This window comes from Hyperoodon ampullatus (genome assembly GCF_949752795.1).
Source record: "Hyperoodon ampullatus genome assembly, chromosome: 3".
NCBI lineage: Eukaryota > Metazoa > Chordata > Mammalia > Artiodactyla > Ziphiidae > Hyperoodon > Hyperoodon ampullatus.
Genome location: NC_136916.1, coordinates 174,649,426 through 174,708,306, shown reverse-complemented (window position 1 = coordinate 174,708,306; position 58,881 = coordinate 174,649,426). Strand labels below are relative to the sequence as shown.

The 58,881-nt window shown below is 53.8% G+C and overlaps 1 protein-coding gene across 1 annotated transcript; it reads right to left on the bottom strand.

Moving 5' to 3' along the window:
- Positions 1-24,065: 24,065 nt before the first annotated feature.
- CYP46A1 (cytochrome P450 family 46 subfamily A member 1) lies at positions 24,066-57,969 on the bottom strand (the record flags this gene model as incomplete). The annotated part of the gene is made up of 15 exons (XM_079698919.1): positions 24,066-24,236; positions 24,436-24,502; positions 25,279-25,367; positions 29,224-29,334; positions 29,997-30,081; positions 32,629-32,701; positions 34,776-34,838; positions 35,016-35,166; positions 36,752-36,862; positions 37,570-37,708; positions 43,067-43,153; positions 43,624-43,697; positions 50,292-50,373; positions 50,970-51,050; positions 57,848-57,969. The coding sequence occupies 15 exons, from the start codon at positions 57,967-57,969 to the stop codon at positions 24,066-24,068; spliced, it is 1,506 nt and encodes a 501-aa protein (XP_079555045.1).
- Positions 57,970-58,881: the final 912 nt, after the last annotated feature.

Here is a 58,881-nt window from a genome sequence, read left to right as displayed (position 1 = left end):
GGGGGTGAAGGTCCAGACCAGCCAGGTCCTCAGTCCTGTGAGCCTGGAAGGTGCAGAACTGTCATCACGGGAGATATTCTTGGGGGGATGCTCTGGTTGCCAATAAGGAGAAATTTGGGGGTTTTACTTGCACTTAAAAAATTACCTGTTGTTGGGCTTCCCTGGTGGCGCAGTGATTGAGAGTTCGCCTGCTGATGCAGGGGACACGGGTTCGTGCCCCGGTCCGGGAGGATCCCACATGCCGCAGAGCGGCTGGGCCCGTGAGCCATGGCCGCTGGGCCTGCGCATCCGGAGCCTGCGTTCCACAACGGGAGAGCCCGCAACAGTGAGAGGCCCGCGTACCGCAAAAAAAAAAAAAAAAATTACCTGCTGTTGATCTGAAATTCACACTGAAGCAGACATGTGCGTTCTATCTGGCAGCCCCTGTGTCACTCACAGGAGTTACAGTGAGTGCCTACCCATGTGTGTGTGTCGTGGCGGAGTCCAGGGACAAGGACTTGGAATAAAAAACGCCTCTCCTGGGGGCTGTGCTGGCTGCACTGTCTCCAGGCAGAGGGCTTGGAGCTCCCAGCACGTTTGCACTGAGAGCCGGCTGCATTTTACACACCAGTCGCTTGCCGGGTCCATCAGGAGGGCCTCTGGAGCAGCTCCATCTGGGACGCGGTGATTAACAACTCCAGCCTGGGCTGGCAAAAGGCCCTGGCTTTGACACCTCTTATCTTCTGATGCTCAGAATCCCTGGACCTTAGCATCTCCACTTCCTTCCTGCTGCTGCTTGTAAAACTCCAGGGAGGCCTCTCCACTCCTCTGCTCTGAACCCTTCCACAGCTCCCCCCTCACAGAGGGGCTAAGCCAACGGCCCCTCTTGGACTGCAAACAGGTCCTTCACAACCCGCCTGCCCCCTCCTCTCCGGGCTCACCTCTCCCCACACCCCTATTCACTCTGCCCGAACTGACCTCACTGGTGTTCTTTGAAAAGATCGGGCACCTCCACCTCAGGGCCTTTGCCCCTGCTGTTTCTTCTGCTGGGAATTCCCTTCCCTCAGCTATTCCCAGGGCTCACCGTTCAACTGTCACCCTCTTAGAAAGACCTTCCCGGGCTCTCTCCAAAGCACTGCTCTCTCTCTTCCCTGATTCACTGCCCTCCACCCTTTTCACCCTCATCACCATTGTACATCCTTTGGCTATTTATTTTGTTCATTGTCTGTACACTGAAGTGTCAACCCTGTGAGGGCAGGGACCACACACTCTTTACAGCTGATCAACAAATGTTTGCTGATTGTCTGATTGACCAAATGCCGCTGCTGCCTCTGCTTCTGTGCCAGGTCACCCAGGACCTTCCATGCAGCAGGCCTTGCTTCAAGGACTCGCTTTGTAATAGGAAGACCCGTGTGTGAGGCTGTCTCCAGCACCCTGGAGGCTCAGCTCCTCCTGGGCCCTGGATGGCTGTGCTTTCGTGTGCCTCTGAGCCAGTCGTGCTGCCCTCTGATCTGGAAGACTCTCCCCTCCCTCGTCACCTCCCAATTGTCCCTCAAGACCCAACGCAGGGTCACCTCCTCCAGGAAGCCTTCCCTGTCTATCCCTCATAACTCGAGTCACAGCACATGGGTTACTGAGCTCTCATTGTCCTTCTTCTCAGTTGTCTCCCTTCCCAGCTGTGACAGAGAGCCCTCCGTGTCCCCAGGACCCTGCGGTGGCCCGACCGACAACAGGTGCTCAGGGCATGATTGGCAGCTAAGTGAACAATGGCTTGCATAGTTTCTTTTTATTTTCTTTTAAGAGTCTCCTTCATAGATCCTGGTGCTTCACTGAAAGATCTTTAGAGGCACTGGCTCCAGACCGGTTCATTTCACAGGCAGGGAAACTGAGACCTGGAAGATGAAAGGCGTGGGAACTAATTCCTGTCTAGCATGTTCTCTGAGCCCAGCACCAGTGTCTGAGCAGGGTGACTCCTCCCCTGGCCACCCCCAGCTGCTGTGGGACTCTCCGTGGCCATTCCTTGGGGGGCGGAGGTCACAGCCTGCACCAAGGCCATGGCTTACTGGGATGCTCAGCCCAGATTGAGTCCTTCTGGAGATAATAGACTTGGATCTTTCATAGAAAGATTAAAAGGGTCTCTAAGCCCCCAAACTTCCCTTTCCACAGCAAGAGAAAAGCCTAAAGAGCACAGAGAGGGTGGGGCAGGGAGAGGAGGGGCCCAGGAGGGAGGGAGGAGGGCAGGGGCCACAGGTAAGGTGGGTGCTCGCTGCCTCTCCCTTGGGGCAAAGCCACCTGGGGACATCTGAGACCCTTGGGCCATTTCCTTTGGTCCCCAGCAAGAGCCCCGGGAAACTATAAGCTTCTCTGAAGAATCCTGTACTTGTGCCTGCAGTGGGCTGAAGGGTGGTCCCCAAAGCTATCAGGCCCTAATCCCTGGACTCTTTGAATGTTACCATATGTGGAAAAAGTGTCTTTACAGGTGTGGTTAAACTAAGGATGTCAAGGGGCTTCCCTGGTGGCGCAGTGGTTGAGAGTGCGCCTGCCGATGCAGGGGACACGGGTTCGTGCCCCGGTCCGGGAAGATCCCACATGCCGTGGAGCGGCTGGGCCCGTGAGCCATGGCCACTGAGCTTGTGTGTCCGGAGCCTGTGCTCCGCAGCGGGAGGGGCCACAGCAGTGAGAGGCCCGCGTACTGCAAAAAAAAAAAAAAAAAATTAAGGATGTCAAGATGGGGAGATTATCCTGGATTATCCAGGTGGGCCTAAATGCCACCACAAGCATACTTATAAGAGGGAAGCAGACAGAGATTTGATGCACGGAGGAGGACAGGGCAGTGTGGACTTGGAGCCGGAGATGGGAGTGATGTGGCCACAAGTCCAGGATGCCCAGAACCACCAGAACCTGGGAGAGGCCGGGGACAGAGTCTCGTCCAGTGGGAGCCGAGCCCTGCTGACCCCACGGGGAATTAATATCGCGCCTCAGCCAAACCGTGCAGGAGCAGAGGGGCAGTTGGGGAGGAGGGGAGAAGAAAACGGGACCCTCAGGCTTGAAGCCCCCTGACTCACTGGGGCTGGGGTGCAAAAGCTGGGCCTTCTTGTCTCAGCCTCCATGATGCAGTCTGTACCGCAGAGCTTCCGCACACAGGGCCAAGCTACTGCAAGGTCCTGGGTCACCCGGCACAGAAGCAGAGGCAGCAGCAACATTTGGTCATTAATCATTCAACAAACATTTACTGATCAGCCGCAGACGAGGAAGGCGTGGTCCCTGCCCGCACTGGAGTGTACCGACAATGAACAAAAGAAAGCTAGACGTGTTTCTCTCTGAAGTCTTCCCATGGAGTTGACAGTTTTATTAAACCACTATTTATTTTATTAAACTATTATTTAAAAAAAAAATGGCTAGACGTCACCTGAAACCCTACCCTTTTTCCCTCCCTCCTCTCCTAAAAGCCTCTCCTGATAAGCCACGTGCATAGGATAGAAGCTCTGTTCTAATAGAATCCCCCTGCCACTTCTGCCCTTGACCGCGTGTGCTATTTCATTCACACTTAGCAGCCATCCTGTAAGGTATCATCAGCCTTGTTTTGCACATGAGGAGACAAAGGCCCAGGGAGATTATATGACTTGCAAAGACCACACAGCACCAGGTGCAGAGCTGGCATGCCAGGGCCAGCCTGTCTGATTCCCGGTCCCTGCTTCCCACCTGTGTCCCGCGTGACTGTGGACAGAGTGGCAGGATGAGGAAAGAACCTGGGACTCCTGTAGGCTGCAGCCTCCACACCCAGCCCCAGGGCCTGGAGCCCCCTTAGGATATGACCCGCCCTTCCCAGGTTAGAGACTCAATTGAGCATTCCAGGGCCCTCAGGGGGGGCTCCAGAATAGAACATAATTGTTCCCTCCGGGGCAGCCTAATGAGCTTGCCGTCCAGCAGTGGATTTGTTTTCCAGCCGTGATGAGCTGACTGTGTTCCCTCACCTCCCGCCTGGCTCCTGGCTCAGGTTTCTGCTACACAATCGGCCTGACCATTGGCACCTCCGCCAGGTCCCAGGCTCTCACCCAACCTCATGGGAGGATGCTCCTGGCCTAGTTCCAGAGCTCTCTTTTGACAGACGCAAGGGTACAGATCCTGGAAGGGCAATGTCAACCCCCATGGGAGCAGCCACGGGGAGGAGGCCAAATAACTCATGATAGGAAAACCCACAGGTGCCCCTCCCCAGAAACCCAGATGACAGGCCGGGCTTGTCTTCACTGCGCATGTGGTCTGGACACCTGCCTCATCTGCATTTCACCAGGCTGCATAGACACAGCCCAGTCACTTGGACTGCCCAGCTGAGCAGAGCTTCAAAGCTGGGGAAGAAGTCAGCCAGGGCTGGGCCACTGCCAGTCAGCACCTTTTCTGATGATGTTTGTCCCTTTCTTTGGAACTTGCAGAAGGCTCCAGATTTCCAGCTTTCTCCCTGTTCCTCCTTCACACCAGCCCTCAGAGGAGAGGCTCTGACCCCAGCCTGCAGCTTCAAGCAGCAAATGTTTGCTGGCAGCCTCTCTGCACCAGGACCCTAGAATTATCTCACTGAATCCTCACCACAGCCTGTGAGGCAGGTGCTGCTGTCATTATCCCCATTTTACAGATGAGGAAACTGAGGCATAAGTTCTCAGAGCCGAGAGGTGATGGCCAACAAGCACATGAAAAGATGCTCAACACCGTTAGTCACTAGAGGAAAGCAAATAAAAACCACAATGAGACACCACTTCACACCCACTGGGATGGCTCTAATCAAAAAGATCACAACAAGTGCTGGTGAGGATGCAGGGAAATCAAGACCCTCACGTACTGCTGGTGGGAATATAAAGTGGTGCAACCTCTGTGGAAAACAGTCCGACTGCTTTTCAAAAAGGTAAACATGGATCCAGAAATTCCACTCCTACGTGTATAACAACCCTAGAGAGATGAAAACCTATGTTCACACAGAAACTTGTGCACTAGCGTTCACAGTGGCATTACTCATAATAGCCAAAAAGTAGACGCAAGCTAAATGTTCATCACTTGATGAATGGATAAATAAAATGTGATCTAGATCCGTACAATGGAATACTATTTGTCCACAGAAGGAACGAAGCACTGATACATACCAAACATGAATGAACCTAAAAATGTTATGCTAAGTGAAAGTAGCTGATCACAAAAGGCAATGTATTGTATGATTCCATTTACATGAAATGTCCAGAATAGGCAAACCTACAGAACTAGAAAGTAGAGTACTGGTTGCCAGGGGCTGGGGGTTGACTGCTAATGGGTTAGGGGTTTCTTTGCGGGGGGGGGGGGGTGTTGAAATTGTTCTAAAATTGATTTTGGTGATGGTTGCATAACTCACTTTCAATGGGTAAGTTGTATAGTATGTAAATTACATCTCAATAAGGCAGTTACCAAAAAATTAAAAAAGTGATGGCCCAGGACTCTCCACAGAGCCTGCAGCCCTGAAGGTCACTGGCTATACCCTCCTGCCGCCCTGTGGGACTCAGAGGGGCCTGAGCACAACTTCCCTGACCAGCTGACCCCGCAGCTGATCCCACAGCTTCAGGGCAGGCTTGGGAGCCTGGGACCCCCACATGCTCTGAGTTAAGGCCACCCCCCAGACCCCACAGGACCAGGGAGATCCCAGCTGTGGCCTGTCCTCCTGCCAGATGCGCCTGTGTGGATGCTGATTGGAGTGGGGATCCTCCCAGGAATTGGATGGTCTCACGATGGCACAGCTGCCAGTCCTGGTGACACCAATTCATTTATAGCACCTTGCCTCCTGGGTTGGGGTCATGGCTGAGGCTCTTCCTCTCTCAACAAGTTTCAAGATGGAAAGAAAAGGGAAGGCATTCCATGGGGGCTGAGGGATGGGGTTTTTGCAGGGCCCCCCCATGTCCACCTCTGACAGCGCTGAGGGCTGGATTTCCTCCTGGTCACGCCCCCAGATGTCAGGAAGGAGTACGTGCTGTGGGGGGGCTTCCAAGTTCCCGGCTGGAACTCAGTGGTAATTCATCACCCACAAGTGTCCAGGCCTATGAGGTGGGGACAGTGTCCCTCACAGAGCTGTGATGGCACGGGGTAGCAAACGCAGTTGGGAGGGAGCTGCCCAGAGCAGGCCACACAGCTGACGCTCAGTGAACCGGAGCTCGTGGCCGTTGGTGCTTCTCTCTCTGGGAAGAACTGGGGAGGCCTGGGGTGGGGCCTGTCCAACGGGTGGAGCCACAGCCCAGGCTGTGTTCCAGCCTCAGCCACACTTCCTGGGTATGAAGGTGCCAGGAGCACCCACCAGCAGCAGTTCAGGGATGGACTGTAGCCCCGGGCTGCGTGGAGGGGCCCCACTGTCACAGGTGTGGCTGAGCCCACTGTGGTCCTGGGGCAGAGCCGGGAGCCAGCGCTTGGCTGACAGTCACCGAGCAAGCAGAGAACTGCTCCAGAGAGATGCTGGGCCTTCGGAGGCCCCTCCGGAGTCCTAAGATTCTGCTACAGGAAAGAGAACTGATTATCTTATGTAACATTCCTGAGTCCAGATTCTGATGGAAACCTCTTCAGAAAGGGTAAAGGACTTGCTGGAGGTCACAGTACTTTCATGTCAGGACTAAGCTCAGGGCCAGGTGTCCAGGTTTCAACCCTGGTGCTCCCGCTGGCATACCCCTGCCTTCCAAAGGAATTCGGAGCGAATCTCATCTGCTGTCTTGGCTCTCATAAGAGCCCTCTCCCAAGCCTGCTCCCTGATCCACTGGCCTTCTTTGGGAAGGACTGAAGCTCTCCCAGCCCTCCTCAGGCTGCAAGGCTGCTTGGTGCAAAAGAGGAGACCCAGGTTGGGGCCAGCACACCTGCATTCTGGTCCCACCTCCCCCACTGTGTGCTCTGGGGTAAGTCACTCAATGTCTCTAAACCTCAGTTTGCTCATCTGTAAAATGGAAAAACAGTGTTTACCACATAGGGTTACAGTATAACGAGAGTCATGCTGAATTAGGTATGCAAAAGGACCTAGGAAAAGGGGAGACAGCATTTACTTAGCGCCTACTGTATACAGTCTCATTTAGTGCTCTCGTGACTTAAGTCCGTTAACCCTGTAGAGGAGGAAACTGACGTGGGTTGGTGAAGGCAAGTCTGCAGGAGGAGACCCAGCTCTCCCCTCACACTGCAGGGCCCAGCAGGACATGTGCACGGAGGACGTGCTTACGACAAACACACTGAATCAGGGTGTCCACTCAGACCGCCAGCTCATCCCTCCAGCGAGAAGTGGCAGGAGGGGTGTTTTTGGCAACTGCACCAGTGCTTTGACCTGTTTTTCCACCCGAAATAAATGAGGCCGGATTCCTAGAAATGTGTTTAAAGCTGGTAGAGAGTTCTTTAAACGGTTTGGCTTAGAGGTGGAAATACGGGGCCCAGAACTGCAGGAACGTTTGTGCCCTGACACGGAGCCCAACATCCCCAAATTCCAGTTTTAAGTCTTGCAATTTGGGTGACATCATCAACTCTTGGGGCAGGGCTCGGAGACCACCTCCAGTCTCCGCAAACATTATTTTTAAACCAGGTCTGATCTCGTTATACAAAACAACGTGTGTCATCCATTGCCACAGCCCTCTGTTACGCTGTGCATTTTTATTCAAATTCGTTTAGTTATATACTATTAAAAGTCAGGTAGGAAAGCCTGTAACAAAACTGATGCTGCAGCATTTATTTGGTGATGTTGTACCATCGAGGAAACAGTGTCTGTATGAGAAGAATGAGGTACAGACTCACGGTTTTTATTTTCCAATATATTTGCATAACCATTTCCTTCTAAACTCACGTCCTATTTTTTTAATCTGTTGATCTCAGTGATTAAACTGGCTCATGAACTATTCCTCCCAGCTCCCTCCTTTGTGCCTTAGCAAATAATAAATCAAGAGAGCTTTTTGGCAATAAGCAGCAAACTTTTCTCTTGCTTATGTTTTCCTCGCTGGTGCTGTGACCACACCTTTCAGAAATTAATTTTTGGGCTTTTCAACTCAGGTTCAAATCTGTGGGAGAGAACACGTTTTGAAAAATCTTGCCCCTGGTTTTGGGATTTGCATATCAGAAGGACTCATGATTTACATTTCAGAGGCTTGCTGACACATACAATATGCTCCAAACATTTCATAATTTAAACGGATTACTTTTTAAAGAGTCAATTGGGAAAAAAAGTTAAGGGGGGGGCAGACATTACTAATCTGTTCCCTAATGGGAACCTGTACCCCGCCCTCATGCCATTAGGTGTGGCTATAGGACTTGTTTTGGCTGATGAAATGCTGGCAGTGATGATATTGATCACTTCTGGGCAGAAGCATTTAATTGCCGGTGTGATGTCTCAGCCCCTTCCGTCACCTGCCTCATGAGAAGGGGAGCTGGGTCCCTATGGAGGCATCACACCCCCTGAGTCACCATGTAGGCGACCTGCCCTGGAGAGTTACCCAGACCTGCAACAGACTTTGCATGAGCGAGGAATACACCTTTGTTGCTTTAAGCCACTGAGATTTGTTTTTTTCACAGTATACCGAGCCTGTCCCAAGTAATAGTACAAACCAAAAGGGGCTGTTCTGATCAATGCAAAAACTGGAAGTCAGTAAATATGGATGATAGCAGATGCCTTTGGCCCATCTCAGCCACCAGTTCCTGTATTTTATTTTGCCTGCATAGTTTCAAGAAAAAAGCTGATAAATGGTTGCAGACACCCACAACTTTGTGTCATTTTAAAAATATAATTTAAAATATTTAAAATGTATCCCGCTATCTCAAGAAAGGTCAGTTAGAATGGACCCAATACTTTAAAAGAACAGAAGTGGGGGTGGGGGGGTGGGAAATTCCCTGGCGGTCCAGTGGTTAGGTCTCAGCACTTCCACTGCAGGCGTCATGGGTTCCATCCCTGGTTGGGGAACTAAGATCCAGCATGCTGTGCGGCTCGGGCAAAAAAAACAAAAAACAAAACAAAAAACAGAAGAGGGTAACTTTTATTTCCTGGTTGAATTCCTAACAGCTTCTAAGCTGTATTTCTTGTCCTAAGTGTAAAAGCCCCCTAGGGTGCTTCAGACACAGGAGCTGGGACTGGAGCCGCGTAGATTTCTTCATTTGCTACTCAGAGGTTCACGGGTAGAGCCGGGGTCCCTGAGCCCTGCCTGATGTCTGAACACAGGACACATGTGCAGAGCTGTGTGCTCACCTGTAGGAGTCTACCGGGGTGGATGCAAATTAAAAAACCCCCTCTGGGGGCTTCCCTGGTGGCGCAGTGGTTGAGAGTCCACCTGCCGATGCAGGGGACATGGGTTCGTGCCCCGGTCCGGGAAGATCCCACATGCCGCGGAGCAGCTGGGCCCGTGAGCCATGGCCGCTGAGCCTGCGCGTCCGGAGCCTGTGCTCCGCAACGGGAGAGGCCACAACAGTGAGAGGCCCGCGTACGGCAAAAAAAAACCCCAAAAAACAAAAAACACCCTCTGGGACCAGAAAGGGCAGGAGGCTTGTTCTGGGTCACACAGCAACGGACCTCCAACACATCTCCCAACAACCAGTATCCTGTGAGCAGTACAGGGGTGTCCAGGTTGGCACCAGTCAAGCTGTTTCTGAGCAAGAGGGGCAGATGGTGGGGTGAGGGGGCGCCCTCCAGGAATGCAGGGCCCCTGGGGGAGGTAGGGCCCCACCAGCCTGGATGACGGGCCGGCTTTGAGCGGGAAGAGTGAAGGGGTGAAGCCCGCGCACAGGTGCCGAGGGGCCTGTGTTAGGGAGTCAAGTCCCGGCTCATCGCTCTCTAGCCGCTGACCCTGAGCCAATCTCTCTTTCTCTTGGGCCTCAGTTTCCCCCTCCATAACCTGGGGATCCACGGGTAGGGAGTGTGGACTCGGAGTGTGGCGTGAACTGTGACGCGTGGGAACCAAGAGGGGCGGAAACGGGGCGCAGTCTGGAGGGTCCCGAGCCGCCCCTGACCCCAGCCTCCTGCGCCAGGTCTGATGCTCCTCAGCTTAAGCCCTGCCTGCCGTCACTAGCACAGGTACCTGGACCACCTATGGCCACAGTCTTAAGGTTCATTCCTGAGGACCACCGGCTGCCACCCATACCTCTCCCGGCCCGCGGTTCACGGGAGTCTGAAGGCGACATCTCATCTAACCCCCATGACACCCCCAAGGCCTTGGTGTCACCCGCACTTACAGATGAGCCGGCCGAGGTTCAGAGGGGAGAAGGACCTGCCTGTGTCCGGGGGCGACAGGTCTGCCTGACCCTGGAAGTCACTCTCCATCGACTCCAACGTGCTGTGCGGACCGACCCCTGGGGCTCTGCCAGGTCACCCCGCTGGACCCCGAGTCCCTGACGGATGAGCCGTCTGTCCTCTAGACCGTCCTGGCGGGGAGGCAGCATCGGGCCTCGGCCGGCCCCGCCCCCTCCCCCGCCCCAGCAGCGGCCCCATCCTCCCGTTCTCCCCCCATCCCCAGTGGGCCTCACCCTCTCTGCTCAGGACCATTTCACCAGGCTCCTCCCAGGCCTCCTGGCCCCCAGTGTCTCTCTCCTGACCTTTCACCCCCCCCACATGGAAGTGAATCCAGGCACCTCCCCAGCTCGAGGCTTCCCTGGCTCCCAGCCAAGAGGTGACAATGGAACCCAGTTGCTGTCTGGGGTCGGGGACAGCCTTCACCGCCAGGAGGGGAGCCACGTAGAGAGATGCTGAGGCCCAGGGGCCAAGCCTGCCTCTCCTGGGGGAAGACGCTTCCTCTCCAAGAGTGGGGCCTAAATAATTAATAATTATTAAATAAATAATAATTAAAGCGTTTTGCTTTTATCTCCTCACAGAGATGCTCACCCAGACCCAGGCCCAGAGGTCGGTCGGTAGCCGTAAACAAGAGCAGAGCCCAGACCACACCTCGGAGGGAGGTGGACGCTGTTCTGCAGCCTGGCGGGGGGCCCACTGTGACGTCCGGGGGCAGCAGGCTAGGGCAGGCTGGCTCTGGCTCTGCGATGCCAGGAGTTGAGTGAGAAAGGGGTGGACCACCCCGATGTCAGCCACCAGCCTCCCTCTCCCCAGAAAAACCACTTCCAACTGTACAAACAATGTGACTGCAGTCCCCGGGGTCGGGGGGATGGAGTGGGCAGTGGTGTTTGTAGAAGGAGGTTTTGCAGGAGGAGGGAGGAGGTCACTCTGCTGGCTGAGCCCTTACTCAGCTCAGGGGTGTCCATCCTCACCACAGCCCCAGGAAAGGGCAAGTGTCCACCTGTCACTGAGCCCCAGAGAGGTTAAGTGACTTGCCTAAGACCACCGAGCCAGGGAATGGCAGAGCAGGGGTTCAAACCGCAGGCTCTGATGGACCTGCATTCGGGTGCTCTTCTGAGACTACAACGGCCTACCCCTTGGTGCTTGGAATCATAAAATTGCTTTGCTGGAAACTTTCCCAAACATGGGAGGAACGGACAGCACGGAGGTTGGATTCTCTTCCTGTGGAGTTCTGCCAAGAGGTCAAAGTCACCACAAGGTCAAAGGCAGGAAAAGACAGTCAACAGACCCAGGATATAAGGAGCCCCTCTACCCAGGCATGGGCCAGCACTTACAGACACTGTGTAAGTCTCAGGGCCAGTGAGGGACGTGGCAAGGCCCCACTTTACAGATGAGGACGCCGAGCCTCAGTGAGGAAGTGACCTGTCCAGCCCGCCACCTTGCTAAGGGGCCGAGCCGGGTCTGGAATCCAGGCGACCGTAAGGGAAGCACCTTCACTGGACATGGTTACAGGCTGGCAGTTCTCAGTGCAGGCGAGTTCCTGCTATAAATATGATGCTGACTCCCGGTAACCTTAGCCTCCAGGCTCCCCTGCCCAGGCACAGGGCCATAAATCCCAGGGCGGACTACCTGCCACTGCGCTCCGTGCTGTGGAATTTTCCTGACACTCTAACAAGGTACCACCTTTTTTTTTTTTTTAACAGGCTCCAAATTATTGGAAATAATTGGAGCCTGTAACATTGGAGAAATGTTGAGCTAGCTGTCTCCAAATGAGAAGGGCCGTTGCTCACGGGCCATTGCTCACAGGAGAAATGTTGAGCTAGCTGTCTCCAAAATGAGAAGGGCCATTGCTCACAGGAGAACCAGAAATACCTGCAAGATGGCCAGCTTCCCCATCCCCCAGGTAAGCAGGGTAGGACTTCCTGGAAGGGGCATCTGATCTGGGTTCTGCACAAACAGGGTCCGGGAAGCTGGGTTCAAAGCCCAGCTCTACTATTGACCAGCTGGGTGAACTTGCACAAGTCTGTCTGCCTCTCTGAGTTTCAGTTTCCTTAGTTATACAGGGGAGTTCATGCCACCCTCCTCCTGAGATTAAACAGAGTGTCCACAATGGCCAGGACACAGCAGACAGTTTGGTCCCTTCATTTTCCTTTTGGGGTTGCAGCTCATTTACTGGTTGAATAATGAAAACAACAGCTATGATTGCTAACAACAAGCCTGGCGTTATGTTCAGTGTGTTACATGCTTTTGGTCGCTTAATCCTCCCTGGAACTTGAAGAGCTAATGTCTGTTATTGTCCCCATTTAACGGATGAGGAAACTGAGGCACAGCACCCTTGAGTAATCTGCCCACGGTCACACAGGTCGTGGGCAGAGAGCTGAGAAATCTCCCGCTGTCTACACAGACACAGAGATTGGATACTGAGAATAGGTGGAAATATTTCACAGCAGCCTCCTGGGCCCAATCACTGCTGCACAGTAGGAATCCAAGAAAGACTTGAATTTCAGACAACAGACTCTAGGAGCGCTCCCCCCTCACCATAGACAAACATACATCTCTGCACACAGGCTCTGTCTTTACTCCTGCCAACCAGGTGTGATCCCAAGCCCAGCACATCAGAGACCAAAGACCATCACACGGTATTTTGTAGGCGGGAAGCCAGGCACCAACCTCACCCAGAGAAGCCCACCCAGCCAGGACGGGCAGAGCAAGAATGCTGCCCACCAGCTTCCGATCCCGCTGACCTTCTCCCAGACCCGACAGTGAAGGCTGTCTCCTCCCAGCCTCCAGGCCACACACACACACACACACACACACACACACACACACACACACACACACACACACTCGGTACCCGTTCCATCGCCCCGAAGGGCTAATATTGTCCTGGGCGTCCTGAAATACCCATCCCCACAGCAGGGCGGTTTTACCAGCTGCTAAAAGCAGGGCTGTGTCCCTGTGGAGGGAGAGGGCTATTCCGGGTTTGGGTCAGGTGTGGGCAGAGCCAGCCAGAAAGGGCCTGTCTGCACTTCCCCCACCATGCTGGCTCAGCGGACAATTCCTGGCAGCCAGCGCCACGGGAGCCCAACAGAAGAGGGCGAGGTCGGGCCAGTTTTGTCAGTGTCCCCCTCCCCAACACACATACACACCCCCTCTTTTCCACATCTGACTCAGCCAGGCCCAGGCGCTGGAACTGTCCATCCGACACCATGCAGAGTGGGCACACACCGCTGTTGCCCACAAGGCACCCCGAGGCCCTCCGGGACAGCCTGATCTGCCCGAGATTCCCCACGGCAACGTTTGACGGAGAAGGAATCCATGACCTACAGGCACGCAGTGGCTTAGGCGGTCAGACTTGGCTGGAGGGGGCCGGGCAGGGATGCACAGGCCCATGGGCTTCTGTGCACCGGCCCGGGACCCCCACTTGCTGTTTCCACGAAGACACTGCTAAGCGCTCACTACACACCTTCAGACGCTTTCATGGGTCATCACATTCAATGTTCACGACCCCCTGTGGGTTACATACTGTTACCACTGTCTCCTTTCTCACCTGGGGACGCTGAGGCTCAGAGCAGTCAAGCCACTTGCCCAAGGTCACCCAACTTGGAAGTGAAGGAACTGGAACTTGAACCTGGGCAGCCTGACTCCAGAGTCCCCAATATATTCCCTGGATTAAGCTGTCTCCTGCCCCCGCCCCACCCGAGGCAGGTTCAGGATGACGTCCACATCAGAGCTTGTCTTCAGCTGGATGGAGCCAGGGGCCGCCAGCCAGGAACATGGGCAACCAGTCCCCACCATAGCCCCTTGCCCCGGGCAGAGCAGAGGACATGTGGGCAGACTCCAGTGTCAGACCACCCCTCCGCCTGCCTGTGTCCCTGGCCATTTCCAACCTAGAGGATTTGGGGCCCCATGGGGGGTCTGCTTTGTGCTGTCAGACCAGAAGCTCAGAACTTCCTGGAGGTCTCTGACCTCTGGGGAGTCTGATGGATGCTGTGGACTCCCCCTTCCCCCTGATGACAGGTAAATGTTCCTGCACACTCGTTTGCACGTGATTCCAGAGGCCGGCACCCTGAGCCCACCCAGGGTCCAGCCGCAGCCAGAGCCCCTGCTGCACCGTGGGTCGCTCCGGACGCCCCGCTGAAAGCCGGGAGGGTCTGCAGCAGAAAGAGCTTCCTGCTCTAGCCCCGTCGGGAAGCCGGGAAAGGGGGGTGGGGGTGGGGGTGGGCGTGTGAGACACAGTGAGCTTTGAAAGGCACTCGCCACCCCCCAGGAGCCAGCCCCCCCAGGCATCAGGCCCAGAGGAAGGGGGTCCAGCCCCACAGCTGCCTGCAGCCTGCGGGGGGCCCAGCGCCCTCAGTGACCAGTGGCCTTGGCTCTGCAACCAGAGCAGCAGTGGGTAAATATAGCGCTGCCACTCACCGGCCGAGGGGCCCTCGCCGTCCGACATGGTGCAGGAGATGGGCGGGCAGCCCGCCACGGCCCGCTGGGACGCTCAGGGCCCTCGGCGGCTGTCACCCACCTGGTGGGGTTCGCGGCTGCCGGCCCCGCTCGGCGTCCAGTCCCCAGACAGTGTCCTGCCCCGGCAGCCCTGGCTACCCACCCCCATGCTGGGTCAGGCAGATAAGAACACGCTCCAGGGCCAGGAGCTGGCGGGATTGGTGGATAAATCTGGGCACTGCCCTCCCCTGCCCGGGCCTCTCCAGCAGCCTCAGAATGCTGCCCAAGAAACCACTGCACCCCCTGGTGCTTGGTCAGGCTGCGAGACCCCCACCCCAGCCTGGGACCCCAGAATGCCTGCAAGCTCTCTCCCTGGGACTGGTCCCACCTACGCAGTGAGGGGCACTTAGGGGCGTTAGAGAAGGAAGACAAGGAGTGATGCCAGCCTGGAGCACATGTGCCAGGTGCCGGGGTCGTGCTGAGTGCTGCTGCTCTTGTCCTTGCTCTCAGGTCCCTGGGGCGGCCTCCCCCATGTTCTCCATGTCACAGAAGGGGTTAAGTGACCTACCCAATGCCAGTCAGGGGTGTGACCGGAGCTGGGCTCTGGAGCCGGGCTGTCTGTCTCCAAGGTGACTGTAAGGTGTGCCCCTCGCCTTTGTTTGGCAGATGGGAGCTGTCCACACTCAGGGGCACCTCCGCCTCCTGGGTTCTAACTGCTCCATGTGTGCTGGGGGAGGCGGGGAATGGAGATGGACACCCCCCCCCACCAAGGACAGCCATGTGACCCTGTGTCTGGCACAGAGTGGGTGGTCAGGAAATATCAGTTGAGAGAAGACACCTCAGCAAGCACTTAGTATGCACTTGCTGTGTGCTTGCCTAAGAGCCAACCCAGTCCCGCTCCTGAGTCCCCACAGGGATCCAGGCCAGAGACCAGGGCAGTGAGGCAAGTGGAGGGCTCTGGGCTGAGTTCCCAGGGCTCGGTGCCGGTCCCAGGGCTCGAGCCCGCCCAGGCTCGAGGTCTACCTTGTTCTGCATGCAGAGCACAGAGGGAGTACGGTGACTTAAAGAGAAGGCTGGTATCAACCCCAGTCAGAGAAATACTGGAGGGCTTCCTGGAAGAGTTGGCATTTGAGTTACATCTTTGAGGAATAAGAAAGTCTTTTCAGGGGAAGAAAGGACACTCCAGGAAGAGAGACCAGCAGGTGCAAAGGTAAGAAGTGGGAAAGCTCAACTGGAGAGTGACAAGGGGCCCTGGCAGGGGCTGGAGATAGTAGTGACCCCAAGGAGAGAAGAAGGTTGATGCTTGTGAAAAGGGAGGCACACAGGGCTGGGGAAGCCAGGGCGGGATTCCTGGAGGAGGGGGCAGATGCTGGTGGTGAAGGGTCCATGAGCCTCAGAAACATGAGAGGGGGGTGGAATGGTATTCCAAGGCATCGAACAGCTCTGCCATTGGCAAGGAGACCTCTCCTAGCCTGGAGACCTGGGGAGTACAGGCAGGAGGGGCTCCCTTCCAGAGACGGGGTCGGGGGAGGGCTGTAGAGTCACACCAGCTGTCAGAGAGAACAGCAAAGGAATTCAATCCGTGTGAGATGGTTCTAGGCCTCCTGGCCTTTGCCTGTGGTGTTCCCTTGGTCAGGAATTCCCCATCCTCCTCCCCTGTCTCCTTCTCTGGGAAGCCTTTTCTGACTGCCCCTAAAGGCAGGTCAGAGGACCCTGCACTCTGCTCTGCAAATTCTGACCTCACTGTGGTCAGTGCCTGGTCCTGGCTGTGTCTACCTCTTGGTTGGCTCTTGCTGTTATGAGCAGTAGTGAGCTCACTGTCACTGGAGGTATGTAAGCAGGGCTGGACAGCTACTGGGTGAGGACACAGTGGAGAGTTCAAGCATCAGGTGGAATTAGATTAAATGGCTTTGGAGTCCCTCTAGAGTGACTTGTCCTGGTTTCCCTGGACATTTCCCTGTTTTAGCCCTGAAAGTCCTCATGCATCCTGGGAACCCTCAGTCTCAGGCAGACAAGGACTGCTGGTCATCCTGGGTCCCTCCTAACTGAGATTTTTATTTTAAGTGAGAAAAAGACAAAGAAGGACTGGATATGTCTCTGGAGCCCTAAACCCCCAGCCGCTCCACCCCAGAAATCCTCCCCCTCCTTCTGCACCAGCTAGATGTGATTCCAGGACTGGGATTCTAGGCCTGAGTGGAAACCTAGCTGCCCTGTGCCTTGGGAGGGCGCGCGGGAAAGAAAGGAGGCAGGTCAGCAAGGAGAGAAGCAGCTCTTCTGGGCGCCCCCTACCTGCAGAGTGGGGAGGAGTCTCTCCCGCTGGGTCTGGAGGACTAAGGAGATAATGCCGCAGCGGGAGCATCACAGGTGGCAGCTGTATCTCTAGGGAGGGGCTGGAACCAGGTGGGACCCACTTGCCCAGGCCTCCACCTTACTTTTCCCCTGGAGCTGCAGCGGGAGGGCATGAGCGGGTTCAGACCTGCCTTGCTGTGTGTCCTTGGGCAGGTCATGGCCCCTCTCTGTGCCTCCATCTCCACGTGGGTGGAGCATTTATGAGAACTTCATGCACCCAGGCCTGGGCCAGGCTTGGGGGCAGGGAGAACCCCACAGGGCCCTTGCCATAAGGCACACATGGTTCCGCGGGGCCTCGCAGCCTGGGCTGATGGCCCCACCATGTGTGTGTCACCTCCGGCAGCATGTGCTTGGGGCTCCCTGGGCTAGGCCCCCAGAGGAGCACACTGTGGAACCCACCTCAGGGTGCCCCCCGAGACCACCAGAGGTCAGGCCAGGTACCACGGGTGTGCCCAGTGCTGGACGAGCAGCAGGGCTGCAGAAAGAGCCCCACCAAGGCAGCTGGACTCCCAGGCAGAGGACTCCACCGTGGCCACTTCCAGGTGGGGCGGCAGGACCAGGGCTGGGGGAGCGTGATGTCAGATGAGCCTGGGTCCAGGGCCAGCTCCTCCTGTCCTCCCTGGGGACTGGGACGAGCCACCCCTGCCTTGGTTTCTCAACTGGATACGTGAGGGGTGACGCCTGTGGGGCCCTCAGAGAGGACCAGGGCTTAGACACCCTGTGGGCACACTCCACCTCCCCACCCTGCAGCCGTCTGTCTGTCTGCCCTTGAGTCCCGCCCGGCTGGAGCCGGCTCCCCGTGTGCAAGCCACTTCCTCTTCCTGTCCCTGGTCCCAAGTCCCTTCCTGTTTTCTTTAGCGTGGGAACATGTATTGGGGAAAAAACAACTTGATTCCTCTGCCCCTGAGCCCGCTGCGTGTGTGTTCATGAGCGTGTGTGTGACAGTGTGTGCGGTGCACCTGCGTGCACGGGAGCATGTACATGAGTGGAGGGGAAATGTGTGTGTGTGCACATTCCTGCGTGACCATGTATGTGCGTGTGTACTTGGGGGGCGGGTACCTATGCACCTGTGCCCTCTGGCCCCTCCCAGCCCATCCTGCAGCCCTGGCTCTGCCTGGCCGAGGGCACCTGTCGTGTCCCTGTCACGGGCACCAAGACCTGGCATGGTCTTAGCTCACAAGGAGCGTGTGATGTCATTTCAGCCGCCCGGTGGGCATCCGTGATGGGCAGTGGCTGCCGGGGCCTGAAGGGGACGTGGGCGCAGCCTCCTGGGGGGCTCTCGGGCACGTGGGGGGTGGCGGAGGAAGGGCAGGGCAGGGCACAGGGCCAGCGGAGGCGGTCAGGGAGGAGCAGGCTGGCACCTGGAGGGGCAGCCGGACACCTGGACGGCCAGGGTCAGGTTCAAGGTGGAGGAGAAGCTCTGGCGAAGAGCTCGGGGTGCCGCGGGGATGGATGTGGCGGGACATAGGGTGATGGGGCGGGCGGGCTGCTCCTGTGAGCTTGGCAGCTGGCCAGAGTTGGGGTGCTTGGAAGGGAACGGGGGTAGGAGGTACACGTTTGCCGGGTTGGCTCTGAGCTGGGGTCCCTCCCGGGCCCTCCCCAACATCGTGCGGTCTCAGGGGAAGCCGTGTCCCACTTCACAGGGTAGGATGAGCACGAGCCTCGCAGTGGCCGCTTGCCTGGGGACCGTGTGCTCAGCGACCTCCCACACCCCGCTCGCTCCCCCGTCAGCCCCTGAGTTCCCACTGCTCAGCCAACCAGCACCGATGCTGGGAGCAAAGTGACCCAGGAGGGAGGGAGGGTCTGGGCTGGCCCGATCAGAGGTGGGAGGGCACGGGAGCCTGGCGGGGTCAAGGTGGACGCCCTGCTTCCTGCGGGCACCTGCCCTTCCCACATTCACACAGACCCCAGCTGGGTCTCGGGGTCCCGGCACCTCCTCCCTGCTGGACACCCCGTCTTCCTGGGCCCTCCCCGTAAATAGAGGCAGGAAAGTTTCAAACAAGGAGCCTCACCTGGGGCCTTGGTGACCATGACTTGAAGAAGGACAGAGGATGTCCCCGTTGGATGGACCTGCGTCCCCTGGGTGTGTGGCCTTGGGCGGGCCACCTAACCTGTCGGGGTTAGGATGGGGTGTGCGACGCACAACCAGGACTGAACACCAGGTGTGTCCACCTCCTTAGCTTAAAACAGACACCTCCTTAACAGCTCAGGTCACGGCAGACACACATCCAGATGCACGCAGCCTGAGCAACGCAGACACGGAAGCTGAGACCCGTATGCACAGCCTCACACGCGAGAGACAGAGATACACAGAGACAGGGAGACCCCAGACACACAGAGATATATGGAGAGACACAAATGGACACACACTTGTGGGGCTCACACACGCACCCATGGGCTCACATATACATAGGGCTTACACACACACACACACACACACACACACACTCCAGTGCAGCTCTGGGAGCTGGTTTCCCACACCTGGGGCACCCCCATCCAGCCCAGGCACCCTAAGCTAATGGCTGCCTGGGTGTGGGTGGCCTTGGGTGAGCCTCCTGGTCTCCAGGCTCCCGGCCAGGAAAGAAGCCTGAGAGGCCCGTCAGCTGCACTGGGTATCCCTGGGGTGTGAGGGTGTGGGCAGTTCCTGGGTTCCTTGGGGCAACCCCTCATCTCTGGGCGCAGGCCAAGGAGCCGCCGTCATTTGGTGTGTGCGAGGGGCAGGTGGCCGTGGGGATGTGAAGCTGCTGGGGAGACTCTGGCCTCCTCCTCAGGCTCCTGGGCTCACAGCAGGGGAGAGGCCCCCCAGGGACAGTGAGACCCCACGTCTCAGGGCCCTGTCTGTAGAAAGGGGCCCGGGGTCACAGTACAGCTGGGCCCGGGGCTGGCCAACGCCACCATCACGGACTCCTCCTCAGCCAGGATGCCAGGGCCGTCCGAAGGGCCCTGCCCCCAGGCTGGGGACGCAGGAGCTCTGCCACGGCTGCATCACCCCCCTCTGCCCCCCAAAAGCTGAACCAGCGCAGCTGGGCCCGAGGACCGGGAGTGGGGAGGGGAGACAAGCCCTTTGCCCCTGCCCACCTGGCATTGACCCTGGGACCCCCACACCCCACCTGGGAGGCCGGGCTCCTGCATGAAAGGCTCCAGGACTCCCCACCTCCTGCCCGGCCGCACCGCCTTGAGGTCCATGGAGCCTCCTGCAGGGCAGGCCTGAGGCCTGGGCACGGCCAGCTGCAGGCTGCCTGTGGGACAGCTGAGAGTGGGAGGCTCTGGGCCTCCTCTGACCCCGTCCTCTGCCGTGACCCTCAGGCCCCCCCACCCTGGGCGTGACCACTCGGCCTGGCTGGCCGGGGCTGGCCCACCGGCAGAGGCTGCCTAAGGTGGGCAATACCAGGAGGGTGACCATGGTTTCCTCCAGTGGGAAGAAAGTGCGGGAGAGCCATGTTCTGGGAGAAATGAGTGTTTTCAAAGCCCTAGACCATCTGTCCCCATCCCAACCCTGATTCAGAGAAATGCCCCTCCTCTGCAAGTCTCCTGCCGCCCGCCAGAAATATCCCAGTGTCTGCCCCCTCCCCCGGCTGGGGTTATTTTTGGACGTCCAGGCAGGATGCCCAAGGCTGTCTGGAGGAGCCCAGGGTGAAGTCTGGGCAGACGTGCATTTAGGGGTTCGAGACCCCCGTTTGGGTCACATACTTATCAGGAAGCCGCCAGAAGATGCGGGATTCTCGCCTCAGAGGAGAGTAAGCGTCCACGCAGAGGGGCTGCAACTCCCCTGAGGTCACCTCCAGGTGGTCACCCCCTCTCGTGATCACCCAGGAAACCCCCCACACACTGTGTTTGTGGGGTCTGCCTGGCTGGACCTACTAGGGTAGCGGACACCATACCTACTCGGCCAAGACAACCAGGAGGGGCTGAGCCCCATCCAGAACCTTCCCAGCAGGGCAACTAGTTGTGGTCCTCTGCCCACCCATGCTGGCGGTCACTGAGGCCCAGCAGGGCCACCAGGCAACCCCAGAGCCAGCCTCTAGTCCCAGCACCCAGAGCACAGAGGAAGAAGACCTCCCATCTGACCAGGGCTGGGCCAAGCTTCTCATCTCCACACCAGCAGACAAGGCTTCTGAGGCCACTCCCCACCCCAGCCTGGCCAGAAGACACCCTGAGGGTCCCCCATCACCAGCCTCCAGACCCCTGGGGCCGAGGGCACCGGAGGTGACTTCCGGGGAGCATAAAATGCATTTGAGGTGTTAGAGCAGCTCAAACCTGAGGGATCGTGGGGGGGACTTGGGTGAGTGTGCAGGCTGGAAGTTTCCTGCCCGGAGTGAGATTGTAGACCCACCTCACCCTGTCCAGGTTTACAGATGAGGGGGCGGGCTGGGAAAGGGCCATCAATGCCCGAGGTCCTGAGGGAGGGAACGGCAGGGCAGAGAGGACCAGAGAGACCTACTGAGGCATCAGGAAACAGCCTGACGCCATACTCATCTTTGGTGGGCATTTCTCCACCGCGGGACTTTTCTTGCCAAAACTGCCCCTTCCAGGTGAGTCCAGACCTCCCGGCTCGTCCCACTGCGGGTCTGCCGGCATCCCACCACCAGACGCAGGCCCACTGCCCGGAGAGGTGAGGGGGAAGCACCGAGTGATCGCTGCCCCCCCACCCGCGTGGCAGTGCCCCTGCCGCCCCACCAGCTGCCCGACCCTCGCCATGCCTCGATGCCCCATCTGTGAAATAGGGACCGTGATGCCCGCCTCCCTACCCCCATCCCAGTGGTCATTGGATGCCCCAGACCACCCGCCCCTCTCGCCCTGACCCCTCCTCCAGGAGGCTGGGCTTGCGTCGCCTCGAGTCCCTCCCACTCCTGACCTCCGGACCCTCCGAGGGTTGGGGAGGCACCGCCCACCCTGCCTGCGGCGGACCCGCAGTTCTGAGAGCTGCGCCGGGGCGCCACCGTGTGGCTCTTCTGGGAACTGCACTGCCCCGCCTCCTCCTCTGGACGTAACAGCAATAAAGATGCCACCGCCAGTTCCAGTTACAGCTGCTGAGTGTGCAGCACTGACGCTGAAAGGCTCTGTGCTAAGCACCACCCACGTAGAACGTTCTTAATTCTCCCACAAACCTTCGGATATGGGTCCTGTTATTTGTCCTCCCTTACAAATGGGGAAACTGGGGGCGAAGCCCCGTAACTAGTGACAGATGGGGTAGGATTTGACCCCAGGAGGTCTGGCTGCAGGACCTTGGTTTTAATCCCATCCATCTTGCCTGGGCCCCGGGGGTTGGTACCAGCCCTGTGCACACTGAAGTCTCCTAGGGAGGGGGCGGGTTTAAAAAGAAAGGTTTCCAGGCCCCAGCCCAGCTGACCCAATCCAGCTGGCCCAGACACACCCTTCTCAGAGCCACAGGAGGTTCTGGACTCCCCACCACCACCCCAAGGCAGGGACATGGAAACAGAGAGGGTGGGGCGTAGCTTGATAAGGGCCCAGCCGAGTGCTCAGGTCAGTCTGGGGTTGGGGGAGCGGGAGGACCCTCACTCAGCAAGGAATCTGCAGCTACAGAGGCGTCCCAGAGGCCAGGCGCCCTGCCCAGAGGCTCAGATGCGGCCACTCTCGTGGGACCTCATGTCCAGCCTGGGCTGGGAACGCAGGCCCATCCTAGGGCAGAACACCCACCTGTGCTGAGCATGCCACTTCCTCCCCTGAGCCTCAGTTTCCTCGTCTGCTAACTGGTAAGACCCCTCGGAGCTGTCGTTCAAGACTGCAGCAAGGCCTGAGGAGCTGACATGCAGCAGGGGCCAGTCTGAATCTGTGCCCTCTCGGGTATGGTGGGGGGGACCTGTCCGGCGCCCGTACCCCAGGCAGTGGGCCAGCTGTTCCTGCATGAAGACAAACTCCCAAGTGCTGAAGGAGAAACAGGCCCTTTCCCTTGGACAGGCCCAGAGGACATGGCGGGTCCAGTGTTTCCTGCCCCTTGGCCACCCGTCAGCCTCGAGGAGGAAGGGACGGCTTCCTCACCCACCCACCGCCGCGAGGGTTACAATCTCAGCACCTGGGCCCCAGCAGCCTCCTCCTCCACCCAGGTCAGGAGGGGCAGCCCTGTGCCAGCAGGTGCACAGGTGCAGTGGGTGTGAGGCCAGGCGTCCACACTCAGCTCCACCAAGCTGCCCCCAAGAGAGATCCTGGGGGCTCCAGCCTATGAGAGGTCCTCTGGAGTGTCAGTGGCCTTGTTGGGAGTGGACTAGACCACACAGGCCCCAGGGCCCCCGACTCTCTCAAATCAAGCTCTCAAAACTGCCCACAGTCCCAGCCTCACCCCCCAGGAGCATGGCCTTGCACATAACATGGGGCCCTCCTGGGAACCTGGGCCGTCTTCTCCCGATGTGGCACTCTCTGGGCATCTCCAGGGGCAGCTTCCAGAGCTGCATCAGCCCTTAGGGAGATCAGCCTCAACAAGGCACCCATTTTACAGATGAGAAGACAGAGGCCAGAGCGCCCTGGCCTGGTCTGGCCGTTCATTCATGCAGTCAACACATTTATTTATTGAGCATCGACTCTGTGCCAGGCCCTGGGTGGGCACAGGGGGCTCAGAGGTGAATCACACGCAGACCCTGCCCTTGAGGCACTCACAGCCTGGCAGGGCAGTCGGTCACATCGAAGGACACTCATGATACAGTGTGGTCAGTGTGGTGCTGGAGGTAGCACAGGTGGCCAAGGGAGCACAGAGGAGGGGCCCCTGGCCCAGCCGGGGGGTGGCAAGGGGGGCTTCCTGGAGGAGGTGACACCTGAAGAGGGCTTTAGGGAGTGAGCAAGAGTTAGGGTGTCTGGCAGAGGGCGTGGCCTGTGCAAAGAGGTGGGGGGAGACAACAGCACATCTGGGCGGCTGCTGGGAGGTGGCAGGCTCTGGTCCAGGAAGGGCAGTGGAGTCAGCAGGGGACGGAGAGCTCTCAGGGCTGTGAAGCAGGTGGCGGTGCACAGAGGACCCGCTGGGAGCCAGTGTGGAGGGCGCTCCCGGGGAGGAGGGCAGGGGGACAGCGTGGGCGCGGCCCTGGCGGAGGAGTCCGGTCCTGCACGGGGCCCCTCAGCAGGGCGGGGGCGGGGGCGCGGGCTGCCAGCCCCGAGGCTGCAGGGTGCACAGCACAGGGTCCAGCGGCTTGAGCGTGGCCTGCTCCAGCAGCCTGAATCTCTGCCCGGGCACCAGCCGGAACTCCAGCCTCTGCAGCAGCTTGGCCATGACCACCTTCACCTCCATCTGTGCGCGTGGGGGCGGGGTGGAGGGGTCAGTGGTGTGAATGAGGGAATGAGCAGCAAATGCCACAGCTGCCTGGGTCCCCAGCCCCCAGTCCCCAGCCCCCAGCCCAGGGACCCAGAGCAGGGCTCTGAAATGCTTCCTGGACAAGACGTCACCCCACAGTCACTTCTGGGCAGAAACCCCAGCGCTGGCCCCCTACCTGAGCAAACTGCTGCCCAATGCAGGAGCGGGGTCCCAGGGAGAATGGGAAGTAGGTGAACTTCGGCCTGCATGCGGGGAGAGAGGCGTCAGGAGGCAGCCCCGCGACAGTCGTGACAAAGCCAGCCTTGTGAGGACCGGCTTTGGGACAGGGCTCGTTATCGAACATGCTAAAGGCATCAACAGCTGACTCGGCTAAGCTCTGGGTCAGCATTGTCTCATTTTATCCTCCTTCGAGCCTTCCAGAAGGAGCTGTTATTATTCCCATTTCACAGATGGAGGAACTGAGGCTCAGAGAGGCAAAGCAACACCCCCAAGGTCCTACGTCACTTACTCCACTTATTCAGCCCGTCGCATGCCCAGCTCTGGGCAGTCTGGGCCTGGACTCAGGCGTCTGTCCCCTGAGCCTGGCTCTCCTCCCCACCACTGCTTCAGTACTTGGAACCATTCACTCCCACAGCCACCTCTAGAGGGAGCCGTCGGTATTCCCATTTCTCAGATAGGAGCATCACGGTGTGGGGGGGCAGGGATGCAGTCACTTGCCCAAGTCCCAGGCCTTCCCGGTATAAGGGACTGGTCACGAGCACAGACTTTAACACCAGTCTGAGCCGGGCTCAAGCCTTCGTTCTGCCCCTTCCTGGCTGTTCATCTTTGTGCAAGTTACCTAACCTCTCTGAACCGTGATTTCCTCCCTGTAAATGGGGGCAGAGTGGGGTTCACAACGCCCTCGCAGTGATCTGGAAGGCTATGTGGGCTCAGTGAGCACAGGCAGCTCAGACCAGAGGCCACTGGGACCATCCTCCCACCAGCTCTCCACTTGTGGACAGCTTGAAGAGAGACTTACTTGGGTGCTTTGGGGCTGAAGCGATCTGGGTTGAAAGTCAGCGGGTCCTCAAAGTATGTGTCCATCCGCCCCATGACATAGGTGCTGAACTGCCGGGCAGAGGATCTGCTTGTCTCTGGCTCCGAGGATGGGTCCCCTCGCACCTCCCAACCTGCTGCAGTCACCCAGTGGGGAGACTCGGGGCAGAGTACGCCCTCCCGCACTCCCCACCCCTGTTCTACTCCACCCGCCCATCTCCCCACCCACCTCTCCACCTGCCCATCTCTCCACCTGCCCATCTGGACCAGTGCGGAATTCCACTGGCCCCTGAAAAGTCTCTAAGAGGAGGAAAGGGGGCAGCCCAATATGCTGCCAACCAGCTGGGCATATGCTCCATCACCCCATGCTTGACCTCACCCTGTGAGGGGGGGCTACAATTACCCCCATTTTACAGATGAGGAAACTGAGGCTCAGAGGCTCATGACTTGCCTAAAGTCACCTGACAAGTAAGCGGCCAAAATGAGATGCAAACTCAGGTCTGCTGCGAGGCCATCTGTCTCTAGATTCCTGAGAGCTGTTATTGTTCAAAGTTTCTCTTCAGCACAAGACTTGCTTCAGCGGGGTGGGGGTGGGGGAGCCGCAGAGCCCCCACTAGCCTTTCACCTGCACACCTGGTGCCTCCTGATTGAAGTTGATGCTCCATGCCCCGGCCCCCAGGGGCCGTTCATGCCCTATAACTTGGGCCCTGGGTGCTGAACTTTGCACAAAGTGTCTCCCCAAGCCCGTGCTGCCCCTGGTTCTCTGTGAGAGTCCAGGGCATCCAGGGCTGGAGGCGGGGCCTGGAGCTGAGTGGGAGCATAAGACCAGGAGGGGTCTAAGGTCAGCAAAGGGCGCCTACTATGTGCCAGGGGTTTTGGCCAGACACGTGATGTACGTTATCCTGTATTATCCTGTCGACTCAGGTACCCTTATCCCCACCTTACAAGGATGGCACTGAGGCCTGGAGGTTCAGGGTGTTCCCTGAGATGACCCAGCCAGCAGGGAGCAGGGTCAGGATTAGAGCCTGGGTGTGCCCACTCCAGGTCCACGGGGTCGCACACGTGGGTTGAGAGTCAGCCACAGGGCCTCGCCCTGCCAGATGTAAGGGCATTCTGAAGAGATGGTCATTAAGGCCGGTGGTATTGGTGCAGGATGTTTAAAAAAAAAAAGTACAGATACGGAATTCCCTGGCGGTCCAGTGGTTAGGACTCCACGCTCTCACTGCCGAGGACCCAGGTTCAATCCCTGGTCTTGGAACTAAAATCCCACAACCTGCATGGTGTGGCCAAAAAAAGAAAGGAAAAAAAAAAGCACACATGGATGAAGCTTTGATACGTGCTGGAGAGGGCTTGGCAGAGCCCTAGGGAAGGGAGACTCAACAGGTGGGACTGGAGCACGTCTTTCTCCTCTGTAAAAATAAACACAGGGGGCTTCCCTGGTGGCGCAGTGGTTCGGAGTCCGCCTGCCGATGCACAGGACATGGGCTCGTGCCCCGGTCCGGGAGGATCCCACATGCCACGTAGCGGCTGGGCCCGTGAGCCATGGCCGCTGAGCCTGCGCGTCCGGAGCCTGTGCTCCGCCACGGGAGAGGCCACAACGGTGAGAGGCCCACGTACCGCAAAAAAAAAAAAAAAAAACCAACATAGGTTCTGTCTGGGGCTGAACCGCATCCCCCTAAAATTCATAAGTTGAAGTCCTAACTTCAGAATGTGACTGTATTTGGAGATAGGCTCTTTAAAGAGGTAATTAAGTTAAAATGAGGTCATCGGGGCCCCTAATCCAGTATGACTGGTGTTTTTTTTTTTTTGCGGTACGCGGGCCTCTCACCATTGCGGCCTCTCTCGCTGCGGAGCACAGGCTCCGGACGCGCAGGCTCAGCGGCCATGGCTCACGGGCCCAGCCGCTCCGTGGCATGTGGGATCCTCCCGGACTGGGGCACGAACCTGTGTCCCCTGGATCGGCAGGCAGACCCTCAACCACTGCGCCACCAGGGAAGCCCATGACTGATGTTCTTATAAGAAGAGGAGATTAGGACATAGACACACACAGAGAAGAGGCCAGGTAAGCTGGAGGGAGAAGATAGCTGTCTGCAAGCCAAGGAGGGAGGCCTCGGAAGAAACCAACCTGCTGACACCTAAATCTTGAACTTCTGGCTTCCAGGACCATGGGAAAATAAACTTCTGCTCTTTAAGCTACTGTGTCCGTGATGCTTTGCAATAGTAGCCTCAGCAAACACAGACCCTTACCTCACACCATACGCAAAATCAATTTCAGGTAGATAGGAGCTTAACTTTCAAAAGTGTAAAATCGGCAGAAGACAATGTAAGTGAGTACTCTTCTGACTTCAAAGCAGGGAAGCATTTCTTAAACAAGACAAAACAAGATAACGAACCACTAAAAAATTTAAGAACGTCAGATCATTAAAAACAAAGACAGGGCTTCCCTGGTGGCGCAGTGGTTGAGAGTCCTCCTGCTGATGCAGGGGACACGGGTTGGCGCCCCGGTCCGGGAAGATCCCACATGCCGCGGAGCGGCTGGGCCCGTGAGCCATGACCGCTGAGCCTATGCGTCCGGAGCCTGTGCTCCGCCACGGGAGAGGCCACAACGGTGAAAGGCCCGCGTACCGCAAAAAAAAAACAAAAAACAAAGACAAACCACATATCTAGAGATGACATTTGCAACACATCTACCTGATAAAAGATTAACATGTGAATTTGTAAAGACAACTCTACATAATAATAAGAAAAGACAAAGGACCCAAGAAAGGGAAATGAACAAACACCTCACAGAAGAGGAAAAACAGGGTAGGGCTGCCCAACCTCACCAGTAATCGGGAAAGTGCACATCAAGACCACAGCAAAATACTTTCCTTACACTTATTGAACTGGCAACAAATAAGAAACTGGCCCCTACTAAGTGGTGAGGCAGATAAGGAACAGACTCTCTCTTACACCACAAGGGAGCCTCTGAACTGGCAAAGCCACTCTGGAAAATAATTTGGCCCTAGTTTATAAAGTTGATCAGTCATCTGTCCTAAAACCCAACCCTCCCACTCCTGGGCACACACCCAAAAATCACATTTGCACATTGCATCAGGACACAAGGACAGGAAAGCTGACAGCAGCAGCTGTGCTCATAATGGGAACAAACTGGGACCCTCTCAAATGCCTGTTGACCCCGGAATCAATGTGCAATAGTGCAACTCACATGGCAGAATATTACACAGCAGTGAAAATGGATGGCCTACAGCCACACGTGGAAATCTACACTATCTTAATAGACATTGTACTGAGTCACAAAGCAAGTCCTAGGACGTATTATTGTGTGGGCTTGCACACACACGAAGGCGAGGGAATCGCGAGTGCAAAATTCAGGAGAGTGACAGCTTTCGGAGGGTATCAGGAGAATGATGCACACATAGGTGGTTACGTTCTAGTTTTGGGGGCAGGTGGTGGGTTTGGGGAGGTCATTGTGCATGAATGGAGCCTGAATGAATGAATGAATGAGGAAACAGCCAGAGGAACAAAATGTAAAGGAGACCAGGCGGGAGAAGGTCAACCTCAGTGGGAGGAGGGGCCATGGAGAGAGAAGGAACCGGGGCAAATATGGGCCAGCTCTGAAACTGGGCACATCCCATTCTGCCCCTTGCTGGCTGTGTGACCTCAGGAAAGTAACTTAACTTCTCTGAGCCTCAGCAGCCTCAGCTGTAAACGAGGTACCTCCCTTTTAGAATCATCTGCTGTAATCTTACACTGGACCGTGGGGTGGGGAGAGAAAATTCATCACAAGGTTATGGTAGGACTCAAACAAGAATGCACGGGGAGGCCAGCGAGGATAACGGGGCTACGGACCTCGGAGAAGTCCCTGACCTCAGCGGACAGCCCCGAATTGGCCAGCTGGGGGCAGGCAGGCAGGGGCCCCACGCACCAGGAGCGGGGTGTTGCCGGGGACCCGGACCCCATCGATCAAGGTCTCCTCCTCCAGCAGACGAAAGGTGCCCCACGCTGGCGGGTACAGCCTCAGTGACTCCTTGAGGACCTGCAGACACCACATGGGGAGATAACGAGAGACGTCAGGAGACCCCATGGAAAGTGCCAGAAGCATGTCCCGGACACACCTCTGCTCCATTCACGGTGTTGAATGTGCACCCACGGCCGAACTGGGTCCCTGACCCCTGCAAGGTCAGCCTCTTCTGCGTGTCCAACCCCTCATGTGACAGAAGGAGAAACCAAGGCCCAGAGGAGGGGTTGTGCAAAGCCACAGTGCCAGAGACCAGACCAGACAGGAGACCAGAGCCAGGCCTCCCTCTAAACCAGGGCTCCCACCATCCCGAGGACTCCAGCAGCTCGAGGAAGGCCTCCTCCTGTGCTGTGCTGGGGGTTGGAGGGGGGTTCTGCTGAGCCTGGCCCCCAGCTGGGAAGCCTAACGCTTGTGGAACCCAGGCCTAACTGGGTTTTACTAACTGGGCTGGTTTCCATACTGGAATCACCTGGGAAACCGTAGCCATGCTGGGTCCTGCCCCCAGCGACTCAGTGTCATTGGCCTGGAGCAGCCTGGACGTGGGCAGTTTTTTAACCTCCCAGGGGATTCTCAGGTGCAGCAACGTTCAAGAACCCCTGTACTAAAGGGTTCAAGGAGGCAGCAGGCCTGGTCGATGAATCACCCACCTCTGCCCAGAAGCTTCTCCCCCATCCCCACACCTGGGACAGGTACTGCAGTCTCCCCAGGTCCTCGCAGTCAAGGTGCCTCTTGGAACCGATGACCTCGTCCACCTCGGCCTGCAGCCTGTCAGTCAGACAAAGACAAGTTCGTCTCCAAGGAGAGATGCCCCACGTTAGTTTTAAGAAGGGCGGGATGGGAGGAAGCGTGAAGCGAGAGGCCTGGGGCTTCCCCGCTGCACACACTGCCCCCCCACCCAGCCCCCGTTCTTGAAGGAACCTCCATGTCCAAACGCAGACGCCCGGGCAGCTGGGAACTACGTTCCAGGCCCTTAAAACATTCACCCGCTGCGTGTGCTGCTCGGAATCGGCTGTAGGAAACAAAGCACCACAGAACAAGGTCTTTGCGCAAAGATGCCTGTTTCAGCCCGGTTCACAGCAGCTGGAAACAGCAGAAGGAGCGATGCAGGGATGCAGGTACAAGCCTTAGGACGTGCACCGTTAGAATAACATGCAGCCATAAAGGTGGACCTGGACCACTTCCCACCCATGACGGGGTCTTTTGTCAAAAGACAGAAAATAACAAGTGCTGGTGAGGATGTGGAGAAATCACAGCCCTTGTGCACTGCTGGTGGGGATGTAAAGTGGTGCAGCTGCTTTGGAAAATGGTATGGAGGCTCCTCCAAAAGTTAAACACAGGGCTTCCCTGGTGGCGCAGTGGTTGAGAGTCTGCCTGATGCAGGGGACACGGGTTCGTGCCCCGGTCCGGGAAGATCCCACATGCCGCGGAGCGGCTGGGCCCATGAGCCATGGCCACTGAGCCTGCGCATCCGGAACCTGTGCTCCGCAACGGGAGAGGCCACAACAGTGAGAGGCCCGCGTACCGCAAAAAAAAAAAAAAAAAGTTAAACACAGAACTACCACGTGATGCAGCAATCCCACTTCTGGGTAGATGGGTCTCAGAGAGATATTTACACACCCACGTTCACAGCAGCACTATTCGCAATAGCCAAAAGGTGGAAGCAGCCCAAGTGTCCACTGATGCATGAATGGATAAACAAGATGCGGTCCATACATACAAGGGAATATCACTCAGACTCAAAAGGGAAGGGCGTCCTGCCACCTGCTGCCACACGGATGAGCCTTGAGGACATTATGCTGAGTGAAACAAACCAAACAAAAAGGACAAATACACTATGATTCCACTTGTATGAGATCCCGAGAGGAGTCAGATGTCTGGAGACAGGAAGCTGAATGGTGGTTGCCAGGGGCTGGAGGGAGGGAGGCAGGGAGTGAGGAGTTAGTGTTGGACGGGGACAGTTTCCGTCTGGGATGCTGAAATGTTCTGGGGATGGACGGTGGTGAAGGATGGTGGTGATGGATCCACAACGGTGTGAATGTACTAAATGTCCCTGAGCCATACACCTGAAAATGGTTTAAATGGTAGATTTTATTATATATATGATATTATATATGATATATATATGATATACATATATACACATAGACACAATATTAAAGAAAAAAAGAACTTGGGAAGAGGTTGCAAAACTGTGGGGCAATGTTGTGATAATAGACATAGCAAAATTCAGGAATTAACATGAACTGTCCCTGGGTGGATGGGGGCACCACGGGTGGATTTATTATTATAATTATAATCATTATTTTAACTTTTTTGCTTTTTTCCAAATTTTTAAATAAATACTATTACGTATTTTTAAACACCAATAAGCTGCAGTTGACCCTTGCACAACACAGGAGTTAGGGGCACCGACCCTCCACACAGTCAAAAATCTGAGTATAACTTTACGGTTGGCGCCACATCCATGGATTCAACCAACTGCGCCTCGTGTGGTGCTGTAGCAGGTATGTAGTGGAAAAAATCCATGTGTAAGTGGACCCGCACGGTTCAAATCCTTGTCGTTCAAGGGTCAACGGTGTTATATTCTCAGGCAATCGTTCGGTCTGCCCTTTCCTGCTGGTGATGACAACCGTTGCTCTGATGGACCCTTCCCCGTGTCCACGGAGGTCCCACCCCCAAGCCTGTCGGCGGCATTTGCAGAGCACTCTTACATTTAGCTCAGCCCATCTGTGCAACAGTCCTTGAGGGACACTGTTTGTATTTAAGGAAACCAACGGCCCAGCTCAAATGCCATCTCCCCAGCGATGCCCTCCTTTGTCTTGCCAGCTGCAGACAAGCGCTCCCTCAGCACTTTGCTTGGAATTCTGTTCAGTCCTAAGTGCCAGCCCCTGGCCAGGCCCTGAGTACATCTTGGGAGGGAAAGAGCCACGTCCCAGCCCTCCTGGAGCTTCTGGTTTCATGACTAAAATAGACTCAAAGCAAACAGTCCCAGGAGAAAACGCATCTCTGAGCTGGGAGGAGGCTAGGAGGGGAAACAGAGTGGATGCTTCAGGGGTCTAAGAAGGCTTCTGAGGAGGGGGAAGAGGAAGGGGGAGGAGGAGGAGGGGGGGGAATTCTCCAGGAGAAAAGCAGGAAGAGGAGCTTCTAGAAGTAGGAACAGCATGTGCAAAGACCCTGGGGTGAAGGGAAGCGGGACACTTTGGAGGGGGCTCAGCCGTGGGAGATGGGAGCAGGTGGTCCCCTAGGAACAAGACATCAGATAAACCCCTTCACCAACGTCAAGGGGAGCCCCCCCATGTCCCCTCCTCGTACCTCGCCAAGATCTCCGGCTGGCGCGACAGCTCCATCACCGTGAATGCCAGGTGATTGGCAGAGGTCTCGTGACCTGCAGGAAAGGAGGAGAGCGGAGGCTCCACGAGGCCTACGGGGCTGCCGCTGGCCCAGCCTGCCTGGCCTCTGAGACCCCAGGCCCCTGTGGTAGTTCAAGCCCTCACTTCTCCCCCTTGGCTGAGCCAGACGTACAGATACGAGGGAGACACCTGCCCACCTCTGCATTCCTGGTGCCGCCTACGTTGTCAAAGAAATGGCCTTCACCCCACGCATCCGTGTCTCACACCCTAAAAGCCCCTTGCTCCAACCATCCTTGCGCCTTGCCTGGCGTGGAGGGATGTTCGTCCCCATTTTGCAGAAGAGCAAGCTGAGGCTGAGAGGAATGTGTCCCTCTTAGGTCACACAGCAGGAGGAACAGAGCTAGGACTCAAGTCAAGCAAAGCTTTCAAGCCCAAAGCCCATGAAGCTGCGGGCACCAGTCCCTGAGGTCTGGAGAGGGTGCATCTCCTGTCACAGGGACCGACTTCCCAGGTGGAGAGGGCGGATTCTGGGTTCTGGAAGGATCTGGTCAAGTTGATAGCATCAACCCCACCCCCATCCCTGTTGGCCAGGGAGGGAACCGAGTTGCACCACTTTCCTCTAAGGGGGTAGGGGGCTTAACAGGTGGCAACCACTGCCAGCCAGGGGGCCCCAGGGGCTGCTCGAATGCAAGAGAAGGGCCTACACCTTCCAGCAAGTAGGTGCTGGGAAGGAGGTCCAGCTGTTCCCAGGGCTGGAATGTGGGCAAGTCACGGCCAGGGAACCTCACAGGGGAGGCCGGGCAGGGGAATCAGAAGTGGCCGGAAGTCCCCGCCTGGCCCTGGCTCTGCATTGCCAGCAGTGACTCAGTTTCCTCAAAGGACAATGGGAGGAGAGACACAGCTGTCCTCTCCCCGGCCCCTTGCGGTAGGGGCACAGGGCTTGTGGTGGGCTGCGAGGAGGACGTGAGGGGAGTTATTAAACCCCCACTGGAAGGCTGGATGGACATCCCCATTTTACAGATGAGGAAACTGAGGCCCAGGCTACAGAGCCGGCCTATAGAAGAACCACATCCCGGACTCGGGCCCCTGGCTCACAGCGTGAAGACTAGCCAGGCCTCATTCAGCAAGCACTTTATCACGCGCGGAGGATGGTGCCCTGAAGTCCTGCTCCAGCCCTACTGCTTCAGGTCTCCGGGCTACCTGTGAGCGTTACCCCCACCTGGAGGGCCCTCATCCACGCCGTCCACATGGCAGATCCCCTCCCGCTTCGTGACCCTCTCGCAGGGGAGGCAGGCTTCCTCCTCTGAAAATCCACTGCCCAGCAAGGCAATTCTGTCTGTCTGTCCACCTCCACCATCAGACTATGAAGTATCCCTCATCTTGTTCATCTCTGTCTTCCCTGTGCCTGGTCTTCGTTCATTTCATCCGATCTTTATGGGTACCTATGGCACTGGGTCCTGGGAATTCACAGGTGAGCAAAACAACATAACCCCTGGCTCACCAAGCATGCAATCTGCTGGGGGAGACAGACCTTATCGAATGACACCAATAAACATACAGCTTAACACTGGGAGTGAAATGTGTGGGCGGAGAGGCGCTCTGGGCGCCATGGAGAGCTTCTAACCAGGGCCTGATGAGTCTGGGCAATCCCTGAGGGCTTCTGTGAGGAAGAGACACCTAAGGGATTGCTGAAGGGTGAGGAGAAGTTTTCCAGGTGAAGGACAACGCTCAAGAAATATTTGATGAGCAAATGAATAAAGCTGCTTAGCACATCTTCTGGGGCTAGTGTACGGAAGGCCTCGGCATAAATTCTGAGTGAGGCAGAGACTTGAATTCAAGTGGCCAACCTCTCCCGAGCCCAGAAAGGCAGCTTCACCAATCCTCACAATCACCAGCTCCAGAGCCAGGTGGGAGGCCACCAAGAGGGCCTCCTGGGCCTCGCCAAGCTGAGAGAGAGGGCGTCTGCTTCCCTCACCCCTGCCCCCCAGTTCCACAGCAGAACTCTGCTCAGACTGGCTAAGAAAATCTCTGAGCCAGGGTTTAAGCCATCCACGGTCCCCTTCACTCCTGCAGAGCTCTGAGCCTTTGGTGGCTGCTGAAGCTACAAACCAGCAATGAAGAAGGTGACGAAGTTGTCCAGCAGAATCTCGTCGTCCTGGGCCCCTTCTTCAGCTGAAAGACAAGGCGAGTCTCAGAGCCCCAGGAGCAGATGCCGCCTGGGACACTAAGAATCCTGGTCTCCTCCCCACTCCCCGCTCCCCCAGAGCCAGACAGAACCAGCTGGAGTCAACGGATGGGGGGCACCCACTCTGCCTGGCCCTCCCAAGGCCCTCGAGGGATCCCTGGCACCTTTGAGAATCTGTGTGAGGATGTCAGCAGGCACGTCCTCCCCCCTCTGCAGGGCTTCCCGGCGGCGTTGGACCCAGTCCTTGCCAACCTGACGCAGGAAACGCACGCTCTCCCGGACCTCGCGAAGCTGCTTCCACTTCCCCGGCATAAACTGAATGAGAGTTCCAGCTCAGCGTGGTGGACTGGACACACACTTTCCCTCTCCCCCGTCCCCCCAACTCCAAAATGACTTCAGAAATCCACAGCGGCACCGGCAAGCTGGGAGGGTGGAAGAATGTGAGAACATTCTAGAAAAGATCAAGGAGCCAGGAGACTTTATCAGAATGGTGGGCTATGGGGAATTCTCTGGCGGTCCAGTGGTTAGGGCACTTTCACTGCCGGGACCCCGGGTTCGACCCCTGGTCTGGCAACTAAGATGCTGCAAGCCATGTGGCCTAAGGCCAAGCACTGGCTTCCCCTTCCTGCCCCAAATCCCTAGAAATGATGGGAAAGATGCCTTAAAATACCCACAGAGCACTGGAAAATAAGAAGGGATTCCTGAAGGATGGAGGCAGTTAGGATCACATCGAAGGAGGAAACTTCAGCCAGAGGGAAGTAGAGTGAAATTAACTGCTAAAAAGGTGGGGTGGCATCAGGAGACTCTAAGCTCAGAGTCTGAAGTCCCAGGGAATAGAAGGGGGCCCTGAGCATCTGTCTGGGAATCAACTCAAGTACTGTAGCCAAGCAGGACTCTATGGGGTCTTCCCAGAACAGACCCCCCCACCCCCATGTCCTCCACCTGCCTCTTGTCTATAGAAAAACCTTAGCCTCCTAGGCCTTCCCCAAGTTCCAAAGAGTGAATTTAATCAGAGAAGGGGTAAAATGCAGAAAGAAAGGAAAACAGTCCAGCAAGACAAAATAGTTTAACTATTAAACAAAGTCAAGGATCTTTAGTTCCTCCTCAAGGGCTATAGATAATATTCTGAGCCATGTCCTTTGAGCTGTTTTCCAGAAACTGAAGCCCCCACCAGGTGGGAGAAGTTAACTGTATGCTGCACACCAGCACGAAGACCCCAGACTGGTTGGAACCAGAAGGTTGATGATGCTGACTCCCGATTACCTCACCACCAATTAATCAGAAGAATGTCCACAAGCGAATCCCATACCCACACCCTCCCCCCACCCCAAACACACACCCTCGTCTTTAAAAACCTTTCCCTGAAAGGCTTCAGGGAGTTTGGGCCTTTTAAGCACTAGCTGCCTAGACTCCTTGCTTGGGGCCCTGCAATAAATGCTGCACTTTCCCTCACCACAACCCAGTATCAATATATTGGCTTTACTGCACGTGGGCAAGCAGACCCAAGTTCGGTTTGGTAACAGTGCCACCTTTCCCCCTCCTTCTTCCTTCATGCCTGGAACAAGGAGGCGATAGCTGGATCTGCGGCAGCCATCTTATAACAATGAGGTGATGTACTAGAGACAGTGGAACAGAAAGACAGAAAAATCCAGGAACATCTGACATTATGGGGTCATCGTTGCCATCCTGCTTCAGGATCATTTCACATGAGAGAAAGATTTACTCCTAATTTACTTAAACCACTTCGATTTTCAGCCTCTACTTTAGGGGATGTATGCAAATCCTAACCGATTTGGAAGTCACTTCAGACATATCAGAACTCAAAACCCATTCTGAAAAAAAAATCACAGGAGGAAGTTCTCCAGCAAACGAGGACAAGACAAGCTACGATGTCAGGTACCTTTGCCAGAGTGTTTCGGGATGCACTGATGCCCTCCAGGATCAGTTTCACTTTCCGGGACAGAGGCTTCTGGGCACCCAACAGCATGCTGGTCTCCATCCCAAAAGCTGCCTGGGGGAGAGAGAAGGGCAAGGTCATGCATGGGTGATGGGAGGACTGAAGACCCAGGGCAGAGCCTGAGCTAAGGGTTGTGTGCATCATGTCATCAGCTCCTCACAACAACCCACGATAATCCCGAACCTGTGGGATGTGGTAGGATTAAGTGGCATATAGTAGCCACTCAACAAACCTTGGCTTCCTTCCTTGACAAGATGCATTTCCCCTGAAATGCAGCCTTCCTTGTGTGTCTATTTCACACCCAGCTTCCCAGTGAATTGTTGAATGGTGACGACTCTTCACTTACTGTGCCTGAGCTCCATCCTTAACCTGGGTTGGGGGTTATCTAGGCCACTGCTGAGACAGCCAGGGTGAAAAGTCAAGCAATACCCCATGGGGGGTGCTGAGGGGGAGGTAGGCTTGGTCTAGGAGTCAGGCAGACCTGAGATCCAGTCCTAGCCCTGCCACTGACCAGCCAGAGGCCCGTCTCTGCATCTCTTTGTGTCCCTTTCTAGAGAATGAGTTAGGTAGCTCCAACCTCACACTGTTGTTTTCAAAGTTCGAGGAGATAAAACAGATGACCCTCCCGGCCCAGAGAAGGGGCGGCTTATATGTGGAGAAGCGGGGAGAGGAGAGGGAAGCAAGCAGGGGAAGAGGGAGGGAAGAAGTGCCCTCTGCCCATGTGGCCCTCCCCACACCCCACTCCGCCATCCTCCCATCACCTTGGCCAGGATGTCCATGGTGGTGCAGGTCAGCATATCCTGCATGGACACCGGAGTCTGTCCATCCGCCTTGGCTTCCAGAATCTCCACCAGCTGCTCTGCTTTCTCATTGAATGTTCCCATCAAGCTAACCAAGGAGCTGAGGAAACAGCACAGACATCAGCGGCCACTGGGACCAGCCCAGGGCTGTGGACATCCTGTGCCCCCCTTTCTGAAGGGAGACCAGTGTGCAGAGTGGAGGTGGGGGCCCCTCCCAGCCTTTCTGGTCTCCCTTTAAGACCCAGCTCACAGGATGGGGCTGCAGTAATCAAACTAAGCCTTGGATTTCACCAGCCCCCTCCACTCAGGATGGCCACTGTCCCTTTACCCTTGTTTTAATGGTTTCTTGGGTCCTCTGTTTGCCACTTGGCCCTTCAACTCTGACCCCAAGGAGACATGGTAATGTAGAAACTCCAGAAGACAGTGGGCAGGAAGGGAAGAAAGGCCTCTGGGGCCTCTTAGAGTCCATGAAGTTTCCCCTCCAACCTCTTGGTTGCACTGCCCACTCTCCTTACCTGCCCTGCCTGGGGCCACCATCTGCAGCCTTTTGTTATCCCATTTCACTCTCTGTCCTTGAGCAATCATAGTGCCCAACCCTACACAGAAATGAGTCCTCTGACCCAGAGCTCCCAATCCACAGCACCCCTGCCCCGGGACAGCTACCTGGCTTGTCTGCCTGGCATACAGCTTAGAAAGAGGTATGGAAGGATGTGCTCCAAACTCACAAAAATGGTATCCCTGAGGGAGTGGAAAGGGGGGAAATTGTCCCTTTGTACATTACATATTTCTGAATTTTTACAAAGAGAAAGTGCTGCTTTTGAAATTAAAAGTAATTTTTAATGTTAGCAATCTGGGTAGAGGGTATACAGGTGTTTTTTTCTCCTGTTCTTATTCTTGAAACTTATCTAGAAATTTGAAATTATTTCCAAATAAGAGGTTTTAAAAAACAGTAAAAAGAGCAAATTGGGGAAGAAAAAAAAAAAAAGAATAACTTTTTTAATTAGGAAAGACTATCCACTCTTCATTGCCGAGCAGCCAGCCCTACTCTGTTTCCCAGCTCTAGCACAGGCCCCAGCATCTGTCTGGTCACTGCTGCTCCCACCCCATGCTGGCTGCATATCTCGTCCTCTGTGGCCCAGGCATATAATGAAAGCACCACTCGAATCTGGTCCCTTGCCCACCTAAAATGCTTTGAAGCACCCTGTTGTGAGGGAGGGGAAATCCTCACCTGGGCCCAGGAGGCTGTCTGCTCTTGTTCATTCCCACCTGCAGCACTGCCTTCCTGTTACAATGACCTGTTATCTTCTCCAAAGCCCAATGCTCCTTCCCTTCTCAGGGCCTTTGCACATGTTGTCCCCTCTGCCTGAGCCGTCTCCCCTCCCACCCTCCATCCCTATGCCTCATAACACCTTAACATCTGCCCTCTCTCCAGGTGGACACCCAAATGCCACATCCTCAGGGAAATGTCTCTTAGGCCGAAGTACTCTCAATATATGCTCCCATGGTAGCCTTGACTTTTTTTTCATAACACTTACATGGTTTGCAAGTATATATTTATTTGCAAGATTCTTTGTAGTTGTCTTTTTTTAAAAAAAATCACATTCAAATTGACTATTTGGATCCCACGTGCTGGTTACCACACCAGTACTGAATCCCTTGCAGCTACTGCAGATACAAAATATCGGACTGGAATGTTAGCGGTACAGTGAAATCCCAACCCCCTGTCTTTTTTTTTTTTTTTTTTGCATTTTTTAAAACGTCTTTATTGGAGTACAATGGAGTACAATTGCTTTACAATGGTGTGTTAGTTTCTGCTGTATAACAAAGTGAATCAGCTATACATATACATATATCCCCATATCCCCTCCCTCTTGTGTCTCCCTCCCACCCTCCCTATCCCACTCCTCTAGGTGGTCACAAAGCACCGAGCTGATCTCCCTGTGCGATGCGGCTGCTTCCCACTAGCTATCTATTTTACATTTCCTTGTCTTTTATGGAATGATTGATTGGGACCAAGGTTCTTCAGTAAAATTAATATCTAGAAAAGCAAAAACCGGCAGTTCATTCTCACGATTTTATTAAAAGTATATAATGATATTCTCTGTGGATATTGGCTGGAGATGAAACTCACCAGTGGTTCCTATTTTCTTCCTCAGTAGTGAATTCGGATTAACCAAGGGTCACTGACACTTTCATAAACACAGTAATCTCCCAAAGCTTCTTTCATGCAACTTTGTGAATTTTGCATTTCCAGTAAAATCATCATCTCTTAGCTGGCTACCTTATTGTGAAACTAAAAAATAAAAATATGTGGTGATGGTTGCACAACAATGTGAATGTACTTAATACCACTGAACTGTACACCTAAAAATGGGCAAGATGGTACATTTTATGTTATGTGTATCTTACCACAATTAAAAAATTTTTAAATAAAAATGTGAAAGCACTTAATAAAATGTAAAGTGCAGTTCAAACGTGAGGTTCCGTGTGATGGAGAGGGTTAACCAAAACAATGCTGCTGGTATTTATATCATGAGCACTATGGGCGGCCATCTGGTTAGAATCTATGCCCTCCCATAACCTCAAAGCTTCCTGAGGGCGGGACCACGTCACCTTGGTTGGCCTTCATAACCCTGGCACTTGGCACAAGTATTCATTAAATAAATGCCTCCTTCTAGGCTATTCCTTTTATCATTCCTGGCAACTTTCCAGTAAGACCGAGACCATTCCATGCATTCATTCTATGGACATTCCTGGAGGGCTTGTGAAGTGCCTGGTGCCGTGCTGGGTGCAGGGGTCCAGGAACAGGGTGCATCTTCTGCCTTCACGGACCTGAGGTCTAGTGAGGGAGGCAGATTGAATGAGAATCATTGCAGTGGATGTGACAGAAGCCATCATGGAGACATGAACTCAGTCTTGGAAGGTCAGGAAACAGTTCCCCAAAGCAGTGACATCTTAGCTGGGTATCAAAGGAGTCAGAGGAATTCCCTGGGGTAGCACAGAAGGCAGAGGGAATGGCAGCAACACAGGCAGAGATGCCAGAAAGAGCCCAGCGTTTCCAGAAAGGTGGAGGTGAGAGGGTCCAAATGTTGGAGGGGTCTCAGGGGCAGAGTAAGGGGGAGTGAGGTCTGACCTTCATATTTCAGATCATAGGGAGCCACTGAAGGCTTCAGGACAGAGAAGAGATGCGGTCAGATCTGAGTTTCGGCAAGATCTCTCCAGGGTGGTGAGGTGGATGCATTAGAGGAGGGAGACAGGAGGTGGGGAGGCCAGGGAGGAGGCTGTGATGAAAGTCTAGGTGAAAATGTTTATATGGTTGTCCACAGACTACATACAAAACAGTAACTTCACAGTGGAGAAGCCTGGAGGCTCCCTTAACCAAGGGAGCAGTTAACATCTCCAACAATGAGACAGATCAACACGTGCTTCCAGACAACAATGCCCTAAGGAGGGTACAACATTACTCCTGAGCCATTCCCACCAAAAAAGGCACAACCTGAGTGTAATTGAACAGAAATAGCAGACAAACAGAACTGAAGGATGTTCTATGAAATTGACCTGTAATCTTAAGGTCAAGAAATTTAAGGAAAGAGTAAAAACTGTTCTAGAATGAAGGAGGCTAAAGAGATATGGTAACTGGGACTTCCCTGGTAGCGCAGTGGTTAAGAATCCGCCTGCCAACGCAGGGTACGTGGGTTTGAGCCCTGGTCTGGGAAGATCCAACATGTCGCACAGCAACTAAGCCCGTGGGCCACAACTACTGAGCCTGCTCTCTAGAGCCCATGAGCCACAACTACTGAGCCCGCGCACCACAACTACTGAGCCTGCGCTCTAGAGCCCACAGGCCACAACTACTGAGCCCGAGTGCCGCAATTACTGAAGCCCATGTGCTTAGAGCCCATGCTCTGCAGAAAGAGAAGGCATCGCAATGAGAAGCCCATGCACCGCAGCAAAGATTAGCCCCTGCTCACCGCAACTAGAGAAAAGCCTGCGCGCAGCAACGAAGACCCAATGCAGCCAAAAATAAATGAATTAATTTAATTACATTACTTAAAATAAAAAATAAATAAAATAAAGAGATACGGTAACTAAACGTGACACATGGACCTGGATTGGATCCTAGACAAGAATAAAAAGAGCTGTCATTACACAAGTGACAAAATTTGAATATGGATTATGGATTAGATAACAGTTGGATTAATGTTAAATGTCCTCATTTTGATAACTGAACAGCAGTCATGTAAAAGAATGTCCTTGTTCATAGGAAATACACACAGAAGCATTTAAGAGAAGAGATTACAATGTCTCCAACTCACTCTCAAATAATTTAAAAAACATGCACTATACAAAAATGTATATACATACACACACAGAGAGAAAATTATAAATATATTTATATATACACATAAAGAAGAAATGACAAAACATATGGTGATTTAAACGATAAACAATAAGTGGATCTGGGTAAAAGATATACAGAAGTCCCTTAGACTATTCTGAAAATTTTTCTGTAAATTTGAAATTATATCAAAATAAAAGATTATCTTCCTCAAAATGTTAAACATAGAATTACCATATGACCCAGTAATCCCATTACTATATACCCAAGAGAAATATATCCACCCAAAAATGTTCATAGCTGCATTATTCGCAATAGCCAAAAAGTAAAAACAACTTAAATGTCCATCAACTGATGAATGGATACATAAAATGTGGTATGTTCATACGACGGAATCTTATTTGGTAATAAAAAGGAATGAAGTTCTGATACATGCTATAATGTGGATGAGTCTTGAAAATATTATGCTAAGTGAAATAAACCAGGCATAAAAGAAATGTTGTATGATTCCATTTATAAGACACGTATAGAATATGAAAACCCATAGAGACAGAAATTAAATTAGTGGTTGTCAGAAGCTGCAGGCATTGACAGGAAATAAGGAGTGACTGATTTGGGGGGGGTGATGAAAATGTTTTAAAATCAACCATGGTGATGGTTGTACACGTTTGTGAATATACTGAAAATCATTGAATTGTACCTGTAAATGGGTGAATTGTATAGTATTTGAATTATATCTCATGAAAACAGCTATTTTAAAAATAAAATGTTACCAAAAAATGAAAACTATAATAAATGAAAAAGCCCAGACAAGGAGTGCTGAGGTCTGAGCCAAGGGAGCTGCTGGGGGACAGGAACCCCACACCTCCAGGCATCGTGGTCATTCAGCTCCTGACATTCACAAACTACTTGGGGGCCTCTCAGACTCCCACCCCGCTGGTTGTCTTGGTCTCTCTTTGACCGGTAATGCCGTGTCCTTCCTCTCTCCCTTCAGCCTGGGTGAAGGTGAAGCCCCTTCCAATGAAGACTCGCCCTTGCCAAGCCCACCCAGGCTGGCAGCCCAGCACTGCCTCTGAGCAGCCAGCCATGACCCCAGGGCCTGTCTGCGGCCACACTCACCTCCGGCTGAAGGCCAGGTCCATGACCCTCCGCTGTTTGTGCCAGCGTTCATAGTCACATTCGGACACCAAGCCTTGGCCAAACAGCCTGCGGAAGAGACAAACACGTGATGTGAGAAACGGGGTGAAGGAATGAGAACTGACTGCCTGACGGGGTCGGGTCACATTTTAGGGTGATGAAAATGTTCTAGAACCAGACAATAGTGATGGTTGCCCCACATGGTGAATGTAACAGTGCCACTGAATTGTAATTCCAATGCGGTTAAAATGGTGAATTTTATGTGATGTGAATTTTACCATAATACATACACACATAAGGGTGATCGTGTGCCCCAACCTCAGTGACCCCTGCATTCCCACCTGCCATCCGGAGGGGAAAGGACGAGAAGGAAGGTGCTGGTGACAAGAGTGGTGACCACCACGGATGGCCCCTGTCGTGCGCTCGGCAGCCAGGGTGTTGGGACTTAATGCTACATCCAACACTCTGGACCCTGTGAACCCTCCACTTGCAGCCAGAGGCTCTCCTGGCCTTGCCCCAGACCCCTCCTCGCGTCTTACCTCTCACCAAACACAGTCTGGATCGCGTGGTACATCTTGGAGTCCTTGTTGTACTTGGTTGACATCAGGAACTTCTAAACATCCCCAAAAACACAACATGAGCTTGTGCACCCATGAGAGGCTGCAGAAGACTCAGCAGTTTTCTTGTCTCGTATGAAACACGCCTCCAAATAATCACCCTGAGCTGAGTGCCAGCTACGGTGTGAACGCTCGTATGAGTGATCTCACCCACTCCCTCTGGAAGTCCTGTCTTTCAGGGATGAGGAAAGCGGGGCACAGAGGGGTGAAGTGATTTTTTCCTGTGGTCACACAGCTGGGGACTGATGCAGGGTGGCTTCCTCACTCCAATGCCCACACTCAGGAGCCCACACCACGCCACTTTCCAAGGTGGTGGCAAGAAAAGGCCTGGGCTGCTCTGAAACCAGAGTGGGGAAGGGGAGAAGCCTGGTGGGAGGGCTTCTAGGACACAGGAGAGATACTCAGCACAGATTCAGTGTTGTTAGTGCCAACCCAGCCGTGGAAGTCAAGGAAGGCTTCCTGGAGGAAGGGTCCACTTCCTCACCAAGAGCAGGAGGGTAGCAACAGTAACATTAGCTAGCAGCTTTTGAGGCAGCACAGCCCAGGGGTTGACAGCTCAGGCTGTGGGTTCCACTGGCTTAAATCGGAATCTGGCTCAAATATTTCACTCCACCACTTGCCAACTCTATGACCCTGGGTGAGTTACTCACCTCCTTGCCCCTGTTTCTTTATTTTACAAGATGGGATTTGGGAGAGTACCTGCCTGGTAGGGTTGCTGTGAAGAGAAAATTGTTTCTACGTGAAAAGTGCAGAGAATGGCACCTGGCACACAGCAGGTGCTCCATGAATGCCAAATGCACACCAGCGCCCTAGAGCTCATTTAATGCCCAATCAACCCTAAGACGTGGGTGGTATTTTTATGCTCATCGTACATCTAGGTGAAAAACGGAAGTTTAAAACTGGCACAGGGTCACCACATGGTAAATGGTGGACATAGGATTTGAATCCAGGCAATTTGCTGTGGGGGCGAGGAGAGAGAAGGCTGTGATCCAGGCAGGAGAACCCCTGTCACATGGTGCATTCAGGCAGAGGAGTGGAGGGGTGGAGGCGGGGGAGGGGCAGCAGCACCCCCGAAGCCTGCCCTGTGGGACGCTTGGCTCTACCCTGTGGGCACTGGGACGCAGTAAGGTGACATCTCTGCTATCCATTAATCCCAGGGGCTGCTGGTGACTGTGGACTTAGCTCCTGGGAATCTAAGCCAAAGTTTCAGCTCAAAGGAAACCTCAGAAATGGTGACTTCAGGTCACAAGCCACATCCCGGGGACCCCACCCCTACCCCGAAACTGTCACTTGTAAACCAAGTTCTGTCACTATCCTAAGCCTGCTGGCTTCCTCTTCTGCAAAAAGACCTTGGCAGTAAAGGCCCACCTCCCAGGCCCTATTCAAATACCTCTGAGTAGTCCAAGGTCTGTGCCAGCCTGTCCCAACCTGAACTGAGGAGCACCCCCTGAGGCGGAGCAGCCTCAGCACAGTCTCTGACCAGGGTCCCCACAGCCTGCTGTCCCTGGAACTACAGATCCTTTGTTTGGCCCAGTGAGCTGGGCTCTGGGACATGAGGGATGCACAAGGAACCCCCAGCACCTTGCTGCCTTCTCCTGTTGCCCATTCTGACAGTGCACTTCTGCCCATGGAGGAGTAACTGCTAGGCACTTTCCCTCTGGCCATAAACAGCCAGAAAAATAAGCAAAAATTATGCAATGTCTGCTTTTGGACACTGTACAATGGGCAGTGAACCATGACAGAAGGAAAAGGGAAAAAAAAAAAGGCAAGAGCCATACAATACAGGATCATTCCAGCTTTCTGCCCAGAGGCAATTTTAGAACAAAGGCACTTAAAGAATAAACTCAAATACAGCCCAGCAGGCTTGCCAAATAATCGATAAGACAGAGGTCAGAGTCCAGGCAGGCCAGAAAAGCCTAGAATTTGTAGGGCAGAGGACACAAGAGGAGGGAGCTATGCAGAGAAGGAGGTCCTGTGCAGAAATCTGCACAGGGATCCCATGTATCTTTGTATAACTACCAATCTGGGCATGTGTAGAGTGAAACTCCACAAGACCAGGTAAAAAACTTCAGGGGAAAGGAGTGTTACTGGGTAACTATAGGCTAAACTATAGGCTAAACTGGGTAACTATAGCCTATAGTTACTGGGTAACTATAGGCTAAACAGAGCTCAAACAAGCTAAGAATTGCTCAAGTCCCCATTGGCCACAGTTAAACCTCAGACACAAGGACTTTATTAGAGTCCTCAGAAGGGTCACTCCTTAGTTGTGGGGCCAAACTAGCTCTAGAGTAAAAGCCTACACTTGATCAACCCTCAAAAGCCTTAAAGCAACCTGGAGAGGATCAAAGTGATCTGCCAGAATGAAGTCCAGCACTCTTTAAAGGAATAAAACAAAACTGAGCACTCAGCAACATACAAGTCAAAATGTCCATTGTGCAGCATAAAATCACTAGACATGCCAAAGAGCAGGAAAATCTGACCTATAACCAAGCCTAGAAATAATGGAGATGACAGAATTCACAGACAAGAACTTTAACACATTTATTACAATTTTACAAACATGCTCAAGGAACCCACATATCCAAGAAGTTCAAAGAATCCTACATAGAATTAACACAAAGAAAGGCACACCAAGGTGGATCATAATCAAATTTCTGAGCCCAGTGATAAAGAGAAAGTCTTAAAAGTAAACAGAGATGAAGTGATATAATATTATTTGAAGATAGATTGATATAAGTTAAAGATTATCCTATGAATCCTAGGACAACCACAAAGAGAGAGAAAGAGGCTAATAAGACAATAGTGGGTGTAAAATGGAATACTAAAACATACTCATCTAAAAGGCAGGAAAGGAGGAAAAGGGAACAAAAAACAGGTGGATCAAATAGAAAACAAATAACAGCATGGTATATTTAAACTTAACCATATCAGTAATTACATTAAATGTAAATGACCTAAGCACTCCAATTAAAAGGCAGAGATTTTCAGATTGAGTGAAACAGCAAAACTCCACTATATGCTATCTATAAGAAACCCACTTGAAATATAAAGTTCCAGATAGGTTAAAAGTAAAAGGATAGGGCTTCCCTAGTGGCGCAGTGGTTAAGAGTGCACCTGCCAATTCAGGGGATGTGGGTTCGAGCCCTGGTCCGGGAGGATCCCACATGCCATGGAGCAACTAAGCAACTAAGTAGTTGTGTGCCACAACTACTGAGCCTGTACTCTAGAGCCCACAAGCCACAACTGCTGAGCCTGCATGCCACAACTACTGAAGCCCACATGCCTAGAGCCCGTGCTCCGCAACAAGAGAAGCCACCGCAATGAGAAGCACACACACCTCAATGAAGAGTAGCCCCCACTCGCCGCAACTAGAGAAAACCCACATGCAGCAACAAAGATACAGCACAGCCAAAAATAAATAAGTGAAATAAATTTTAAAAAATAAATAATAATAATAATAAAAAGTAAAAGGGTAGAGGGAATTCCCTGGCAGTCCAGTGGTTAAGACTCTGCGCTTCCACTGTAGGGGGCATGGGTTCGATCCCTGGTCGGGGAACTAACATCCTGCGTGCCACATGGCATGGCCAAAAAGAAAGGAAAAGGATAGAAAAAGATATGCCATGAAACACTAAACATAAGACAGCTGGAGTGGCTATATTAATACCAAACAAAATATACTTCAGGAAGTGGAATACTACCAAGGAAAAGGGAAATTTCTAAAGATAAAGGGATCAATTCATCACAAAGTTATAACTTTGCTTAAGGTGTACACACCTGGTAACTAAACTTCAAAATACATGAATCAAAATTGATAGAGCTGAGAGTAAAAATAGACAAATCCATGATGGGTTTAGAGAGTTTAACAATCCTCTCTCAGTAGAGAGTAATTTACTTTCTGCATGCTAGAATGTGTAGAAAGTAAATTAGTAATGATTTAGAAGATTCAAACAACACTATCAACCAACTTCACCTAATTGACATTTCTAAAACACTCCAACAATTACAGAACATATGTTTTTTTATTAAGTGCTCACAAACGTTCACAAATATAGACCATATACTAGGCCATACAACAAGCTTCAATTAATTTTAAAGGATTGAGATCATGAAGAACACTTTTTCTGACCTTACAGAATTAAATTAGAAATCAATAAAAGAAAAATATCTGGAAAATCTTATAATACTTAGAAATTGAATAACACACATTTAAATAATCCATGGTTCAAAGAAGTAATCACAAGGGAATTAAGAAATTATTTTAAACTGAATGAAAATAAAAGTACAACATATTGAAATGTGTGGTATATTTGTGCTAAAGTAGGGCTTACAGAGAAATGTAAACCTTTAAATGCCTGTATTAGAAAGGAAACAAAATCTAAAATCAATTATCTAAGCTATCACCTTAAAAAATTAGAACAAGAACAAACTGAAAGGGCTTCCCTGGTGGCGCAATGGTTGAGAGTCCGCCTGCCGATGCAGGGGACGCGGGTTCGTGCCCCGGTCTGGGAGGATCCCACATGCCGCGGAGCGGCTGGGCCCGTGAGCCATGGCCGCTGAGCCTGCGCGTCCGGAGCCTGTGCTCCACAACGGGAGAGGCCGCGACAGTGGGAGGCCCGCATACCATAAAAAAAAAAAAAAAAAAAAAAAAAGAACAAACTGAAAGTGAGTAGAGGAAGGAAATAAAAAAGAGCAGAAATCGATAAAATAGGAAACAAACAATGGAGAAAACCAATAAAACCAAAGGTGGGTCTTTGAAAAGATGAATATGATTGAAAAACCTCTTGCCAGCTTGTTCAATGAGATAAAAGAAAACCCAAATTACTGTTCTCAGGAACGAAAGAGGGGACATTCCCAGAGATCCAGTAGACATGATAAAGATAATAAATAAATATTGTGGACATCTTTATATCAGTAATTTCAACAATTTAGGAGAAATTCCTTGAAAGGTACAAAACTCAAGAAAAAATAGAAAATCTTAATAGCCATATATCAACTTTAAAAATTGACTGCATAATTTAAAGAAAACAAAAACACTTCCCTCAAAGAAAATGCCAAGCCCAGATGGCTTCACTGGTAAATTCTATCAAACATTAAAGGAAGAAATAACACTACTCCTATACAAACTCTTTCAGAAAACAGAGGAGAGGGAACATTTCCCAACTCATCTAATGAGGCCTATTAACCTGATCCCAAAGCCAGGGATCAAGAGAAGAAAAAATATAGAAACAAAAATTCTTAACAAGAGATGAGCAAATTGTATCCACGTATCCAGGAACAAATTGTATCATGACCAGGAAGTGCTGATTTGACACTTAAATGCTAAGCAATGTAATTCATCATATTAATATATATCTTTCAAGTTCTTATCTCATTGAGCATCATGAAGGTCTAGTGTATGGTTTTTGGTAGCATGCTTTAAAAAGTCTTAAGGCATGTGTCTGTATTTGCAATGAAACTTTTTAAAAATAAAATGACTTTTAACATCCTGTTAGAGACACCATGCTCATTCAACTTGTCTTGTGATCTAGACCCCAAGTTGTATATTATCCCCCTTAGTGTCACCACAGCCACTGTCTAAGCAGAGCATCATCCCCACACATCTGCTCAGTACCCACCATGAGAGTAACAGCACAATCATTTATTGAGCACCTGCTGTGTGCCATGCACGGGCTAGATGGTTCACACACATTATTTCAGTTCCATTCTTTTTTAAATTTTATTTTATTGGGGTATAGCTGTTTTACAATGTTGTATTAGTTTCTACTGTACAGCGAAGTGGAGTTCCCTGTGCTACACAGCAGGTTCTCATTAGTTATCTATTTTATACATATTAGTGTATATATATGTCAATCCCAATCTCCCAATTCATCAGTTCCATTCTTACAACCACCTGTAAGCGAGGCATCATCCCTATTTTACAGACGAGGAAATTATGGCTCAGAGTGAAAGAGTAATTTGTCCAAGGTTCCATAGCCAGTTGGTGGCAGAGCCCAGATTTAAGCCCAGTTCTGCCAACTGGCCATTCTTAGTACGTATATGGCAGACACCATCCTGCACATATTATAGGCCAACTAATGCTGCCTGTCTCTCTTTCCTCACCTCTAAAATGGGGACTAATAAGAGTCCCTACCCCTCTGTGGATTAAATGGGTTAATAATTGTGAAGTACATAGAAAAGTGCATGTTGAAGCATCTTTTGACCCTTTATTTGTTAAATAAATGGATCAATATTTAGTTCCCATCATAGTCTTAAAAGAAAGGGGTTATAATCCCACCTCGCAGATGAAGAAACTTCGAAGAGAGGTGAACTAACCAGACACACGTGCACCAGCTGGGCAAAACTCCCAACCCAGAAGAGTCTAACAAGAACTCAGGCCCACATCAAACAGCCCTGTTTTTAGGAGCCCCCCAACCCCACTGCCAAAAAGTGGGTGGTTAGAGGGAAAGATGCTGTTCCCTTCAGGATCCTCGGGAAACCAGCCCAAATGTGCGTGACTCTGGAACGTTTCTCCCACAGTCCCTGGGGTAGAGTTTCATGCACCCATCCCAGGGAAGAGGAGGGCTCCCCTTGGAAACCACTCTGTTTCCTACCTTGACCGACTCGGGGCTTGTGACGATGACCGAGGTTTTGTGGAAGACATTGACCCGCACGACAGGTCCGTACTTCTTAGCCCTGGGAACCAAAGTGATGCAAAGGAGGCTGTCAACTACCAGAGATGTGAATGTCATCAGATCAGCCCAGGCTCAGCTGGAGAAACAGGGCATCCCATCCCTGGGGGGGAGGGGGGGAGTTGGGTGGGGCGGGTCTCAGCAGGGGTCTGGGGCCAAGGTTCTGCCTTGTTGCTGACTCACTGCTGAGTCACATCCCCCACTGCCTTCAGTTTCCAAATCCATGAAATAGGGTTGCTACCCTCCTCCTTTGCCCCAAAAGGTTGTGCTGGGAATCAAGCAATATCACGTCTCTGAAAAGTGTAAAGCACCACCCTAAACAATGACTGTTACCCAGTCATACCCCCACCCAATTTACAGATGAAGAAACTGAGGCTCAGAGAGCTTCTGATGCCTGGTCAAAGGCCACGAAGTTGGCAAAAGGCAGAGCTTGCCTTCTGAACCACCCTTGTGTGCCTCAGAGTAGGAACTGCTGGGGGTGGGGGTGACCTGGGCTGGGGAGGTGGGTGTGTGCTGGACTGGGGGTTAGGGGATTGGGGGAAGCTGGCTCGTGAGGGGCAGAGACTGGAGTAGGGCAACAAATGACAAGTTAGGACCCACCAATCCAAAAACATATCTTGGAGCACGCGGCCACAAACCTCATCCTTTTTCCAAAAGTAGGGGAGGTGTCCTAGAAGGAAGCTAGAAGAAATGGGAAACATTAAGATGACCGGAAGTCACCATCAAAGAGTGCTCCCTTCCCCACAGGACCTTGTGAAGTGGGCATTATCAGGTCCACTTCACAGATGGGAGGACTGAGGCACGGAGAGGTACAGTCCTGGCTCAGGGTCACCAGGCAGGATGCAAATCCCAGTCTGACTGGCTCCGGAAGCTTTCTTAGAAAGATGGAGAGGGATAAAACCATCTCGCTGGTGCAGAGATTGGGGGCTGGCATGAGGAATAACCCGAGACATTCATGGAACATTTACTAAATGCTGGGCCCCATGATGAGCTTGACCCCATCTGAACTCCCCACACCTCCTGAAGTAGGTCTATTATTAACGTAGTTAATAGGTAGGGCAACCGAGGCTGGGAAGAGGAAGTCACCTGGCCCCAGGTGCGTGGCTGTTACCAGGGTGCCCCACGGTCCTTCTCACCAGGACATAGTTTGGTCATGCTAACTCGGCAGTGCGATTACCAGATTGTAAACAAGCCTGTGTGGTGTCACCTTAGGCACATTCCAAGGTACTGGTGACTTCCTGTCTCCTGTTTAACTTTATTCCCGTCAAGCTCACTTACTACAGCTTCCAGAATGGGCGACACCAAAACTGCAATTGGGGTTTTCTGGGTCATGGCACTCACATTCTCCTGGGAGGAGACAGAGTGAATAAATAAATACGTAAGTAAACAGGGAGTCAGACAGTGATGGGAGAAAAATCAGACTTGGGGGAGGTAAGGAGAGCTGCTGGGGATGGGTGTAGGAGGATTACTGTAAATAGGCAGGTCAGGGAACATCCCTTTAAGAAGGTGACATGTGGGCTTCCCTGGTGGCGCAGTGGTTGGGAGTCTGCCTGCTAGTGCAGGGGACACGGGTTCGAGCCCTGGTCTGGGAGGGTCCCACATGCTGCGGAGCAACTGGGCCCATTGAGCCACAACTGCTGAGCCTGCGCGTCTGGAGGCCGTGCTCCGCAACAGGAGAGGCCGTGATAGTGAGAGGCCCGCGCACCGTTATGAAGAGTGGCCCCCGCTTGCCACAGCTAGAGAAAGCCCTTGCACAGAAATGAAGACCAACACAGCCAAAAATAAATAAATTAATAAAGAAGGTGACATGTGAACTGCAAGAAGTGAGGAACTGGCCACGTAGGTATCTGGGGGATGAACATTCCAGGCAAAGGGAATCGTAGGTGCAAAGGTCCTGAGGTAGGAGAGTGCTTGGTAAGTTCAAGGAACAGCAGGGAGGTGGTGTGGCTGGAGCAGAGTGCTTGAGGGGAACCTGGTGCACGATGAGGTCACCAGGATGGGGGAAGATCGTGTACGGCCTCGTGGGCTGTTATCCAAACTTTTGCTTTGAGCTTGGTGAAGTGGGGGCTACTGGAGGGTTTTGAGCAGAACAGACATGGGCTCTGAGCTGGGTTTTAAATGAATTGTCCTTGCTGCTGCAGAGCTGAGAGTAGACAGGGCAGGTGGGGGGCAGGGGTAGAAGCAGGGGCACCAGTGAGGGGGCTGTGAGTGGAGATGAGAAGTCAGAGTCTGAATGTACGTGAAGGTGGGCGGAGCCAAGGGGACCTGCTGATGGACTGGATGTGGGGTGTGAGACAGGGGTCAGGGATGACCCTGGGGCTTTTGGCCTGGGCCGCTGGGAGGTTGGATGGAGCTGCCACTCACTAAGGTGAGGAGGACTGAGAGGGGGTCTGGTGGGGGCAGCAGACACTGTTGCACTCGCCCCCCACCCTTGTCCTTGCAGATGGAGAGGCTTCCAAAGGCCAGAAACCGAGTCTCTGCCCTGTGCTCTCTTGGCTCTGCCTGCAGGCGGAGTAGCCTGGAAGTTCCAGCTCAACACCGCCCCGAGCAGCCCTCCATCAGTGACCCCCTCCCCGTCCACCTCGTGGTGGGGTGGGGGGAGCCTGTGTTCCACCGGCTCCCAGAGTTCCCCAGGGGGGCTGCATCTCAGCTGCCCCCAGAGGTCATTTGCTTTATTGACCTTCTGACCTTCTCTCTCCATCCAATCCCTAACCCCACCAGGATCACCCCTCCCAAACTACTTACACTTCGATTCTTGTCTCAGGATCGGCTTCTGGGAACCAACCTGAGACAAGTGGATGAAACTGGGAGCCAGCCTTGGAGCTGTTAGGTGTGCGCTGCCCGTCTAACACGGAAGGGAAGCAGGCAGGTAGGCACCTGAGGCTGCAGTTCAGGGAAGAGCTCCCAGCTAGAGGTGTCAGTGCGAGACTCCTCAGCAGAGAAGTGGTGTTGACAGACTGGGTTAGACCACAAGGGGTGGGTGTAGACAGGGAAGAGGCCCCAAGAGTGAGCCACTGTTGGGGGGACAGGCAGTAAAGGGACAACCAGCCAGGAAGACTGAGCAGGAGATGCAGGGGAGAGAGAGGGGCAAACCCGAGAAGAAAGGCTTCAAGGAGGAGGCAGGGATGCGCCCTGCCCCGAGCAGCGGAGGGGCTGGGCAAGATGGGGACCAAGTGCTGACCATGCGTGTAGCTCCACGGAGGTCACTGGGGCCTTGATCAAACCCTGTTGTGTGGAGAGGTGGAGGCCAGAGCCCGACGGCCGGTGGATTCAAGAGAGAAGGGGAGGGAGGAACAGGGGCCAGAGACAGGCAGGCTCCGGACGGGGGTGTTGCTGTGGGCGTGCAAAGCTGGGATGGGGGGCGGCAGCTGGAGCGAGTGAGGGGGAAGAGGTTTGTGTTGCAGCCTATTACATAAAAATAGGAATGATGCAGAAGAGAAGGAAAAGTGATGACGGAGGAGAGGGGGCATTGCTGGAGTCTCGGAGCAGTGGGGGGGTGGGGGCGGGCATCCTTGGCCGGGAGCACCGAGGTCCCGGGGGGGAAGGCACGTGGGCTCAGGGCAGGCAAGGGGGCTGATCTGGCGGCAGAGCCCTGGAAGGAAGTTGTCTCAGGCTGTTCATTTGCTCAGGGAAGTAGGAGGTGAGAATAAAGGCTGAGCATGCGCTGGCTGGCACGGGAGGTGAGGGACTGAGGAGAGAGCGGGCCTGCGCTAGGAAGCTCGGGGTGTGGCGGGGCGCCGGGCAGCCACGCCCACTCGAGGTGAGTGGCTTTGAACTTACACCGCCCCGCCTGCAGCAAGATGGACCGTGGACATCACACATGACTGGCTGTATTTCCAGAATAATCTAGCACCCATGGCCACTCCCCAAAGCTGCAGGTTTGGAGAGAAGATTCTCGGTTTTGAGGCACCTGAGTGAGAACAGAGTCTGGACCCTCCTCACCTTCACAGGCCTGGGAGTCTCCACCCTAAGCACCGGAGTCCAGAGCCACCTGGGGAGGCAGGTGAGTGACACCTCAAGAAGGTCAAGGGCATGGCGTGGCGTGGGGTCCTCACTGCCAGGCAAGAAAGGAGCCTACGACCCGTTCCTTCCTGTTCCTGCAGGGGGCGCTGGGGGAGGCGAAGGCAGGGCCCGGAGACCAGGGGTTAGTTAGAAAGCAGCAGATGAGGGATGATGGAAGGAGGGGATGGTAGACTCCTGGGATGGGGAGGGGCGGACCGAAGCCCACCTGGTGTGCCCCTGGTGGTAGACAGGACATGGCAGAGCTGCCCAGAGAGAGAGGAGAGGGCAAAAATCCCCCTCCCCTGCCCGGTCCCCAGCACGCATGGTTTCCTATAACCCTGCGACTGGCACAGTGGGAATCCGAGGTTTCCTGTGGGCAGAGAAAGTTTGGGACAGTACTGGAGCAGAAGTCATCTGGAGAGCCCACTGGGAGGCCACACAGAGGGGTGGCGGGAGCCCACGAGATGGCTGAGGGGTGGGCCACCCACTAGGAGTGAGGGTGAGGGTGCGGGGCCAGGAAAGGGCCTCGCGCCAGAGGGGTGCAGTGGTTGAGTGCTCAGCTGGGCACCCCAAGTCCCCTGGATGCGCCACCCAGCAGAGCCAGCCATAGGTCTCCACCATTACCGAGAACCACCCAGCAACGGTCGAACAGCCCCCAGGCCTGGCAGCTCGGCAAGCAGGAGAGGGTGGAGAGAAGCAACACCGCCCAGAAGTTTTGAAAAACTTATTACAAAAGAAATAAAAACTGAGAGAGAGACTTTTCATTGTCAAGTTTACATTCATCCCACACTACCAGGAGAGTGGGGGGTGATGAGGAAGCTCAGAGCAGTGACAGAGAAATACAGAAGCTACAAGTGTTTGTGTGGGATCTGAACACGGGGTCTGAGTTTTCAGCTGTTACATGGATCGTTGCAGTAGGATGTTGTCTGTAACCAGCACACAGAAGCAGGGCACTCAGGGAGGGCATCTTGCCGGTGACTCTTGCAGGGCAGAGGGTTCCTTGCCTGCAAGCTGGCAAAGCCCTAAAGCACACTACTGGAGACCCAATACGCACAGATTTCTTGTCAACCATGGTGTTGCCAATCATGGTTTGGGGATCCAGGCTTTGAATGCCAAAGCATTTGATTTATGCTAAAAAGAGGTTCCAGAACGTTCATTTAGTGCAGTTTTGTATTTGACCACCAACCAATTTTTAATCCAAAATCTTTTTGTATATGCATTGTTCAGTTGAACTCCTTAGAATAAAGAGCCCGACCCAAATTATATTCAGCCTCCTCCACCCACCCACACACCTGTAGGTCACATGTAGATTTTGTGGTGTAAGACTTGAGGGAGAATTCAGGCATAAAAAGGAAAGATATATGGACACATGCTACTACATGGATGACCCTTGGAAACATTCTGCTAAGTGAAAGAAGCCAGACACAAAAGGTCAAATATTGTATGAGTCCATTTATATGAAATGTCCAAAACAGGCAAATCTATACACACAGAAGGCAGATTAGTGGTTGTCAGGGGCTATGGGAGTTCCGGGGGCAATGAGGAGTGACAGTTCATGGTTATGGGGTTTCTTTCTGCAGAGATGAAAATGTGCTGGAACTAGCAGTGATGGTTGCATAACTCCATCACTATACTAAAAAGCACTGTATTGTACATTTTAAAGGGATAAACATTATGGCATACATAACTTTATTTTTTTTAATGCAATTAAAAAAATTGATGTGGGGAGAGTAGCCGAGAGGAGCTTGATTTAAGTTCTCTCTTCTTAAGACACAGAGATTGGCTCAGGTCTGCAGCGTTTGAAGCACTTGGGTTTATGAGAAGGTCAAGTCATGAGGAGACCTATCAGAATGAGCACAAAACTCATTCAATTCCAAGCTCTTGATGGCTGATTTGACAACCTGAAAGGGTGAGAGTGTACCTAACAGAATTGGCAGGAGACTTCCACCATCCACCTTGGATCAGAGTTTATCCAGGGTCTACTGTGCATGGACCAGGTGCTGCTGAGCTAGATGTCAGGGGCACAGCAGTGAACAAGACAGACACAGGCCTATGGGAGAGACAGACACTTAACAAGAGGTAGCACAAATAGTTACCCAATTACCATTCAGGGGACTTAGAGTTTATAAAATGAACAAAATATATTTGCGTGTGGGAGCAGGTAGGGCCTCCCTGAGGAGCTGGCATTTAAGACAAGCCTAGAAGGCTGGGGGAAGAACCATCTAGATGGAGGGGAAGACACAGCTGCAAAGTAAGGGAAAAGCGGGGGGAGAGGGCACCTGGGAGGAGAGAGAGCTGGCAGGGGCAACAGTTGCCTCCCTGTGTCCCCAGCTAGAGATCTTTCCCGAACCCACCAAGCAGGGATTCAGGCTTCAAATGCCAGGGCATCCGGCTTGTGCTGGAGGTGGGTACCTTCCAAAATGTTGGTGTCCTGAGGTTTTAAAAAGTGTGTCTAATACCCTTGTTTATTCATTCAGTCAACAAATATTTATTGAGCATCTGCAGTGTCCCAGGCTCTGGGGATACACAAGTGAACACACAGTATCCCTGCACTCCCAGGGCTCACATTCTAAAGGGGGAGACAGACAGTCAACAGGTGAACAGACAGTCAACAGGTGAAAAGAAGGTAACTTCAGGGATGATGGCCCCAGAGTTTGGAGCTAGGAGGTGGGCTTTATACAGGGTGGATGGGGAACAGGAAGGCCCGGGAGGAGGGATTCAGCTGGGGTGGGTGCATGCAGAAAGAACTGGAGGCAGCAGTGAGCAAGCAAGGGGTTAGAACAGTACAGAGCGGGTTCTGAGAGCTCAGCAGGGGCCTTGCTGGCCCGAGTAGACTTAATTTAGAATCAGATTTAGTTCTAAGTGATGGGAAGCCTTTGGAGCACAGAAATGACACGTCTGATGTAAGCTTCAGAAAGGTGTGCTTCTGGTGGAGTGGGGGGAGGTAAGGTGAGTGGGCTGAGGGCCGAGGATGGAATGGAAGTACTAAGGAGAAGACAAAAAGGAGATACCAGGACAGAAATTTTAAAAAAAGAGGGGGGATGTGACCCAAGTACAGTGTACGACAACCCAGGTTGAGTGACCCCATCCAAGTCCCAAAGTTAAGAGCACCCACTTTAGAACCAGGCTGACCTGGGTTTAAATCTAGGCTTACCAACTGTGTGACCTTGGGCAGGTGACTTTGCCTCTGCGCGCCTCAGTCTCCTCGTCTGAACGATGGGGTAACAATAGCGCCTACCTAACAGGGTTGTCGCTGCCATCACGTTTTCGGGGCCCAGCAGAGCGCGGTGGGCGCCGAGCAGCTGCTGCGGCTGTGAGTAATTTGTTACTAAGAATAGTTAGCGCCCCTCTCCCTGCCGCCGTTTCCAAGCGGCCGCGCGCAATGGCAAGGCTGGATCCGCTGCCGGCTTGGACGCGGTCCCCCGGCCCCCCATGCGAGAGCCCCATCCAGGTCCCCGCCCCCACCCCCCGCTCACCTGGGCCGCGGCGGCCCGGGGATGTGCTCGTAGCGGCTGCGAGCGCGGTGCACGAAGGTGCAGCAGAGGCCGAAGACGACCAGGACGGCGCTGCCGAGCAGCATCAGCAACCCGGGGCTCATGGCTCCGGGGCAGGCCAGGCCGGGGTCGGTGCCGGGCACGGAGGGGGCGGGAGGCCGCGAGCCGACTCAGCTGTCAGCGCCGCGCGCCGCCTCGGCCCCAGGCCTGGCGCGACCCAGCACCGCCCCCGCCCGTTCGGCTCCGCCCCCGCCGGCTGCGACCCCTCCCAGGAGCTCGGTCCCCACCAACCACGTCTCCGCCTCCGGCTCCAGCTCTCGGGACCGGCCCCGGCTTCGCCCCGCCCATCCTGAAGCTCCGCCCTAACATCAACACTGTCTCCTCCCAGCTCACAGGCCCCGCCCAGAGCATGTGATCTCCACCAATCACAACTCCACTTCTGGCTCAGACCCCCCCGCCCCGCCTTCTCTCCGCCTCCCAAGGCTCCGCCCACATCCCTCAAGCTCCACCCCAACAGCAGCTCCGCCCAGAACGCGTTGTCGCTGGCAACCCTAATTCCTCGGCGCTTGCTGACCTGGCGGCGGCGCTAAATCCTGCTGGCTGCTCAGCCCGGTTTGGCGCCCCCAAATAACGGCGTTTCTCCGCGCGCGTTCCTAGGCCCTTTCCTTTCTCCCTAAACCTTCCTGGAAACCCCATCCCAGCCTCCAAGTTTCTGTATCACGCCGACTATTCCCATACCTCTCCCTGAAACCCCAACCTCCAAAGCTGGTTTCCCCTGCCCGGCCTGTCCACACGGGGCAGGTGAAGAGGACCCCGGGGACACAGGGAGGCCTCTGCCTGCGAATGAAGAGCACAGGGCTGGCACCCAGACCAAGGGGAAGTCCCACTGGGGGACCGCGGCCGCAACGTCCGAGGCGTTGACCCAAGTCCGAAGGGTTGGAGTGGGTGAAAATCTGGTTACGGAAAGTCCCCTTCAAGCGCGAAAGCGAGAAATGTGCCCGGGGTGGCCAAAGGGT